Below are 72,089 nucleotides of genomic sequence, written 5' to 3'. Positions count from 1 at the left end.
TGCAGATGGTGATTGCAGCCATGAAATTAAAAAACGCTTACTCCTTGGAAGGAAAGTTATGATCAACCTAGAAAGCATATTAAAAAACAGAGACATTACTTTGCAAACAAAGGTCCATCTGGTCAAGGCTATGGTTTTTCCAGTGGTCATGTGTGGATGTGAGAGTTGTACTGTGAAGAAACTGAGTGCCGAAAAATTGATGCTTTTTAACTGTGGTATTGGAGAAGACGCTTAGGAGTCCCTTGGACTGTGAGGAGATTCAACCAGCCCATCCTAAAGGAGATCAGTCTTGGGTGTTCATTGGAAGGACTGATGCTGAAGCTGAAACTCCAATACTTTGGCCACCTCATGCGAAGAGTTGACTCATTGGAAAAATCCCTGATGCTGGGAGAGATTGGGGGCAGGAGGAGAAGGGGACGACAGAAGATGAGATGGCTGGAAGGCATCACCGACTCGATGGACATGAGTTTGAGTAAACTCCGGGAGTTGGTGATGGACAGGGAGGCCTGGCGTGCTGTGATTCACGGGGTCGCGAAGAGCTGGACACGACTGAGTGACTGAACTGAAGTGAAGGTTGGTCCAGTGGTTTGTGTAAGTTTCCTCTAGGTTGAGATTTGTGCTGAGTTTTGTTTGTTTGTTTTTCCTCTGATGGGCAAGGCTGAGTGATGTGACAATACTGTCTGTTTATGATAGGGTTTGTATTTTTTTGTTTATTTGTTTTTTTGATGAGGTGTCCTGAACAGCGTGCTACTGGTGGTTGGGTGATTCTGGGTCTGTATGCAAGTGGCTTCCTTTGTGTGAGTTCTCACTATTTGATACTTCCTAGGGTTAATTCTCTGGTAGTCTAGGGTATTGGAGTCAGTGTTCCCAATCAGGCTCAGGGCTTGATCTCTGGTCAGGAATGAAGATTCCACACGTGGTGTGTTATGGCATTAGTGAGATTAAAAAAAATATCCAAAAACGAGAAGCCAAAGATGAATCCCAGACAAATGGCAATTACAAAATCAGGCAAAGAATAATTAAAATAATGCAATATACACATATACATATACATCCATGAACGAAGTCAAAACAGACCAACAAAAATAAAGTGCAATAGACTGACCTGGTGAACAAAGGAAATTAAAAATTATATTTACCAGTTAAGAACAAAATTAACTAAAGCACAAACTGGAAAACAAAACTAAAATAAGGTGCCAAGTGAGGACTAAAGCAATGAAAACAAAACTAACAAATATGTTGAGAGGAAAAGAAAGAAAGTAAATAAAGAATAGGTGTGCAAAGTTAAACAGAGGAGGATGAAGAAAATTTATATACATTAAAGATTAACTGCAAGGGGAAAAGAATAGTAGGATAGGCACAAAAAGGAATAAATGTAGAAAAAATATAATAGGTTTTAAAAAACTAAAACCTGAAATTATAAAAAAGAGAAATGAAAAAAATGGAAGAAATAAAGAAGAGGAAAAAAAAAAGCAGAGGTTTATAACAGTAGAAAATGTGACTGAGGAAAAAAAAAAGCTTGATTTGATTTCATAGTGCCAATAAAACCAACAAGTACAACAGAGGGAGAAAGAAAAAGAGAGGGAAAAAAAAAAAAGAAAAAAATCCAAAAGAGTCTACAGAACAAGTAAAAAAATAAGAATACTAAATGTTTTTCTTGAGTCACTGCTGTCAGAGTCCTTTCCCTTGCTGGGAATCACAGTCCACCTCACCTCCCTAGGGTGTCCTCCAATATTATGCTGATCTCTGGACCTGCTGTGGGGGCCGCTCAGACTCTAATCCAGTCCTGCTCCTGTTTGTTCTTGCCTCCAAAGTCCACAGCTATCAGAGCTAGTGCATTTTCTTTTGTGGGAGCTCTCAATGACCTTTTATATATTCCATAGACACAGAGTCTGCCTAGTTGATTGTGTGGATTTAATCTGCAGCTTGTACAGCTGGTGGGAAGGTTTTGGGTCTTCTTTCTTAGCCACACTGCCCCTGGGTTTCAACTGTGGTTTTATTTCTACCTCTGCATGTGAGTCATCCACTGGGGTTTGCTCCTGAGGCTGCCCTGGAGGACTTGGGTTTGCCCCTGTGAGGGCCAGGTGAGGAGGTGGTGCAGCTGCTTGGGTCGCAGGGGTTCTGGGAGCACCAGGTACTCAGGGGAGTTGGTGGCTAGAGGGGCAGGAAATATAGTGCTCTAGAAGGGTATGGCAACCAGTATTGGCCAATATGCTCCAGCATTCTTGCCTGGAGAACCCCCCTCCCTGACAGAAGCCTGGCAGGCCACAGTCTACAGGGTCACAAAGAGTTGGACACGACAGAAGCAACCCTAGGCACATCGGCATAAGACATATTTTGCTTGCAGCAGCTCTGCCCCAGTGAGAGTTAGGCATGAAGGTGGTGCAGCTGCTTGCCTTGTGGGGACCCTGGCGGCGCCAAGTGTGCAGGGACACAGACTGCCTTCGCTGCAGGAGTTACGGCCCTATCAGAGTCTTTTTTCAAGCCTCTTGTAGCTGGCAATCAGAAGGCCTCTTTGGCCAGTCTTTCTTCTCCCAGCAACCTTGATTCCAGATTGTGCTTCATCCAGCCCAACATGTCACTTGATGTACATTGCATATAAGTTAAATAAGCAGAGTGACAATATAAAGCTTTGATGGACTCCTTTCCCAATTTGGAACCAGTCTGTTGTTCCATGTACAGTTCTAAATGTTGCTTCTTAACCTGCATACAGATTTCTCAGGAGGTAGGTCAGGTGGTCTAGTATTCCCATCTCTTGAAGAATTTTCCACAGTTTCTTGTGATCCGTACAGACAAAGGCTTTGGCATAGTCAATAAAGCAGAAGTAGATGTTTTCCTAGAACTCTTTTGCTTTTTTGATGATTCAATGGATGTTGGTAATTTGATTTCTGGTTCCTCTACCTTTTCTAAATCCACCTTGAACATCTGGAAGTTCATGGTTCACATATTGCTGAAGCCTGACTTGGAGAATTTTGAGCATTACTTTGCTGACGTGTTAAGACAAGTGCAATTCTGTGGTAATTAGAACATTCTTTGGCATTGCCTCTCTTTGGGAACTCTGAAAACTTTGAAAACTGATCTTTTCCAGTTCTGTCATTGTTGAGTTTTCCAAATTTGCTGGCATATTGAGTGCAGCACTTTCACAGCCTCATTTTTAGGATTTGAAATAACTCAACTGGAATTCCATCACCTCCACTACCTTTGTTTGTAGTGATGCTCCCTAAGGCTACTTGACTTCACATTGCAGGATGTCTGGCTCTAGGTAAGTGATCACACCAGCGTGGTTATCTGGGTCATTAAGATCTTTTTTGTATAGCTTTTCTGTGTATTCTTCCTGCTTCTTCTTAATATCTTCTGCTTCTGTTAGGTCCATACCATTTCTGTCCTTTATTGTGCTCATCTTTGCATGAAATGTTCCACTGATTTTCTTGAAGAGATCTCTAATCTTTCCCATTCTATTGTTTTCCTCTATTTCTTTGCACTGATCACTGAGGAAGGTGTTCTTATCTCTCCCTGCTATTCTTTGAAACTCTGCATTCAAATGGATATATTTTTCCTTTTCTCCTTTGCCTTTCATGTCATTTCTTTTCTCAGCTATTTGTAAGGCCTCCTCCAACAACCATTTGCCTTTTTGCATTTCTTTTTCTTGGGGGTGGTCTTTATCACTGCCTCTGGTACAATGTCACAAACCTCACATAGTTCTTCAGGCACTCTGTCTATCAGATCTAATCCCTTGTCACTTCCACTGTATAATCATAAGGGATTTGATTTAGGTCATACTGGAATGGTTTAGTGGTTTTCCCTAGTTTCTTCAATTTAAGTCTCAGTTTGGCAATAAGGAGTTCATGATCTGAGCCACAGTCAGCTCCTGGTCTTGTTTTTGCTGACTCTATAGTTTCTCCATCTTTGTCTGTAAAGAATGTAATCAATCTGATTTAAGTACTGACCACCTGGAGATGTCTATGTGTAGTCTTCTTTTGTGTTGTTGGAAGAGGGTGTTTGCTATGACCAGTGTGTTCTCTTAGCAAGCTTATGTTAGCCTTTAACCTGCTTCATTCCATACTCCAAGGTCAAATTTGCCTGTTACTCCAGGTGTTTCTTGACTTCCTACTTTTGCATTCCAGTCCCCTATAGTGAAAAGGACATCTTTTTTGAGTGTTAGTTCTAGAAGGTCTTGTAGGTCTTCATTGAACCATTCAGCTTCAGTTTCTTCAGTATTATTGGTTGGGGCACAGACTTGGATTACTGTGATATTGAATGGTTTGCCTTGGAAAAGATCAGAGATCATTCTGTCATTTTTGAGATTTCATCCAAGTACTGCATTTCAGACTCTTTTGTTGACTATGATGGCTACTCCATTTCTTCTAAGGGATTCTTGCCCACAGTAGTACACATAATGGCCATCTGAATTAAATTCACAGATTGCCAGGAGAAACATCAATAACCTCAGCTATGCAGATGACACCACCCCTATGGCAGAAAGTGAAGAAGAACTAAAGAGCCTCTTGATAAAATTGAAAGAAGAGAGTGAAAAAGTTGGCTTAAAGCTCAACATTCAGAAAACTAAGATCATGGCATCTGGTCCCATTACTTCATGCGAAATAGATGAGGAAATAGTGGAAACAGTGGTTGACTTTATTTTGGGGGGCTCCAAAATCACTGCAGATGGTGATTGCAGCTATGATATTAAAGGACACTTACTCTTTGGAAGGAAAGTTATGATCAACCTAGAAAGCATATTAAAAAGCAGAGACATTACTTTGCCAACAAAAGTCAGTCTAGTCAAGGCTATGATTTTTTCAGTAATCATGTATGGATGTGAGAGTTGGACTATAAAGAAAACTGAGTGTCAAAGAATTGATGCTTTTGAACTGTGGTGTTGGAGAAGACTCTTGAGAGTCCCTTGGACTGCAAGGAGATCCAACCAGTCCATCCTAAAGGAGATCAGTCCTGGGTGTTCATTGGAAGGACTGATGTTGAAGCTGAAACTCCAGTACTCTAGCCACCTGATGTGAAGAGCTGACTCATTTGAAAAGACCCTGATGCTGGGAAAGATTGAGGGCAGGAGCAGAAGGGGATGACAGAGGATGAGATGGTTGGGTGGCATCACCAACTCAGTGGACCTGGGTTTGTGTGGACTCTGGTAGTTGGTGATGGACAGGGAGGCCTGGCGTGCTGCGGTTTGTGGGGTCGCATAGAGTCAGACATGACTGAGCGACTGAACTGAACTGAACTGAAGTCCATTTTAGTTCACTGATTCCTAAAATGTCAATGTTCACTCTTACCATCTCCTGTTTGACCGCTTCCAATTTGACTTGATTCATAGACCTCACATTCCAGTTTCCTATGCAATATTGTTGTTTACAGCATCGGATTTTACTTCCATCACCAGTCACATCCAAAACCTGGTGTTGTTTTTGCTTTGACTCCATCTCTTCATTCTTTCTGGAGTTTTTTCTCTACTGATGTCCTGTAGCATATTGGGCACCTACCAACCTGGAAAGTTCAGCTTTCAGTGTTCTATCTTTTTGCCTTTTCATATTGTTCATGGGGTTCCCAATGCAAGAATACTGAAGTGGTTTGCCATTCCCTTCTCCAGTATACCAAGGTTTGTCATAACTCTCCATCATGACTCATCCATCTTGGGTGGCCTCCATGGCATGGTTCATAGTTTCATTGAGTTAGACAAGGCTGAAGTCCATGTGATCAGTTTGGTTAGTTTTCTGTGATTGTGGTTTTCATTCTGTCTGCCCTCTGATGGAGAAGGATAAGAGGCTTATGGAAGCTTCCTGATGTGAGAGACTGATTGAGGGGTAAACTTTGCTGTTATTCTGATGGGCGGGGCCATGCTCAGTAAATCTTTAATCCAATTTTCTGTTTTGGGCAGGCTGTGTTCCTTCCCTGTTGTTTGACCTGAGGGAACACAGCCCTGCCAATGGCTGAAATCACCATCCACAGTGATTTCGGAGCCCAAGAAAAGAAAATCTGTCACTGCTTCCACTTTTTCCTCTCATATTTGCCATGGAGTGATGGGACAGGATGCCATGATCTTGGTTTTTTAATGCTGAGTTTTAAGCCAGCGTTTTCACTGTCTTCAAGAGGCTCTTTAGTTCCTCTTCACTTTCTGCCAATAGAGTGGTGTCTGAGTGTCAGAGATTGTTGCTATTTTCCCAGCAATCTTGATTCCAGCTTGTGATTCATGCATCCCAGCATTTTGTTTGATGTTCTTTGCATGTAAGTTAAATAAGCAGGGTGAAAATATACAACCTTGTCATACTCCTTTCTCAATTTGGAACCAGTCTGTTGTTTCATGTCCGGTCCTAACTATTGCTTCTTGACCTGCATACAGGTTTCTCAGGAGGCAGGTAAGGTGTCTGGCACTCCTATCTCTTTAAGAGTTTTCCATAATTTCTTGTGATCCTCACAGTCAATGAATTTAGTGTAGTCAATGAAGCAAAAGTAGATACATACAGGAATAATTTCATTCTCTCTTTATTTGATCTTTGCAGTAAATTTTAGCAACTTGTAGTTTATTCATATCCACAATCTTTTTTGTTGCTGCTATGCACATATATTCCTTGGTGAGTCAAGTAGTTGACTCTGCTTACATTTATTTATTGTTCAACTTATCATTTTCTAAAATAAATAATTACACAATTTCTTCTTTTGCTTGGCTTCTTTTAAATCTCTACTGAATTACTGACTCAAAGTGTGTCTCTTCCTATAATTTCCCACCCGGTCAGATCTAACAAAACAATGTATTCTCATCTCACAATCTGGAATTCCGTATTTTCTGGTTTCAATATGGACTGGTAACTCTTAGGCATGCTACATAGTAGCACCTCCTGTATTTCCTTTTAAGACATCCTAAGAAATACCTTTTCCTTTCTGCAATGTTGGATCTGGGGTTTTTTTTTTTTTTTTTTTTTTTTTTTTACCATGTTTTGTTGGAGCACCATCCTCTAATAGAATCCAGAGAAAAGAAGTTTTAGAAACTCTCTGTCCTCCAAACTTTATAGTTCTACTCTTCTATCTCTCAACATTATAGCCTAGAAGTTTAGTGTCATCTTCTTATTGGTAGTAGTCCAAAATTTCATTGCAATTCACTTTAGTGTGATCTTTTGTCCAATTATTCTTCTAAGAGCACAGAAAGAATTCCCACTTTATATTCTTTAATTTTTTTTTTTTAATCCCTGTATTCTTTTAAAATAACTTCCTTGTCTGTCTTTATTTTCTCTGTTCTGTCTTTCCAGAGTGCCTATTAAGTCTATGCTAGACCTCATTTTGGGCTCATAAGGTGTTCCAAAACATTTCATCTGTTCATCTCTTTCTATTTTCATTCTTTCTGGGATATTTTCTGACTGTATCATATAACACTTTTATTAAAATCTGGCTATCATACATTAATTTTAAAAACACTTTATTTTTCTCAAATTGTTCCATTTTCCATTGTTGATTCATAAACGAAAGATATTCATTCTTTCCATTGTCCAGATTTCTTATCGATTCTGTTCTTTGTTTCTCTGTATTACGGTATCTAATCATCCTTAGTTCTCTGTTTATAGTTAGGCATTAAAAATTTGATGGGAAACCATACATTAATGTAGCTGTAAACTAATGAGTGCCTCTGTAGCACAAGAGTGACCGGCCGGCTTTTTCACTGGGACATCTAACTATTGTCATCTGTAGATCTGTACTAGTTTAATTTCACTAGAGAAGCATCCTCCAAATCCCCCTCTGCTGCTAGCATTTTGGACTTGAACATAGTAGTAGAGCTCATTTGGAGGTGGTCTCATGATTCTGTGAGATTTTCACTTCATCCCAAATCTACATTTCCTGCCAGATTCTAGTTTACCTCTGTGCCTGGGATCCTCAATCTTCTCAATGGGTATTTTTTGTTTTAATGGTTTTGAGTTTTTTTAAAAGTTCTGATATTGTTGTAGTTGTTGTTTTACATCATGTATAGGTGCTTGCAGTAGAACTGGTGAAAAGAAAGTTATCATTTATTCATTCTTCACTTAACAAATAATGCCGACTCACTTTCCATGGGCAACAACAGGTTTGTCTGTTTACCCTCTCTTCCTTTCTCAACCAATTTGGGTAATCATGTGATATTAAAGACAGAAACCTTTTAAATTTGGTTTTTATAGTCTAAGGCAATAGTCTCATTAAAAGCATGGAATTTGGAACCATAAAGACCTGTGGTTGACTTATATTTATCACTTGTGTGAAGTTAAAAATCTTTTCTGGATTCCCAAATTCTCATCATTAAAGTAAGCTAAGTTCTGTGAGATTCTTTGTTAATTATGACATGAAAATAAAAAATACCTTTTCTAGGTGTCAGAATTATATGAGTTATTACATATATATTGTCTAGTACACAAAATTGCCCCAATTCCCCTTTTCCTTGGAATTTTAATGGGTTAGTATAGCAGTTAAGATTAAGTTTAGCTGCATAAGAAGAAAAGTCTAATACAGCTGTGCTTTAAAGGAGATGTAGGTGGCCAGTCCTATTTATGGTAGGAACTTGGGTTCTTCTAGCTTTCTGTTCTGACACTTAAAAAATGAAAGTGATAATAATATTGTCATCGCTTGGATCCTAGGAGGAAGATACATGTAGGAAGTATTTAGCACAGTATTTGTATACAAAAAAGTACAATTAAAAAAAGAGAAAAATTCAGTCAGTCAGGTTAGTCATAACCAATTACTTGACAAAGAATCTCAAAATATAAGATGTTTATCACAAGACATGAAAAGTGCACCACCAAAAGTCTAACAGTAAATTATGACTCACCTACAATTGTTTAGAGTGAAAATAAACCACTTAGCAAATTGTACTTCTAGTAACAAATACCCTGCTATTTCATTTTAGGGCATGCAACACCACTCTCCTGGGGTTTCCCAGGTAACTTAGTGGTAAAGAATCTGCCTGACAATGCAGCAGATGCAAGAGACATGGGTTTGATCCCTGAATCAGGAAGATCCTGTGGAGGAGGAAATGGCAACCCGCTCCAGTATTTCTGCCTGAAAAAAAAAAAATTCCACGGACAGAGGAGCTTGGTAAGCTGCAGTCCAGTGGGCCCCAAAGAGTTGGACATGATTGAACACAACACCACTATCCTTGGCTTATTTCCTTCCTCATGGTACATCATGTCACATATTCTCAGTCTATCAACTGGATACAAATGGCAATCGCCATAAACAGCATCACTCCACAAACTCCAAACAAGGTCATCTGTTCAGACAATTTCATTCATCGTATCTACATTAATGCCAGTTAACATGGCTTCTGCCTCATTCTTAAAAGACATTTAGTTTCTGTTTAAAATGGTAATAATCCCAGTAAATTCTAGATCTAACTTTTGTGAGCATTTTATTGTTCTTTTAGTTTCTTCCCTCTAAGGCCTGGCAGAAATATTAAAATTCCTTCTAAGACAAAATTACGATAATGAATAAAAAATGTTTTTACCTTTCCCACTAACTCTTCTCTAACAATTATCTGGAATGCTGTAATTATGGTCTTCTAAATAGCAACTGAAAGAATTTGTTAGAAATCTCTCAGACTGCTTTTTTCCATTTTTGCTTATTGTTCTAGAAATTCTTTTTTCCCCAAATCTTTCCAGAACCAATAGGAGCCAAATAATTCATTCATGAGCACCAGTTCGTCACTGTACTACATGTAAATTGCAAAAAGTAAGATTTCTTCATCTGATGCATAAACTATGTCAATTAACAAAATGGAATATCCTCCCACAATCATGGCCTATTCCTTCACAATCTCAACCAAAGAGAGCAGGCCCAAACAACTTCTGAAGTCCAACTAGACTTTCAGCAGAGAACAGTCTACTTTCGGATAGATTTTGTACTCAATTCTCCAAATGATGGACAGATAATGAAACTGTTGTGGAAGATGGGATTAGTTCAGGATTGGGTATCATTTTAAACTATACCCAAATGGATCACAGGCCAAGTCCATTTTATTGTACTAAAGCTTCCTCTTTGCACTAGTGGTTACGAAAATGTTTTATTGCCAAATCTAGATCACTTAGCCTCCAATGAAACTGTGATTCCTAAAACACAAAACTTAAGAAAGATGCACATTGGGCAGCACCAGCAAGGCCAGCTAATTCATCAAGAGCCAGATAAAAAAGTCCACATTTCCACTTTGCTAGTAAGCTTATCTGCTTCATCTGATGCCAACAACTCAATCCTCTGAACAGATGATATACTGAATAAAGGAATCTTTTCAGATTCATGGATTACTTCATTTCTCATCTTTTCAATGTATCATTTGCTACAAGGATTCATTCTATCATTTTAGAGTCAGCAAATAGATTATTGTGCCAAGTCAGTATTCTGAAGGTGCTGAGATAAAAACTGCATTCTCCTCCTGAGAATCCTATCAGGACAATGGTTATATTTTGGAATCAATTTACTATGTATCCTGGGGTTTCCAGAAGTTCTATTACACAGAAAACTGAATACAACATCCTTCAGTAAAGTTTTAACTTTCCATTCTTTGTCAACAATTCTTATATAATAAAAAGACAATAGACTTATAATTGGGGAGGAGGAAAATAACTCAATTTAAACAATTATGTACTTCTGGGAAATTCAATTCTGTAATCACAAAACTTTTGACACAACGGTTCACAATAGAACTCACTCCTCTTGGTTTATTTCTCAATAGGAATCTACGAGACTATAATAACAGTCACATTCTACATTGGAAATTCATTTTCTGTAGACTTGAATTTCAGTTTAGTTCAGTCGCTCAGTTGTGTCCGACTCTTTGCGACCCCATGAACCGCAGCACACCAGGCCTCCCTGTCCATCACCAACTCCCGGAGTCCACCCAAACCCATGTCCATTGTGTCGGTGATGCCATCCAACCATCTCATCCTCTGTTGTACCCTTCTCCCTGCTGGTGACCAATTGTGGAAGCTGATCAATGTTTACAAAGCTTATTAAGTTCATTTTTCTCACCTCTGCACCAGATTAGAGGAATCATCACAAGGTCTTCAGAAGGTCCTCACAAAATCTCCATGATTAAGAGAAAGGGAAGAGCTTGTTATTTTACCCTCCACACAGAGAACTGCACAGTGATCACAAGGGGAGGCTGGTGTTGATATAGTCATGGGTGCTGTGTGAGTGGAACAAGGCTGCCATCTGCACAATAATGAGCCTTGTTCTCCTGTGATGTTCTGATCCCACTCAGAAGATGCTGTGCATCTGTTGCACAGACCAATTGTAGAGGTTAAGCTTCTGCTATTGGGAGCATGGAGACTGACAGTATGAGCTCTCTGAGGGAGGGGTGTTGAAGAATGGAATGCCTTGTGAAAGGAGCTAATATGTTTAAATTGTTTTACATGTCATTGTTTAGTGCAAGGCCCTTCCAAGTGTTAGGAGAGCAATGTCCCCTCCCTTAAAATTCTTTTCACAGGGGAACAGACTAGATGATCTCTATGGGCTCCTCCCTGTACCATAAGTCTAAGTTCTGTATGCTCAGTCAAAGTTTGTGATTCTGGGCCTCACGTGTAAAAACAGAATGGTTGTGTGATAGGCTCTCTGCTCTCAGGAAGCTTAAGATCTATTGATGGAATGAAAGTTTAGATAAGAAATATACATCAAGAGCAATACCCTGCACCACAAATAAGGACCCAATTATATGGCACAGGGATGCTTGTCAGTGTGGCTCGTTGTTGTATGTCCAGTATCTCAAAGTACCTGGTGAGTTGTAGGTGACCTACAATTAGTTTCAAATAAGTGAATAATTTTATACAAAATATACTTCAGTCAAGAACAGAATTTTCAAAGCTAAATAGATTTACCCTCAAAGGTGATTTATCATACAATTTCACTTACATAACGTTCTTGAAATGACAACAAAGTGGAAGTGGAGAACTGATGAGAGATGGCCAGGAGCTGGTAAGCATAGATAGGAAAGTGGCGGTGGCAGTGTGAGGGCAGCACAAGGGGTCCTGTGATGGAACGGCTGTGCGTCTTAATTGTGGTGATTATTATGTGAATCTACACATGTGATAAAGTGGCCTGGAATGAAATACACACACACATGCTCACATATGCTTGCGCAGGCATGCAGACACACAGACATGAGTGCATGTGAAACTGGTGAATTTTAAAGAAGGCAGGTGAAGTGTTTCAGTATCAACATCCCATTTGTGATTCTATACTATGAACAACTGAGGGAAACTGGGTGAAGAGTATAGAGGATATCTCTCTACTAGGTCTTACAATCATGTGTGAATCTATAATTATTGCAAAATAAAGAGCTTGGAAAAAATAGCAAAAGCCTGAATCAGTTCATTGGAGAAGAATTCACAGAGCTGGCATTTGAATAGGAAGAGAAGGGAGGGCACAGGTGATACAGGGAATGGGCTGGAAAGTAGTCTTGTGAGAATCTCCAAGGGACAATGGTCCATGGATGATAATATGCAAGAGGCTAACTGCATGGTTTGCAATTTGGGTAGAGAAAGGATGAATTTTAGTCAAACCCCTTTCAATCTGTAGGTCAGTTCCCACACTTCCATTTTCATAAGGGCAGCAAACCCTCTGAATGAAGGGCTCCTCATTTGTATCTTGGAGAGCATGGTATAAGCATGAAAGGAGCTAATGTACACAGAAGCCTGGCTCAGATTTTAGTATACAGTACGTATTGAGCAATTATAGATTCCTTTTCCTGCCTTGGACACAATCTTACAGGTAAACCAAGGGATCCTGAGTCAAGTCCAGAGCAATTTCTTGAACATTCCTACCACTTCTCCCTGTTGGGGAGGCTGAGGAGGGCAGAGACAGGAGCAGAGACCTGTCACTCATGAGCTAGGCTCAGCTTCAGCCTAAGTCCCGTCTGAGGAGAGAAGGTGAGTGGGGATTGGGAAGTGTCCCAAGTCTGCACTGAAAGCTGTGCTGATCTAAAAGAAGAGAGAGACAAAATAGCGTGGCGGGTCACAGCCAGAGCCAGCAGTCGGGTCATCAGGGCCTACTGGCTTTACTGCCTCTGCTTATACTGGACAAGGCAAGGAAATCAAGCCAGGATGCCTTGTAAAGAATCCACCTACTGCTTCACGAGATATGAGAGAGGCAGTTTCAATCCCTGAGCCAGGAAGATTCCCTGGAGTAGGAAATTGGCAACCCACTTCAGTATTCTTGCCTGGGAAATTCCGTGGACAGAGGAGCCTGACAGGCTATAATCCTTGGGATTGCAGAGTCAGACACAACTGAAGCGACTTAGCATACACATCTTCTGGGCAGTGAAAGCACGCTCCTGGCTGAGCCTGGGTAGGGTGTTACTGCTCAGGCCGTGTGCATGGTCAGCCAGGATCCAAACTGCTGGAGAAAGCAGCTGGCCTCGTTAGAAGACTCCCCTTGGGCAACAACTGCAGCAGCGTGGGAACAAAACAGAAAACCTTTTAAATAAAATGTTTGCTCACATACCAAAAAATTTTTTTAAATCTACATTGAAAATTAGTACCAATTTGGAGACAGATGAAAGATCTAAAATAATAACTTTCTAAGGAGTGTTTCTCCCTCATTTCCTCTAATTTCAAAATTCAAAATGATTACCATTTTGAAATCTCAGTTTGCATGTGTGTCTGCTTGTGAGTGTTTGAGTATGTGTGTATGTGTGTGTTTTGTCTGCAGTGAGTATTAGTCCATTTTCTGCTATTTTCTTCCAGAGAAGAAAAACAGATTGGAGAGACGAAACCTTAGGCTGACAATATACAGTTGTGTAAATACAACATGTAATGATACAAGCATTTACCAACAGGCATTAGCTGCAACAGTACGAATTCCACGGCTGAGCGGTACAAAATATCTTTGGCGCTCTTGCTGTAGCGCACACTACTGATGTAGGAGGAGCACGTTTATTGAGATGTACAGTGAAACCTGAGGAGCTGACCACATACAGGAAAGGAATCTAAATTCATCTCCAAATTTCTGCTGCTTTCAGGTAATAAAAACCTTAAACTCTGGACTCTAAACAAAATCTCTGTCAAAATGGACATTTAGTTTAAGATCCAGTCAGAAATGCCAGGCTGGGAGAATAAGTCAGCGTTCTTTGTTACGGTGGGAGTGTTTTTGGTATTCTTTTCATTGTGCTTTTCGTATAGTTCTATTTTTGCTGCTGTTGATACATCAGGCAGCCAATCATGAAAAACAATGTCCATGTCACTGAAATGGCCTCCAGGCATCCAGTATATCTACATTGGGGTTAAACATCTGTGTGAAGATGTGACAGCACACCCTATAAAAGATATTATTGAGTCATATAGACTTTCTGTAATAACCAAACAGTAAAGAATATAGCTTTTTAAAGGTCTCCCCATGGCTGATCTCATGACTCAAAGATAAGACACTGTGCTGCAAGGTAAGTAATAAAATCTGGTGGATACTCTGGGCGAGCTTGTGACAAATCATATCAAAGTATTATTAAAGAAAGAACTTGAGACCCAAGACTATTATTGATTCTTGACAGAATTTCTTATAAATAAAGTGTTGCAATCAGGTCCTGGACTCACCAAGGTCCTGGTAGAATTCTTCCTATTACAGGGGAGGCAGCAAAATAGTAACGTTCCATTAGTGAGAGCCGAATGCCTCTGTGTGCAGCACCGCATGGATGGGTCATGGTCAAAAGAGAACCAGTAAGAAGACAATTTCCAAAGGCCTTTTAAGGCCCCTTTTACTGATCTCTTTTTGAAATGGGAAAAGCTGCCTCCAAGCTTCCACGGGAAACAGTCTGTGCCCTGACTGTGTTAGCAGAATGGATCTGTGACCCTTCCCAGCACTAAGGACACACCTCCATTAGTGTCTATATTCTTACAGGGAAGAGCCTGATACAGTCAACTGAAATGACAGGGTGATAAATATAAAACCACTATCATCAATAAGACTGGAATGTAAAAGCACTTAGTTTCAGCCTAAGTAACTCACAGAAAGTTTGGTTTCAAGAACCAATGCGTCATCCATCACTGCTCTACCTTCTGTTGACAAAGTAATTGTAAGATATCTAGAATGGAGGTTCAATACAAGCTGACATTTTTGAAAGGAGGAATTGTGTGCCGTACTTACTCATTAAATGTATTTTTCCTCCACTAAAGATGTTTCCTTTTTTAGTTTATGTATGAATAACTTTAACTAAAGTTCCCTTGACACCCTGACTTTGCTCTGAATAGCACCTATGTTCATTAACATAAAACCTGAAAGAAAATAATTTTAACGTAGTTTTTTTAACACTTCAAAAGCCTCTAACAAATTGATCGAGCACAATTATGCATTCTAAAGGCAGTTATAAAGAGATCACAGAAGGTTGAAAAGTTTTAGCTGAAAAAAAAAAAACAAAAAAAAACCTTGGGGTGAAAAAGAAAAGAAAAATAGGCAGTTAATGTGAAACTTGGATGCATACTGAATAAATGTGAACTTATACATTTTAAAAATTTCCTATAAATGCAGTGTTCACAGAGAAAAATAAACAAGAACCCATAGCAAGATGAAGCTCAGATTATTTGACAGAATGAGGTATACTTTTTGTTAGTGTATGGACTTTGGATTCAGACATACCCGAGTTTAAATTTCTGCTCTGTCACTTATTATCTGTACAATAATGAGAAAGTCACTTTTATTTTTAAGACTTGGTTTTCTTATATTTATGTGAGAATTAAATAATACAATTTTAAAGCATTTAACATTCTGTTTCACACATGCAAAGCATTTAACAATTTAGTCCTCCCAATCCTCATTCCAAGTAAATTGTGAAATGATCAGTTCTTCCTTTCTTAAATCATACAGATTTTTTTTTTTTTGGAAGAACAAATTATCCCAGTTAAAGTTCCAAGATAGAAATAGGAAAAACTTTCTCTTATGATGGGTGCATCAACTTAGGCTGAAATTTCTACCCCTGTTCACATGCAAGGGTGATAATTATTGAAACTTTTTTGTTCTATATATTCTCAATTCTATTGCTTTTTGCAAAGTTCAGTTAAATCCTACTTTCTCCAAGGAGCCATTCCAGATTCTTCCAGGCAGATATCCATCCCTCTAGAGGCATATTGTTTAACTTAATCTCCATTATATTGTGAGTACCTGAAGATCAGTGTCTTATTTGCCTTTGGAGCCTCCTGTACCTAGCTGCTGGCCTTTTCTGATGGAGAACACTAAAAAAAAATATGCATTGACTGTAGATCAACTATACTTCAATAAAAATAAATAAATACACAAATAAATGTACACTGAATGTCTATTGGTTTGCTGTCTTATAAAACCAGACTAAGAATAAAGCCTCAGAATCTGGAATAAAATTCTTAATCAGCTGAACCATGGAACTAAACCCTTTTTTCATTTTGCAAATATGATCACTGTGACCACCATGCAAAGTTGCTGAAAGTCAGTCAAAACCACTTACTAAGCCCCAAAGCTTTATGAATAAGGAACATACAAGAGAAATAAAGGGCTACACACAAATCTTTGGGAAACTTGCTATCTCACTGAGAAAATATACATGAGGGGGATGTTAAAAACACACGACTACCATATGCAGGTTGTAAATCCTAGACTGCCAGGCAATAAACCTCAGCGGATATGTTCCTGGTAGCCCCAAGCCATTGTACACAAGTTATAGTGCAGAGAGTGTATCAGTAAAACTCAACTGGACCTGTTGCTCTGCATGAGGCTAGATTTATACTTAGCTAGGATGCCCAGGCAACCAGCAAAGTCTGCTGTCTTTGTTTCAAGTGACAGCACTTCCTAGTGGTCAAGTACCTATGCTCTGGAGACAGTTAGCCTTGGTCAACATCAGTGTGACCTTGGACAAGTCAGTCAATGTCTCTGTGTTGTACTCTCCTCATCTGCAAAATGAGAGTGAAAAATAGGATCTTCTTCATAGCAATTGTGGGAGGGGGAGTTAAATTAGTAAATTCAAGGGGAGCACTCAGAACAGTACCTGTCCCAAAGTGAGAACTCAAGAAACACTCTTTATCATTAATTGTTTCCTAGAAAGCAGCATATTTTGGCAAGAACACCATTTACTAAGGCTCTTGACTTCTTGGCAAAATTCATTCTCCCAAATTTATGAGCTCACCTTATGCTGTATTGCTGGTTGGATTTTCCCTGTACTCTAAATTACATTGGCCTCATGAATTAACGCTGCAAGGACTTAAAGGAGAACAAGGCCTCAGGGCCTGGGAGTGGTATCTAAAGCAACTTTTACTTAGAAATTGGTGAGAATTATGAAATGGGGATGGTGAAAGGATTTGAGTTCACAGAGGATGTCAATCATTTACCTGAGAGCATGGGGCAGGGAACTGCAGACCTCAGGTGTGTGTTGCTCTTGTTATAGCAACAGTAAGGTCAGAAACCAAGTCTGACTTCAAACTCATTAGTCTTTCAAAGATACTCTTCTCCCTATGAAACAGTTCTGAATGTAGGAGAAAATTGCTTTGCCAGGAATCAAACTTAGGACGTACCTTTCACCCTGCACACAGTTAGAGCCATCAGTAAATTACCTCTAGAATCTAGAGAACATTTGGTATTAACTAGAATTCAGTCTATGTGTCATTTGCACTAAAGAGACAACCTCTGATTCTTCATCATGATACTTTCTCTGTCTCAACGCAAAATTTAAAAGACGAAAGTTAAGTAGACTCTTTTGCTCTTTAGATACTCCATTTCTGCTTTCTGCAACAGCAATTGGGTCCCTGGAGCACTTGAACCCATTTATTTTCCATCTGTTTCTTGCTTTCTTAAAGCCACTTTATTGGAGCCCAGAAGGCCTTGATTCTCTCAGTTAGAGAGGAAAAAACAGTCAAAGAAATACAGGATGCACCAGAGACTTTGCAGGTCGGCAAGGAGGATAAACAGGTTCAAGAGTCCAGCAATGTAGATATCTGATCCTGTCGCACATTGACACATGTCGACCTGGCCTACTTTTGTCTGCAAGATTACAATTCAAGAAGACCTGAACCTAGGAGTCCATTTTGGGGGGTGGGGAAGCTGATTTTGCCATTCAGGGGGTGATGCTTTGGCTGCTTTTAAGAAATAGAATAGACACACAAATTGGTGGGAGGGTGGCTTTTCATGCATAAGATTAAAATGTAAAGAAGAGTTTTAAAATGCAGCAGGACTGCAGAATACTCAGAAGTCTTGGTGAATCAGTTTTCTCCCTGAGGATGGCCTCAGGCTTTTCCCTCTGAAGCAAGAACATCTAAAGCCCATCATTTTGTACCATTGACTGGCTGCTCCTAGGGAGATTCTCCTGTGAAACTCTGGAAGGTGTTTCCCCAGAGCCAGGCCAGGTTTAATGACTCCTGTTTGGATCCAATTAGGACTGGCTTGGGAAACTGGGAGAATACAAAATCAGCAGGGGTGGGAAGATGCAGTAGAAAGCAAAGGCAGCTCATTCATAGCTTTTCAGAGGGCAAAGGGGATTCATTCATAGCTTTTCAAGTATCTGAAAACAGCACTCACTCCTGACTTCTCTTACTCCAAATTGTTATGAGAGTCAATTATTCCACCTATTAAGGTTTTAATGTGGCACCAATAAGTTAAAACAGGTTTAACAACTAAGAATTATAGTTGGTATAAAATGTTCAAATTTGGGCTAATAACATATACTAAGTTATTAGACAGATGAGATTTAAAATGACTAAGGTAAGAAATTGGGTTTCTAATGGACACATTAATAGACCACTAAACTGACTTTAATAGCAGGCACAGTCAAGACACAAAATATATAACAACTCCATCTATCTTGAGCTTCCTCATCATGTCACCTAATAGAATTCTGAATATTATTAGCACACTGATAAATGCTTATTATATATTACCCATGCATGCTGTCATTTGAATTAAAAAACAAGAACAGGCAGCTGCTACTTTGTTGGACTGGGTCATCTTTCCTTACTTTGGTTGTTTCAAATTGTTTGAGGAACCACAGAATTTCTTCAAATTTCAGAAAAGCCCTTTTGTGACCAGAATGACCACAGTTCTGACTAGATAAATATTCAAAGCAATTTAAGAAAGAGACATCCAGGATAGCTTCTGTTAAACTGAACAATCTCATGGCTTAGAGACTAGCCCTAATTTGCCATTGCTACCTCTGTCAGGCTAAGGACCATCATCATTCATTTACTCACCAAATATTTTTTTGAGCTACTACTTTAAGCTGGGCACAGTTATAGTTACTGGAAAATACAATGACAAAATGTATCTGGATCTGTTTCCTCATGGGGCGTAAGGTTGTGCAGGAGAGATAATCATTAAACAAATAATAATAAAAAATAGCCTGATTATAACATACTTACCCTGTGGGAACTTAGGAAGAGGGAAAGAGCCCAATAATTCTTCTTTGAGGAATGACAGTTAATCAGAAGTCTGAATCATACATAGGATTTATTCAACTTGAAAAAAAAAAAAGGAAGAAAGGGATGTATACAAAATGCCAGAAGTATAAAAGAGCTGTTCTACTTACCAAAAGCAAGGAGTAAGATTAAGAGACTGCTTCTTGGAGAGTATGGTAAAGATTCAGAGTTTTGTTTCAGGAGCAATGGGAAGTCATTGAAAAGATTTAAGCAGAGGAGCCATGTGGTTAAATTCCAGCTTTTGAAAAACACTGTCATTACTGCTATATAGAAAATAGATTGAAGGAAGGGATCAAGAGAGACAGTTCGAAGTGTAATTAGGAAGTGATTTCAGTGAACCATGTCATTTGTGAGATGATCAAGGTCTAAGTCAGGATCAGAATGCTGACAGTGGAAACAAGGAGCCCTGGAAGGAATCAAGATCCATTTTGAAAGTCAGATCAATAAGACCTGTGATGTACAGGATATAGGAATGGAGAGAGAGGAAGCTGTCAAGAATGAGTCCCAAATTTCTGGCACAAAGAGCTGAAGGAATAGAGATGCTATTTAACCACCTGAGCTTATGGTAGAGGCATAAATTCATAGGGAAATTCCATTAAAAGTACATCAATCCCTTGTCTATTGCAATAGCTTAATTTTCTGGAAACCTTATTGATGGAGAACTTAGTTAAGTTAGAGATAACACTTCCATGGGAACCAAAATAGATATCATAAAATTCATGAGATAAAATTATGAACCTTAATATAGAAAAATCCCTTAACCTCTCAGTCAAAACCACCTTTTACTCTTTCTTTAAGCATAATGTATTGGACTTTCTCATATAGCACATAGGTGGCCATAGAAATGATACAAACAATATACAGAAACAAGTGAATGACACCACAAAGCAAGTAGAAACATCCATAAGAGCGTAGAAATAAAATGAGAGTATATAATTTGCAAAGTGAAATGGCATCTATGGGGAGTTTTCATTGTTTTGATTATATTTTACCAAGAAAGACACTCTTTCTCTCAAATTTCCCTATATATTAATATCTCAGCGCATTAATATAATTTCTGTATTTGCTTTTATTTCTCTCTTTTCTTTCTGTTCATTTTAGTTCCCCCTCCCTTTCCCTGTTCTTATTTTTGCTGTGCATTTTTCCTTGGAACTCACAAAATTAGACTTTCATTAATTATAGTTAAATCTATGAGAAAAGACACAGAGAAGGCTGAGAAGAATTTCTTAAAGGCAGCAAACACACAGGAAGACTGTAGAAACTTTTTGAATTCCCATTTAAGAATCACTAGGCTATGATCTTAAACTCATATAGACTTACTTATTTTTGTACTCCCAGATTTCAGCACATACCCAGGAATATTGATTTAAGATTTCTTCAGTGAATGGATATAATGATTACCTAAGAAGATAATATTGAATTATCAGAAAAGGTGTTAGGGTTAGTTTGGCAAGCCCAGTTGTAAAGGTCATGGATGGAAAGGCAACTTAAACAAAAATGACAAAGACAGACTTTTGATTAGACACTAGAGGGCTTTTCTCATTGCCAGGGTAAAATATATTTTTCATGTTACACCACTCAAGACTGTGGTATCTCTTTCTTGTGGCATTTAATTTAATTTGATATTTTTATTACAGAACAAATGCTATTACAGCAAATGTAAATAAGAGGAAAACATGAAGCCCAATTCCTAGAAACTCAACAAATTATATTTACATTTATGTGGTGTTCTTCCTAGTCCCTGTAAACACACACACACACACAAATACACAAACTGAGTAGTATCTTACAAGTGGTAATCATAGTATATAAACAATTAATGGTTTTGATTCTTTTATGTGAATATTATATCATAAACTTTGTACATAATGTTCACAATTATAATTTTAATGACTCATTAGAAATTCAAAGAAATTCAATCAATTTGAAAATGATGATCTGAGGACCTATCCACAGTTTAGAAAATTCCTACTGAAATAACAAAAAATATATCAAAAAGAATACTTCAAAATCAATTAATATATTTGTTCATCCATTAATCCAACAAACATTTATTGAGTGTCAATCATGTGCTAGATACTTTTATAGACTTTGGATACATAATGGGAACAAAAGTTGATCTTTGATCTCATACTGATTCCAGTCTAGTGGGATGAGAGACATTTTCTCAAGGAACCTCAGAAAGATTCAGTTCTGGAGTTGGCAGGAGAGAGAATCAGAAATGGGCTTTGGTGCACGGTTCAGGACAATTAAATAGAGGAGTGTCTATAAAACAGCTGGGGTTATTGATCCCTCCACCTTCTATACAGGAACAGAGTAACACCTGCCCCTATCTTAATTGAATACTTAGGAAACTATTTCTAAACAAAGTGTTAAATTTGCCTCAGAGGGTCTTTATTGGGAAAATGGGATTAAAGAAAGACCTGAGCTGGAGATAATTCTTGACCCACACAATAGTTCAAAGCAGAGGTGGAGTTTGAGGATGGGTAGAAAGACAGCTCCAGCCTGGCACAAGAATGAAGTAAAGAAAGCACTGATCCCAGAGCAAATTCTCCCTTTCAATGGAATTGGACGCACTGAACGTGCCTGCCTGTTTCCTGCCCATATACTCCACAAGGAAGACTGATTTCTACAAGCACAGCCCCCTGTCAGCCTCACAAGGAAGGGGAAGAGTCCTTTGGTAAAATCAAGTATAGGAGTGACAATAATATTCTTGCCACAATTTATGTTAAGTACACGGTCCTCATATGCTCATGTTAATAACAGCTATGTAACCAATAGCATTAAAGAGGGTTATCAAAAGTAAATGAATATAACAGATAACCCTAGGGAAATAGAACTAGTTTAAGCTGCAAAAGAGATCCTAAAAGAAAATCTAATTCATATCTTAGGAGATGTTCATGAAAATATTATATCCCTGAGTATATGTAGACCACTCTAAAAGAGAAGTAATTAGGAAGTTAGATTTTTTTTAAAAATTAAATAAGATTTTTAAAATTAAAAAACTCAGTAGAAGAATTCAATCATGAATGAGTGTGGTTGAAAATGAATTTGGGTGATTTGGAAAACAAAACTGAAAAAACCTACCAGAACTAAGTAATAAGAGACTAGAAACCATGAGTCAATATAAAAGACAGGAAAGATCAATCCAGAATAGACCAAAATAATGAATTAAAATTCCTGAGAAAAATATTATTTTCTTTCCACAGATGGGAGATATAATCAAATAAATTATAGAAGGAGATTTATCTGGGCTGAAGATATAATTGACTAGGCAAATTGAAATAAAGACTTAGATGCATTTTAATGAAATTTCAGAACTTAAGAGCAATGAGAAATCCTTAGTCCCAGAGGGAAAACATAGATTATTTACAAAGGATCAAAAACCAGGTTGACATCATTCTTTTTAATTAGGAGTAAAAGCTAGCAAGTAACTGTCAATCCTATTGGAAATCTCACACAAACTTGAGGATGTATTCCAGCAAAGCAAAACAGAAATCCTGAAAAGTATAATTGGAGCACAATAATACCAATATAGGACAGCAAAAAGAGAAGACAGTTACATAGCCAACTTAATCAGCTATGGACCAAATCAGTGAGAGTGCTATATGGAAAAGTTTTTAATAAGCAAGACAATTCTATTACAAATCACATGATTCAAAAATTGATCAAATAAAATCATATGTCTTTTCCCTTTCTCAATGAGGAAAATAGAGGCATTAAGCAGTTATAGGATAAAACAGATGCAAAGTCATAGTCCCAATAATAAACACACTATAAGGTGCATGATTAAGATATAAGAATTCACCTGCTATTGATGTTTAGAATAGATATTCTCCTTCAAGGGGTAGAAATTAAGTGACACAGATAAACATAATTTTCTTTGTGGATCCAATGGCTTCACTTAGATCTGAGGAGAATCATATATGCATTGCAATGATATTATATATGTGTTTATTTATTTTTAATTTATAGAATCAACTTACAGACAAAGCAGAGCAGACAATTATAGTTACAAATTGTGTAAATGTAATATTGTGGTTACTGTGGTTTCTAATGAGCTGACTCATTGCAAAAGACTCTGATGCTGGGAAAGATTGAAGGCAAAAGGAGAAGGGGGCAGCAGAGAAGGAGACAGATACCATCACTGACTCAGTGGACGTGAATTTGAGTAAACTCCGGAGACAGTGGAGGACAAAGAAGCCTGGTGTGCTGCAGTCCATGGGGTTGCAAAGAGTTGGACACAGCTTAGTGACAGAATAACAGCCACAACAATAGTATGGTTAACAGGAGATAAAATGTAGAGGAGGAGGAAAATAGACAGAAAAAGCTAGGTTCACTAATTATCCTGCTTGTCTAATGAGTCAGTTGATACTCTCTAAATTGATAAATAAAGAATAAGTAGAGGGCCAAGTGGCAATTGTGGTGAAAAACTGGCCTGCCAATGCAGGAGATTCAGGAGATGCAGGCTCAATCCCCGGGTCAGGAAGATCCCCTGGAATAGGAAATGGAACCCTCCTCCAGTATTCTTGCCTGGAGAATCCCCATGGACAGAGGAGCCTGGCAGGCTACAGTCCATGGGGTCGCAAAGAGTCAGACACACTGAAGCAACTTAGCAGGCATGCATGCAGAGGCCTAGATACATTATTAAGTTATAAATGTAACTTCTAGAAGTACAAATAGTATAACTAATGAAACAGAGATAAAAGTGTGTCAAAATGCTAATGTTTTATAGTTTGGCATAAACAGATACAATCTAAAGTTGATAAATCAAGAAATGGACATATAAGTATATTATTTAGAATTTACATAGCAATTCATGGTGGATGGACTTGATTATCATTACAACCTTGTTATGTTGTTTCTTCTCAGCAGATGACTCAAGAGAATATCTGTCAGTAATAAGTAATAAAAGGGCTCATAATTGTGCTTCAATTTTGTGTCATTTCTCCAGGAGGAGAAGATTGTCTATGGTTTTTGTTCTGTTGCCTGATTTTAATTCCTGTGTGAAGCACAAACTGATATAATGTCCAGTTCTGGTGCAATGAGGATGAAAGGAGAACTCTATCAAGTGGAAGAAATAATTGGTGAGTATAGGAATCTGGTCCCAACACTTCATGGCAAATAGACAGGGAAACAATGGAAACAGTGACAGACTTTATTTTTGGAGGGCTCCAAAATCACTGCAGATGGTGACTGAAGCCATGAAATTAAAAGATGCTTGCTCCTTGGAAGAAAAGTTATGACCAACCTAGGCAACTTTTGCCTGGAAAATCCCATGGACGGAGAAGCCTGGTGGGCTGCGGTCCATGGGATCGCTAAGAGTCGGACACAACTGAGCAACTTTACTTTCACTTTTCACTTTCACACACTGGAGAAGGAAATGGCAACCCACTCCAGTGTTTCTGCCTGGAGAATCCCAGGGACGGGGTCCCTGGTGGGCTGCTATCTATGGGATCACACAGAGTTGGACACGACTGAAGTGACTTAGCAGCAGCAGCAGCAGCAGCAGCAGCAGCAGCAGCAGACAACATATTAAAAAGCAGAGACATTACTTTGCCAACAAAAATCCATCTAGTCAAAACTATGGTTTTTCCAGTAGTCATGTATGATATGAGAGTTGGACTATAAAGAAAGCTGAGCACTGAAGAACGGATGCTTTTGAACTGTGGTGTCAGATAAGACTGTTGAGAGTCTCTTGGACTGCAAGGAGATCCAACAAGTCTATCCTAAAGGAAATCAATCCTGAATATTCATTGAAAGGATTGATGCTGAAGCTGAAACGCCAATATTTCAGCCACCTGATGCGAAGAACTGACTCATTAGAAAAGACCATGATTGCTGGGAAAGATTGAAGGCAGGAGGACAAGGGGACGAGAGAGGATGAGATCTCTGGATGGCATCACCGACTCAATGGACATGAGTTTGAGTAAGCTCCGGGAGTTGGTGATGGACAGGGAAACCTGGCGAGCTGCAGTCCATGGTGTCACAAAGAGTCAGACATGACTGAACAACTGAACTGAAGTGAATAGGAATTTTCAACAGAAAACTAATTCCCCTGGAAGTACAATAAAACACAATGAAGGACATGTAGTCAAAGTTTTTATTCTTGGTAATGTGTTCTGAATACGACACAGAAGACATGATCTTCTTAAAGTCTTTCAAAGTTCAGACATCCTTCTCACGGTTTGTGACTAGAGTTTTGCTAGTTAGGCCATTTTTTTCCCAAACACATGTAACTGATTTTGAAGAAAGATTTCGCTTGAGACAGTTAATAATATTCATCAATCAAATGCAATGTGGATTCACTCTGAACAATTCAAATGACACTTTAAAGAACATCTAGGTCTGCTATTTAGAGCCCTCCCTCTTAAGAATATTTGGCAAAGGCTTACAAAATGACTGTCCAAATGCTCAAGGTATAGTATCAGGTACATATCACCAGCAGCTGCAAACACCTAGGGCTATGATCTCTCTTCCTACCATATATGGCATCAATGTGCAGTATCATGAAGCCAGACAGACCAGAGGACAGCTTGTGAATCTTTCATAAATTGTGTGACCACTGGTAATTATAAATCCTCTCCAAGATCTCATTTTCCTCATTTTCTAATTGGACATATTGAAGATAATTTGGCATAACCTGCCTACTCATTGATTTGTTACAGTAATTAAATGAGATCATTTGTTAGAAGTTCTTTGTAAATTTTAATGTGCTCTATTTATAACTTGTATTATCATCTACACCATTGTGGGATAGATTTTAAGAAAACTCTTCTATTTGGCCTATTCTTCTCTATTTTGCTTTGGTCTAGCACTGAACATGTTGATGGTACAAGATTTCAGAAGGTTATGCCAGCTGCTTTCCTGCTCCCAGATCAAAGATGCTCCTCAAATCTTCCAAGCCAGTGAGATGGAATTTAAGTTACTTTGCTATAAACTATGACTTGAGAGTTCCAATTCAGAAACTTTGTGGTTGGCCACTTCCATAAGCCAACATCACATTTGGTAGTTCCTTTTTCCATCCTCCATTTCCAAGTTCTTCATCTTATATTATTTCTAAATACGTCTCTCTCTATAGTCAATGGCTGGAAAATTTCTCTCTCTCTTTGATTTACTGGTCCCTTTGGCATTTTATCTCTTACTTGTTCTCTTGCATCATCAATAATCTGTTATTGGATGCTTATAAATTACCAGAATCCATTTCACACAAAGAAATTACTGACTGGTCTGTATAGAGAAAGTCATATTTTGATTAAATTGGTCTTATGACTATAGATAGAAAACACACCTTTTGTGATAAAGTCACATCTCTAAGTCAAATGGAGAATGCATCTCCAGTCATTTTCTCATCACATTAGCCATTCAGAAATATGAATTCTATAATATTTAATTATCTATGTATTTTTCTAGTAGGTAAATGAAGTAAAATGAGAGGCACTATCATTTATTCTATTATTTTTATTAGGTTGCAATACTGTACCAAGTGCTGTACAGAGCACTGAAGAATGTGACTTACTTTAGAAGGTAATTAAAGAAGAACCAAAGTACCCTAACACCCCTTATTCGTTCGTTTGATGCAACGTAGCTTTTAAAAAAATAATATGTGAAACAAAGTAAGTTTTGTTGTGCATGTATGTGTGTGCTTTTTCCAAGAAGCATATGCTAATTTTGAAACATGGTAACATATTAATTACAGAAAATACTGCTTATGGATGTTGTACACCTAATGAAGAAATAATTACAACAGTGCTCAAGGGCTCAGTCAGTAATTCTCTTCTTTATCTATACCCACTCTCTGAGCAATCCTATCACCTCGTGTTTATTGATATCACCTCTATACTCATAAGTCCTGTTTATACTTCTTACCCCCAACCAGTCCACAATGCAGATGTCCAAATATCCACTCCACTTTACACATGGATGCTTAATAGTTATATCAAACTTAACATTTACAATCACACAGCATTCCTAGATCCCCTTTTGAGCTGCTCGTCTCACAATCTTTCTCATCTCTGTACAGGGTACTAACATTCCTCCAGAGGCTGATAGTCAAACCTTGACTTGTATCTTTCTCTTACTCCACACATTCAATTCATCAGCATATTTATTCAGATATATATTTAATATATTTCCCCAAATTGACCATTTCTCACCATATCTGTACGTTTCATTCCAGTCTTAAACACCATCGCCTTTTGCTTGACAATAGCAGTGGTGTCCTAACAATCTTTCCCTTCTTCATTCACATCCTGCATAGTCTGCTCTCCACACAGCAGCTCAATGACCTTTTAAACATTAATCAGATCAATGTCTTTCAAAGCCTGATTGGATTATGTAAAATAAAACTTGAAATATTTTCCATGGCACACAAGACTCTTTATGAACTGGGTCTAACTAGCTTTCTGTTACTCTCTCGCTGTCTTCCTCACACCTACTGAAGCCTACTTAGGCATTTCCTAAATTTGCACTTGCTATTCCGATGCCTAAGGTGACGAGAGATTCTGATTTGCCCTGGGGTGCAATTAATGTCAGCTGGTGTGATATTTCATTTGGTTTTATATTGTGAGTCCTTGATGGCAGTTTCTTAAAATAAATTGGAATAGGTTTGGTAGGCTTCCATTCTGTAAAAAATGCCAGTTCTTGGCATGGTCTATTCCATAGTGTGTGAGTAATGTGTGTAGTGAACCTAGTTTTCACTTTAACATGTGGTAAGATAGGAAAGATAACCAAGAACATTCTGCTACATTTATTTCCAAATGCAGTATAACTGAGGCTTCCATTTCAAGGGAGCATACACATGTCCTGTAAGTACATATCTGGGGACAGCCTACTTCTTTCTGATCTCAGGTGGTGCTGGAGGGAACATATGATGCCAGCTACTCTGCCAATCATTAGTGTACAGGAGCCCAGCTCCAGCCTGTGAGATGCATAAAGGTACCAGGTTGCCAATCAAGGATCAGTGAGAACTGAGGGAAATATGGTTTATGTGTACATGAAAAGTATGCAGGAAATAAGACTAAACAGTTCTTTTACAGAACATATATTGTATATGCTGAATATCCTCAGTATAGAGATTTTGCTATTGCTTTATACTGATATACAACTATTTAATTTTTGGCAAAGTTTATCAATTTTTGAAATACAGCATTTCAATAGCAATGAGCTCAAAATGTGTGTTAAAGAAAGTGAAAGTGCTATTTTTATTTCTCTTGTTGACTTTAATGCTTAATTTTCTCATAATGTTTGTCAATGTTTACTGCTTACTCTGGAAGCCATACATTATATCACCAACATGAAAACTGGAAGATGAAAATCTGCTGATGTAACATTAGTATGTATTTCGAAAGTTAGTGATTGTTTCAAAATCTGGGCTGAAAAAAAGGTAATTTAACTGATGCAGCTGCAGAATGTATGTTTTACAAATCACTCTAAGAGCTAAGACTTTTCATTTAGATCAAAGGATTATAGTCTTAAATTAATTGTCTTTATTTTCAATTTGTATTTTATTTTGAACGAATAAAAATTGAAGCAATAGCTGTTAACATGTTGAGTTCATTAGCAGAAAAAACAATATCAGTTTCCTAGCAGAATCATTAGATGCTTCAGAAAGAAAATAAGTTAATTTTAATGCTGGTTACAATTTTTCATACCATACCTTAAATCTAAGTAAGGCTTTGGAAGTTAGCAATGTTAAAGATAAAATATTTGCAGGTGCTGAATGCTAGATTTAACAGTTAGCATTAAATAATGCTAAATTTAAAAGTAAAACCTTGAAGTCACAATTTCTTTGTTTGATAACAAAAGTATAAAATTTAAAAATACATTAGTATGGTAAAAACAGAGTTCTCACTAAGCTAAGAAGTGTTTGGAAAAACAGAATTACCATATTATCCAGCAATCCCACTCCTGGGCACATAACCAGACAAAACTATAATTCAAAAACTATTTGCACTCTTATGTTCATAGCAGCACTTTTCACAATAGCCTACACATGGAAAAAACCTAAATGTCCATCGACAGATGAATGATAAAGAAGATGTGGTACATGTATACAATCGAATACTATCCAGCCATAAAAATGAACAAAGTAATGCCATATGCAGCAGCATGGATGCAATTAGAAATTATCATATTAAATGAAGTTAAGTCAGAAAAAGAAAGACAAATACCATATGATATTACTTATATGTGGTATGTAAACTATGGCACAAATGCACCTATCTACAAAACAGAAACAGACTCACAGACATACAGACATGGAGATCAGATTTGTGGTTGCCAAGGGAGAGGGGAGGAAGGAGAGAGATGGACTGGGAATTTGGAGTTGGTAGATGCAAACTATTACATTTAGAATGGATAAACAACAAGGTCTTACTGTATAGCACAGGGAACTATATTCAGTCTCCTGGGATAAATAATAATAGAAAAGAATATTTTAAAAAGAATGTGAAAGTGAAGTGAGAGTCACTCTGTTGTGTTTGAGGCTTTGCTAACACCATAGACTGAAGTCCATAGAAATCTCCAGGCCAGAATGCTGGAGTGGGTAGCCTTTCCCTTCTCCAGAGGATCTTCCCAACCCAGGGATCGAACCAGGGTCTCCTGTATTGCAGGTGGATTCTTTACCAGCTGAGCCACAAGGGAAGCCCAAGAATACTGGAGTGGGTAGTCTATCCCTTCTCCAGTGGATCTTCCTGACTTAGGAATCGAACCAGGATCTCCTGCACTGCTGGCAGATTCTTTACCAACTGAGCTATGAGGGAAGCCCAAGATATATGTGTAAAACTGAGTCACTTTGCTTACAGCAGAGGTTGACACAACATTGTAAATCAACTATGCCGCATTTTTTTTTAAAAAGTCTATGAAGCAGATATATACTAGGGATTGATTTTGATGTACATATAATTTGTAATCATGTTCAAATAAGTTGAGATAGTCCACCAAGGAAAACAAAAGCTGTAGTTGTGTGTGCACACGCACACACACACACAGAGTAGCTAAACAACAAAATTTGATAACACTGATGCTAAATTAAAAAAAAAAAGAAAACTTTTATATGGCAATACAAGCTTTGTCTCTTCATTATCTATTTTAAATGGGTTTTAGAAATGTGTGCACTTTTGAAGAACTGCTTTTTAAAGCAAACTTCTTGTTTCATAGAGATATTGTATGTTTTTATAAATGATCCCAAATTTTAGTTGTGCCTTGTGCAAAAGCAGTTGAAAATATTTAATCAAATTACTACACTAATAGAGTATCAATAACCTTTTGAATTTTTAATAAATGGCAGGAACAAACATAAAGGACAAGTAAGATGATAAAATTTGCATAATTGCTATATGTTATAAGATAAAAATCTTATTACTGTGCTTGGGAATAGCTCAGTTTGTGGGATGAATCTTACAATAAATTTCCTATTAATTGGATAAATCTGTGTTATATACTGAAATTGGATGAAATTAAGAATTTTTATAATTTTACAGCATCTATAGCTGGCAAAACATTCAAAAATCATGAATAGAAAACTTGTTTGGAGTTGTCAAATATTGCAAAAATATTTGTCAAAGAACGGAGACAAAAATATAGTAATTGTGAAAATATTTGTCCTGAACTACTTACATATTTCCATATAAAAAATAAATTTGAGAAGAGTCTTCATTTTGCAGAATAAGATCTGAAGTTACCTGATACCTTAACATTTATAGAGAAAACATTTTTCTCATTTCAAAATATTGTAGAATGACAGAAAAATTAATTGAGGATGTCAAAGATTTCAAGTTTATTAACCTTAGACCACACTTCAGAGAACATTGCAAGGCACTTATGATAGCAAAAATAAAGAGATCATATTGAAAAAAATATATTCTTCTGAAAAGAACATCTTGTATTAGGATTCACCACGGTAACAGAAACAATACAATGGTTTAGATGCATATATACAGAGAGAGACAGACAGACAGAGATACTCATGTGATTATGAAGGCTGAGAATTTCGGCCAGTGGTGTACTTCTAGTCCAATGGCAGAAGAAGATTAATGTTCTAGCTTAAAAACAAGCAGAGAGATGGAATCTCAAGCTTCCATAAGGTTGGATGAGGCCCACTCACACTAGAAGAGCAATCACTTTACACAGTCTACCAGTTGAAATGTTCAGTTCATCCTGAACACTGTTATAGACACATCCAGAATGAGGTTTAATCAGGTCAACCTGAGATTAAGTCAAACTGACACACAAAATTACTCACCCCATGGCTGTAACATAGTGTTAAGATTTCCTGTTGTTCAGTTATTAAATTATGTCCGACTCTTTGCAATCCCATGGACTACTGCACATCAGACTTCACTGTCCTTCACTATCTCCTGGATTTTGCTCAGACTCCTGTCCATTGAGTCAGTGATGTTTATCCAACCAACTCATCCTCTGTCATCCCCTTCTCTTGCCGTCAATCTTTCCCAGCATCAGGGTCTTTTCCAATGAGTTGGTTCTTCACATCAGATGGCCAAAGTATTGGAGCTTCAGGTTCACATCAGTCCTTCCAATGAATATTCAGGACTGATTTCCTTTAGGATTGACTAGCTTGATCTCCTTGCTGTCCAAGGGACTCTCAAGAGTCTTTTTCAATACCACAGTTCAAAAGCATCACTTCTTCAGTACTCAGCCTTCTTTATTTTATGGTCCAGCTCTCACATCCATACACGATTACTGGAAAAACCATAATTTTGACCATATAGATCTTTGTCAGCAAAGTGATATCTCTGATTTTTAATACACTGTCTAGGTTTATCATTGCTTTTATTCCCAGGAACAAGTGTCTTTTAATTTCATGGCTGTAGTCACTGTCCACAGTGATTTTTGAGATGTGTTAAGATAAGCAAGGCTAAGAAATTAATTGAAGTATCTAAGCTCAGTCAGTTCAGTCACTCAGTTCTGTCCGACTCTTTGGGACCCCTTGACTGCAGCATGCCAAGTCTCCCTGTCTATCAACAACTCCTGGAGTTTATTCAAACTCATGTCCATTGGGTTGGTGATGCCATCAAACCATCTCATCCTCTGTGATCCCCTTCTCCTCGTGCCTTCAATCTTTCCCAGCAACAGGGTCATCTCAAATGAATCAGTTCTTTGCATCAGGTAGCTGAAGAATTGGAGCTTCAGCTTCAGCACCAGTGTTTCCAATGAATATTCATGACTGATTTCCTTTAGGATGGACTGCTTGGAACTCCTTGCTGTCCAAGGGACTCACAAGAGTCTTCTCCAACACCACAGTTCAAAAGCATCAATTTTTTGACACTCAGCTTTCTTCACAGTCCAACTCTCATAGCTTTGACTAGATGGACCCTTGGCAAATAATGTCTCTGCTTTTTAATTTGATGTCTAGATTGGTCACAACTTTCCTCCCAAGGAGAAAGTGTCTTTTAATTTCATGGTTGCAGTCCCATTGCAGCGATTTTGGAGCCCCCCAAAAATGAAGTCAGCCACTGTTTCCACTGTTTCCCCATCTGTTTGCCATGAAGTGATGGGACCGGATGCCATGATCTTAGTTTTCTGAGTGTTGAGCTTTAAGCCAACTTTTTCACTCTCCTTTCATCAAGAGGCTCTTTAGTTCTTCACTTTCTGCCATAATGGTGGTGTCATCTGCATATCTGAGGTTATTGATATTTTTCCCAGCAATCTTGATTCCAGCGTGTGCTTCATCCAGCCCAGCCTTTCTCATGATGTACTCTGCATATAAGTTAAATAAGAAGGGTGACAATATACAGCCTTGACGTACTCCTTTCCCAATTTGGAACCAGTCTGTTGCTTGATGTCCAGTTCTAACTGTTGTTTCCTGACCTGCATACAGATTTCTCATGATGCAGATTGGATGGTCTGCTATTCCCATCTCTTTAAGAATATTCCACAGTTTATTGTGATCCACACAGTCAAAGCCTTTGGCATAGCCAATAAAGCAGAAGTAGATGTTTTTCTGCATCTCTCTTGCTTTTTTGATGATCCAACAGATGTTGGCAATTTGATCTCTGGTTCCTCTGACTTTTCTAAATTCAGCTTGAACATCTGGAAGTTCACAGTTCACAAACTGTTGAAGCCTTGGTTGGAGAATTTTGAGCATTACTTTACTAGTGTGTGAGGTGAGTGCAATTGTGCAGTAGTTTGAGCATTTTTTGGCATTGTCTTTCTTTGGGATTGGAATGAAAACTGACCTTTTCCAGTCCTCTGGCCACTGCTGAGTTTTCCAAATTTGCTGGCATATTGAGTGCAGCACTTTCACAGCATCATCTTTTAGGATTTGAAATAACTCAACTGGAACTCCATCACCTCCACTAGCTTTGTTCATAGTGATGCTCCTAAGGCCCACTTGACCTTGCATTCCAGGATGTCTGGCTCTAGGTGAGTGATTACACCAATGTGGTTATATGGGTCATGATTATCTTTTCTTGTATAGTTCTTCTGTGTATTCTTGCCCCCTCTTCTTAATATCTTTTGCTTCTGTTAGGTCCATACCATTTCTGCCCTTTATTGTGCCCATCTTTGAATGAAATGTTCCCTTGGTATCTCTGATTTTCTTGAAGAGATCTCTAGTCTTTCCCATTCTATTGTTTTCCTCTATTCCTTTGCACTGATCACTGAGGAAGGCTTTCTTATCTTTCCTTGTTATTCCTTGGAACTCTGCATTCAAATGGGTGTATCTTTCCTTTTCTCATTTGCCTTTCATGTCTTTTCTTTTCTCAGCTATTTGCAAGACCTCCGCAGACAACCATTTGCCTTTTTGCATTTCTTTTTCTTGGGGATGGTCTTGATCACTGCCTCTTGTACAATGTCACAAACTCCTGCCCATAGTTCTTCAGGTACCCTGTCTATCAGATCTAATCCCTTGAATCTATTTCTCACTTCTACTGTATAATCATAGAATTTGCAGACTTCCCTGGTGGCTTAGATGGTAAAGCCTCTGTCTATAGTGTGGGAGACCTGGGTTCAAATCCTGGGTTGGGAAGATCTCCTGGAGAAGGAAATGGCAACCCACTCCAGTATTCTTAACTGGAAAATCCCATGAAGGGAGGAGCCTGGTAGGCTACATACAGTTCATGAGGTCTCAAAGAGTCGGGCATGACTGAGCAACTGCCCTTTCACTTTCTTTCACCATATAATTGTAAGAGATTTAATTTTTGTCATACCTGAATGGTCTAGTGGTTTTCCCTACTTTCTTCAACTTAAGTCTGAATTTGGCAATAAGTAGTTCATGGTCTGAGCCACAGTCAGCTCTTGGTCTTATTTTTGCTTACTGTATAGAGCTTCTCCACCTTTGGCTGAAAAGAATATAATCAATTTTATTTTGGTATTGACTATCTGGTGATGTCCATGTGTAGAGTATTCTCTTGTGTTGGTGGATGAGAGTGTTTGCTATGACCAGTGTAATCCCTTGCCAAAACTCTGTTAGCCTTTGCCCTGCTTCATTCTCTACTCCAAGGCCAAATTTGCCTGTTACTCCAAGTGTTTCCTAACTTCCTAGTTTTGCATTCCAGTCCCCTATAATGAATAGGACATCTTTTTTTGGGTGTTAGTTCTAGAATATCTTGTAGGTCTTCAGAGAACCATTCAACTTCAGTTTCTTCAGTATTACTGGTCAGGGCATAGCAGTATCTAAATATAAATTTAAATAATGGCTCTGCTTATGTGATTTTAAAAAGTTAAGATGGCTAAAATTCTATTTTTATTTTACTTATGTTATTTTAAATGTTTAAGTAATTGATAGCAATACCTTTTTTTTTTCTTGACTTTGTGGTTGTGAGTTAGTCTCTAAGTCATGACCGACTCTTGCAACCCCATGGACTGCCAGGCTCCTCTATTCATGGATACTGGAGTGGGTTGCCGTTTCCTTCTCCAGAGAATCTTCCGCACCCAAGGATTGAACCCATGTCTCCCACACGCAGGCAGATTATTTTACCACTGAGCCACCAGGAATTCCATCTTGTCTTTCTAGATATATGAATAAGTATGAAAGAGTATAAACTCCATTTTTTAAAAAACAGTTTGAGTTGGATTCCCTGCAGTTTGCAAGCCAGTGAATCTAATACCTTACTTACCAGGACTCTTTTGAAGAAGTTGGTAGATAATGTTTGTGAAACATAGCATCCCGTGTCACAAATTCTCCACCAAGGCAGCTATTCCTATAAATCTGGCAAATAACTTCCAACAGATATGTATACAAAATGCCAAGATAGCATTAAGTCCCTAACAAGATTTTAATACCATTTGGATAATGCTAATTACAGCTCCCATGCATTCAACTTTTCCCCTACAGTTCCTCTACTTTCTCTAAGTACTCTGCCCTCATTATAGCAGTAATCAATATTCATGGTAAAGAGCTTGAAAGAGCTGGAGGAGTAGGCTGAGAAGTGAATAATCTCTATAGAGTAATTTAGGACTCCCTAGAATACCTACTATTCAAATATAGTTTCTGAATTGTACATGAATTTAGGTAAATCTAAATAATATGGGATTTACACCCTACTTAACTTCTGTCTCCTCCAGTTTTTCTTAGATTTTGTTGCATATGCTGGTGAAGAGGAAACTATCATAAGTAATTAAACATCTAGTCTTTCATCCAACAAAGATTTATTTATTTATTGATGAAGCACTTATTGTGTATCAGAGTTTGATATATCTGTTATGCACCATCCTAAAAAATAAAATTCCAACCTTTGTGGAGTTTATAACCTGTGGGTAAGTGAATTCAATGATACATTATAAGGAGATAAGTTATATGGGAAAATATATATATGTATCTCTCTCTCTCTCTCTCTCTCTATATATATAGAGAGAGAGAGAGAGAGAGAGAGAGATCCTCTTCTTGGTGGATGGATCAAGAGTAGAGAGGCAGAGGTTGGATCTCAGTGTTAATATGGTGGTAAGGAGATTCTTAGGGGGAAGGTGGGATTTTAGCAAAGACGTAGAGTGGACATCTGGGAGGAAAGAATCCCAAACAGAGAAAACAGCTAGGATAAATGCCCTAAAGAGGGAGAGGGCCTAACCTGTTTGAGAAAAAGGGAGACAGTGTGGTTGGTTTGAGTGAGCAAAAGGCAGAAGAGGTGATGACGTTGAAGTCCTTGACTATAACTCTGACTGAAATGAGTTAATTTACAAATTTATCTTCTTCCTGGCAAGGGAGTTCCCCTCTACTTAGGAAGGAACTGAAAACCTGCTGCCATGAGTAAAAAGGAAAGAGTAGATATTTGTTGGTGAAAGATGAAATAAAAACTCATCATTTTCCGTAGAACACTCGTGCAAATAGAATGCATTTCAACAGAATGACCTGAAAAACAAAGAGATGCCAGCTGGAGGAGGAAAAGTGGCAGTTCTTCACAGGCAAGTGACAGAACATCAGAGTCTTGGACTGTGTTATTAGACTGAATGAGCCTCACTCCATTTCCATGGTAGCCTGTGCAAAAAGTGATTGATTCTCATCATCTTAACCTGGTGTACTTCCCACAACACCAGAAGGCTAATAGAAAAGAGAATGAGATGTACTCTTTCTTAACGTGTGGTCCATGGACCACCAGCATAGTATCACTTGGATCACAGCATAGTATCATTTCACTTATGAAAATGTAGATAACTGGATCTTCCCAAGCATACTGGATTATGCTGTCTAGGTCATTTTTAGGCATCTAAACTTTGAGGACACTAAGTAAAAAGACAAACTCCTAAGCAAGAAGCACAAGCTGGAATTAAGATTACCGGGAGAAATATCAATAACCTCAGATATGCAGATGACACCACCCTTGTGGCAGAAAGTGAAGAGGAACTAAAAAGCCTCTTGATGAAAGTGAAAGAGGAGAGTGAAAAAGTTGGCTTAAAGCTCAACATTCAGAAAACTAAGATCATGGCATCTGGTCCCATCACCTCATGGGAAATAGATGGGGAGACAGTGGAAACAGTGTCAGGCTTTATTTTTTTGGGTTCCAAAATCACTGCAGATGTGAGTGCAGCCATGAAATTAAAAGACGCTTACTCCTTGGAAGAAAAGTTATGACCAACCTAGATAGCATATTAAAAAGCAGAGACATTACTTTGTCAACAAAGGTCCATCTAGTCAAGACTATGGTTTTTCCTGTGGTCATGTATGGATGTGAGAGTTGGACTGTGAAGAAAGTTGAGCGCCAAAAAATTGATGCTTTTGAACTGTGGTGTTGGAGAAGACTCTTGAGAGTCCCTTGGACTGCAAGGAGATCCAACCAGTCATCCTGAAGGAGATAAGTCCTGGTTGTTCATTGGAAGGACTGATGCTGAAGCTGAAACTCTAATACTTTGGCCACCTCTGTGAAGAGTTGACTCATTGGAAAAGACCCTGATGCGGGGAGGGATTGGGGGCAGGAGGAGAAGGCAAAGACAGAGGATGAGATGGCTGGATGGTATCACCGACTCGATGGGCATGAGTTTGAGTAAACTCCAGGAGTTTGTGATGGACAGGGAGGCCTGGCGTGCTGTGATTCATGGGGTTGCAAAGAGTTGGACACAACTGAAGGACTGAACTGAACTGAACTGAAGCAACTCTCTGGATTTCTATAAGCAGAGTGTCCCATGCCAGGTCCACAAAATGTTTAACCCTGGTGTCTTTTGCTTATGACTTATTAGGGTCACTGATCTTTGAATTAAATGAAGAGGAGGTAGTTGAGAAAAATACTGTAAGATGTGATTTAAATAAACATCTAAATTATGGTTTATTTCTGTAACTGTACAATCACTTTAAAATGTGCGTTGTCATTGGGTAGAGGTCACCTTTTCATAGTGATGTTTAGATTCTAGTGTGTATTAGTTCCTCTGAGTGTGCTGTTGTTGATTCTGATGATTTGAGCCAAAGAGAAGTAATGATGGCTAAATACCTGAGATCTATTGCCTTGTTAGCGATGTTAACGGCCAATGACAACACAATCTAAAGAGATTTACTGTTTGGCTTTAGAAGAAGTATCAAGCTAAAAGTATAATTAAAACGTTTATTAACCTGCCAAGTTGAAAAGGGTAGGTTAAGAATTATGGTGTCTGAAGGGTAACAATGATTTCTTTTCATTCTTTCCTATGCCCACTTTGGCTCATGGAATATCCCCACCTAGCCTATAGGAACTGAGGAAATGGGCTTACTAATTTTCTTTAATTTCTAGTTTGAGCTCCAAAAAACTTAGAAAAAATCTTTCTTGAAAAGCCAGCAATTGTTGAAATTCTCTAATTACCCTGTCTGAGACCTTTCTTCATACTGGGGTGATACAGACAGTCTCTTGATTTTTTAAAGGCCAAATTACCTTGCTTCAGGATCTTCTGGTGATGGGCCAAATGAGATGAGCCTAATTTAATATGTCTCTGCTGCTTTTCTTTCAATCTAAAGGGGCATCCATCATGGGCTTCTCATTCTGACTGGTATTGATTAAGTAATTGCCCTCAGCTTGTCAAACTATCATGATTTTTATAAGAATGAGTCTTTTCTAGAGGAAAGTAGACCTAAGAGAGAGAAAGATGTAGATTTCAATTAGAAGTTTGCTCAAAAGATAGTCAAAGTAGAAGGCAAGGATGGAGAGAGGAGATAGGAGCCAGGGGAAGGAAGAGGGTAAGAGGAGAAAGAAGAAATAGTGTTGTATCCTTCTAAAAAGCGGTCATGTGAATTACAACTTTGTGTACCCACTCTGTACAATTGAGAAAAAAGTTCCAGCCCAGCACATAACGCCACTTAGGGAAGGCCAGTTATGATAAAGCCAATTGTGTGCTTGCTCAAAGCAAGCATTAAAAAGAATACCAGCCTTACTTAACCTTCTGCCTCAAGGTCAAGGTGGAGACTATTCTTGTGGCTCAGGACAGTTGTTTTCTTTCTCTTTGCTCAGTTCAGTCACTCAGTCGTGTCCAACTCTTTGCGACCCCATGAATCACAGCACACTAGGCCTCCCTGTCCATCACCAGCTCCTGTAGTTTACTCAAACTCATGTCCAGAGAGTCGGTGATACCATCCAGCCATCTCATCCTCTGTCATCCCCTTCTCCTCCTGCCCCCAATCCCTCTTAGCATCAGGGTCTTTTCCAATGAGTCAACTCTTCACATGAGGTGGCCAAAGTATTGGAGTTTCAGCTTCAGCATCAGTCCTTCCAATTTTCTTTGCTAGTCTGATGTAAATAAACATTACCCAACACTTTCATTTATCCTAGATTATTAAGGTGAAGACAGAACCCCAAATAGAAAGGAAAAACTCCTGTCGAGAGGAGTTTCTCCAAGACACCACATAATGTTGATTTGGGGAAAGTCTTCTTAATGGGACAGACATCCCAAGCCCAGGGACATCTTGAGAGAAAAACTCCTCCTTCAAGACATGCTGAGCCGTGTACAAGACAAATTTGGCCTATATGGCTTTATGCGAAATAGAGCAAGGTTACGAGAGCTCATGTGAAGAGCCTAGAAAGTCAAAGAGAGCCTACATCTAGGGTATCATTATAGTTAATAACATGTTCCAGGCAGTGCTGGGTGTCCATGAGCTGTATCAAACCAGCAGGGAGAGCCTTCCTGCTGCAAAGGTTTCATATAATCATCCGTCATCCCCGCAGATATCCAAGACTAGCTGGATGCCCTTCAATTGAGAGTGCTTAAGAATAAAGGATTCAGCTTGGTCACCTTCAGACAATTCTAGAAATAATCCGTTAAAACACCAGTGCCTTCTATAAAGTCACTTTAAAACAATTGACTCTTTAACCAGATTCTTTCTCAGACTTCACGGGCCTTAAGCCCTCCTACATTTGGAAGTCTTGCCCGTCTCCCCACCATACATCAACACTTACTAAAAATATACCCAGGATTCACATTTAACTTAATATTGGTATGATTTTTTTCAAAAAATACATGTAAATTTGCTTTTGAAATCATTTGGCTACTAGTAAGTGACTTGATTCACAACTTGTTCTGAACTCTCAGCAATTACCATGCACAGCTGAAAATTTCACAAAGTGAGAAAATCTAAACTGACAAATTGTTTTCAAATGCAGTGAAGTTTTAATGAATACTAAATTTAACATTTAATTAAGTTGGCATAATATCACATAATGTTGGTATGTAATACTACATTTATTAAAATCCATTCTACGACTTTCTTTGTGGTATTTTGGAGTCAATTTTCTGAGCAAAATGCTCAGTTCCATCTCAAATGAATATGTGCTCTGACCTTGGTTCTCTCAATGGTAGTAACACGAGTACAATGGAAAATATTGTTTGTTGGATCTTTATAGGAGTTTTGCAGTATAAATTGTTAAAGTTTGTCCCTTGCAAAGTGAATTTCACATTACAGCTCATCTCCTTTTGGGGACCAGGAATGTCTGAGCAAATGGACAATTGTTGGACTAGGTACTTGGTACTGGATGTTCTATTACCCTAAGAAAGTATAAGCCAAGGATGAGTCTCGGCTCCACCTGAAACTATTTATGTTACCCAGAGAAAGATCATAGTAAGTTGATGTGACTGAGGAAGAAAGAGAAGATACAGGAAAAATAACTAAAGGAAATGGAAAGTGTTTTTTTGTTGTTGTTTTAGCTTGCATTTCTGGTCTTCAAGGTTTCCCTTTCCATTTTAATTTCTTTTTCACACAATCTCCTTTTTCTTATCTATGTCTCAAAACAATTGCCATGTTGGCATGTTGGGCTAACACAGTAAATACATGTAGATGAAGCAGATCAAAGATCTCTTCCATTGCATTCCTTCATTCTTCCAGGTTGCCTTCCCCTGGGAAAACTCCAATTACTGATTTAGCTGACTTGTGTACCTGTGCACATCTGCACATGCACTTAATGGGTACACGTGCACACTCACAAGCAGGCACTCTCGGTGTTTTCCTGCTGGGACTCACCCTCCTTGGATGGCAGCTAAGGCTATAAACCTTGCGTCAACATGGTTTTTGCGTCAACCTCGCCACATGACCTCCCCATTCCACACTCTCTGCTTTCCTGGCTCCTGGCTCCCGCTGGCTGGGATTACTAAAGAAAGGGCCCACCCCCTTGTAGCTGTGCAGTCTTAGCTGCAGCATACTTTCTGTGAATCTAGACAAAACTACTGAATAAAGAGTAAATGCTGTTTATTTATTTTGCTCATATTTGTTCCACTTACATGACATTGGAAGTTCAGTGTCATGTTCAATCGTATGTATACGTGTACATATGTATATATATAGTCTCTGTGTGTTACTGTCTAGCCAATTTTACATTTCCATCCTTTCATATTTTCAGAATTAACCACATCTGAGCTTTCTCCCTCAAATTGTATGTCAAAAGTGCCTTTTGGATCTTCCCTATGTAAATAATGTGTGAAATAATCAAAGCAACATCATGACCTGAAGGCTAAGTGTTTTGATGAACAAGACTTTATATGGGACTATTATATGGCATTTCCAAACTAAATTATATTTATGAGTCATGCAGAGTACTGTTGCATTATCAGCCCTCAGTTTGGAATTTGTACATTTTACAAGGAGGAAAATGAAGGAATAAAGTAAAGGACTTGGAATTGGGTGCACTTACTTTTAACATGAAATTTTTAAAAAAGAAAGAAAGGAAGGAAAGTCATCATTTAACATCCCCTGACTGACCAGGTGTGGTTCCTGAAAGTTTGAAGGGAATCTGATGTCCTGTATTGTCTCTTAGATTCTATTACCCCATATACTTAAAACCAACATGTTCAAACATCCTTAGAAATTAGCTAATCTAACACTCCCTCTTTACAAATGAGGGAACTGAGTAGAACTAGAAACACAATCCAAAGCTCCCAATCCTTGAACATTTTTCCACTAAACCTCACAGCTTCCTTAGACAACCATACACACAGACAAAACTTCATCAAAACATCAAAATGACAATACATAAGTGAAACAAAGCAAAGGTATCCTACATGTAAAGTATCAGTACCCTAAACAAAGCTATTTATACAGTTTGTGAACCATTTCTGAAAACACTGCACCATTCAAGTGGGAAAATATTTTATTCTTGGCTAAATTCAAATTTTTTTCTTGCTTTGAATATGCTATTACTCTATAAATTCTTAGAAACTCTAACAGAGAAAACAAATACTGTTTCTCTCCTTTTTTTTTTTTTAAATTGGAGCCCTAAAAGAGAGTGACATGTGTCCTTGAGTACCCCCTCATATTTCCTTCTAGTGGTCTGCAGCATAGACAGCCATTTCTGCAAGCGCTAACCCTGCTCTACTTGACACTGGGCTTGGCTTAGGAGAATTTACATTATCTCTAGGATCGAGCAGATTAGTGATAAATTGTGTACATTGAAGTTTATATATCACATCACACTTTAAATGTTCCTCCAAGGCTCTTTGTGGAGACATTAGTTGGAGGTTCTTTGTGGGCCATTCTTCTGTAAATACAATGCTATCCAAATCAACTCTGCATTTGATAGTGTTGATATTCCAACAGGAAGACCACCATATAATGTAGCAATAAAATCTAGATATAATTGCTGCTTTATCAAAAGGATGACTGTAAAAATCACTTACAAATCCATGAGTCACAAGAAGAAAATGTAATATAGATATAGAACTACCATCTTATGATACAGAATAAAATGGTTTCTTCTGCCCAAACCTACTCCATATAAAAATATAGTTCATCTGATCTCATAGCTGACCCACACTGGATTGCCTGTATCATCAAAGCAGGATAATTTGACCTAAAATAAAATATAGGGAAAGAGGCTTTATCAATCCTTAAGGAAGAAATGTCTAAAACAGGTTACAGACTTTCAAGAAAGTATTTTAAAAGTCCTTTCAGTTATCAAATTGAAAGTTTTGCCAACTGCTGGGATATTTCCTTAGTCTCTTCAGTGTGGGCTAATATTTCAAGGAGCAAGAGGGTCATAAGGCCAAAACTGACAAAAGGCATTGTAACTTCTTTCTTTGATATTTCATAAATATCAGCACTGAGATTTCTAAACTCTCAAAGCTTTCTTTCTTACCCTGATTCAGAAGTCATACCTCTTCACTGAAAATGGCATAATCACTAAACCAGAAATTGACTGTAAATACACACAAACTTGTGTGACCCAAAGGGATAAAACAGAAACCATGACAAAGTGAAGAAGTAAAACAAAACAAATGAACCAAAAAAATCACTGGTCACAATTTCTTTTCCTTTTTATATATTCCATCAAAGCAGACAGTCATGGTATCTCTCCAGTTCACTGGTATTGACGTAGACAAATTTGGTTAAATGATGGGCTTCTAGTATGATCAGGCTTAGTGTTAATATCTCAGATTAGTTGTTAAAGTCAAACAAAATAACCTACATTATATTATAACATTCACATAGCAATAAACTGAAACTTTCCAAATCCTCTATTTCTCCTGAACCAGTTCAGACTATGGATGTTCATTCAGAGAAACTCTCTCTTTGTAATCAATTATTTTCAGAGAATTAAAAATATTTAGGAGCCAGGACCAGGACTCTCTTCATAGTGATCTTTAACAAAACTGAATAGCTTCAACATGGGACTGTGGCAATCAGAAAACCTCTCATGTTCACAATTATGTGTGAATGCAAATATCTCTCTTACTCTAATGAAATAATGATGCCTTATTTTGTGCAGTTTCATTGACAAATAATATGAAAGATGTTTAAATGGGTGTGGCAGGGTGAGGGTTAAATCAGATTGTAATTAGATTGCAGTATGCATGGTCATGTGGTTAATAGTAAATTTTCCTTGATTAACTGGTCCTGTTTGTTAAGAGCCCCTATTAACATTAGTGCTCTCCGTGTTGGCTGTGGAGACACACCATGGACCAGTGCAAAATTAATGAAGGCAGGTACGCATGCTGATTAGAATGTGGCCGTTTAATAAACTCTTCCAACATTAAATTATTTAATGCATTCATGCTCATGCAGGCTATTCGATGGTCAGCTTGACCACCTATGTGTTAATATTGGGAATTGAAATGCAGAGAGTGGAAGAGATATAGTGGTGTATGAGGTAATTAGCTCTCATGTCTGATAAATGGGGCAATACCTATGTGTGCGCATGTTTTAGTACACCACAAATGGTGCTTTCATTAGCTGGAATCTTCTGTGGAAATTTTTATAAATGTTTAGTTTGATTTTTGCACCATAAACAGTGGGTCTGATAGCTGTAGTCACTGTCAATTGAATATTTGAGGCAAATTTCAAGTCAGCTATAAAGTAAACTGTCTTGTTAAAATAAATAGGTCACAAAAATTAAATAGGAAGCTTATCAATAAACATCTCCAATCTGGACATAATCTCTATCAATCATATAAAAAATATTTTATATAAATATAAATTATTTCAATATAGTAAATGCAGATACCTATTAGATTGTGAGCCAAATAATAAGCTCTTACATTTGTACAATGTGCTATAGTTTATACAATGCATGTACATATGTTTTTCCATTTAATCCTAATCATAGCCATCTTAGGTGCACAGTATTTGCTAATAAGTAGCCAATCAGAGTCTTAAAATCTCTCAGTTCTTGTAACTCAAAATCCAGAGCTTTCTAGCACAATTCCACAGCTACCCACAAAACCAGCATTTGTAAGAAAAAACTGTTGTTTATAAAACATGTTCATTTTTAGCAGTAAGTGAGCATTCTGCAAACCTAACCTCTCTGGGAACAGGATGCTACTCAGGTTTGGTGGAAACACGAAGAGGAAATTTCTATACTTTAGCACAGTCTAAATATAAACAGGCTTCTCTGGTGGCTTACCTGCCAATGCAGGAGACGTGGGTTTGATCCCTGGGTAGGCAAGATCCCCTAGAGAAGGAAATGACAACCCACTCCAGTATGCTTGCCTGGGAGGTCCCATGCCCAGAGGAGCCTGGCAGGCTACAGTCCATGTCATCACAAAAGAGTAGGACGCAACCTAGTGACTTAACAACAACAGCAAGTATAAACAAGTCCTTTAGATGACTTACATTTTCCTTGATCCGAGGATACTTTCTGGATGTAATTTAGGCATTCATAGGAACTTTCAGTGTTTGCCTGGAATTAAGCATGCTAACACAAAAACAATGTAGACTCTGGATCTTGGAAATAGTGTAGAAAATATAAATTATACATTTGTGAAGTCATTGAATCTAGGTTTAATGAGTGACAAGACCACTCACTGTAAAAATAAGTCCCAGGACAGTGACAATACATTTCTCCATCTGGGATTTCTATCATTTTGCCATTCCCATCTTCAGTTCTTCTCACATTCTTACGATGCCAGCTAACAAGAAAAAGATTCTTGCTCTTACAAAATCAAAGGAGAGTAGACAGGAAGCCTGGAAAGACTAATGTACAGGATCTAGTACAGCAAATCTATCTTCTAGTCTCAGACGTTCTCAAGAACTGGCAGTAAGACTTTGAGCAATTAGTTAGCTTCTCTGGGTCTCAATCTTTTCAAATGTAATTGAGGGGGTTGGGGATAGGAAACTCTCAAGTTCCTCCAATCTCTAGCAGGATCTTCTAATTGTCTCTTACCAGGAGAAAGGACGCTAAGGGTCTTTTTCCCACCCCCAATGGATGAAAAAAGAGCCTATGAAAATCTGTAGCAGACAAAAAACACCACCTTTGAACCACAGCCTCTGCAGTCCCCTTCTCCTAAAGGCCTGAATGGGTAATTTGGGGTTTTGGCTGGCCTCTGATTACTCCATGGGCCTTAACCAGCCTGGATGGTCTGATTGAATTCATTCTATTGTTGTGGGTTTTTTTTGTTTTGGTTTTTCCATCTCTGGCTAGCTTCAAAGGCTGCCGTGTTCATGAATTAATACTGTCCTATTGGTTAGCTATTACAATGTTGGTTGCAGTATCACTGGTGCTTGTCCTCGCTGCTTGCCTTTGACAATGTGGACAGTTATTGATGTCTGGCACTTGTTATAGGTGGTTGGCAGCTATGTGAATATTGTAACTTATGATAGGCTTTCCACAACATTGCTGTGGTGTCCATGAATTCTGACAGCTATTTGAAGGATATAAGAGGTGCCAGTCCACTTTTTGCAGTCATGGTGTTTGCTGACAAAATGGGTTTTATCTTCCTTTGGAGCTAGCAGAAAATCTGTACAATTAGGAAAATAAGCAATTTCCACTTGTTTGTATATTTTGAGTCAATGAGCATTGTGGAAAATCACTGTATTCTATCCATCTAAATTATTTACTACAAAGTAAAAGTAGCAGCGGCTGCGCTTTGCTGGAGCAGGCATAAAGACATACCCCACATCCAAGGTAAGAGAAATCCAAGTAAGATGATAGGCGCTAAGAGAGGGCATCAGAGAGCAGACAGACTGAAACCATAATCACAGACAACTAGCCAACCTGATCACATGGACCACAGCCTTCTCTAACTCAGTGAAACTAAGCCATGCCATGTGGGGCCCACCAAGATGGACGGGTCATGGTGGAAAGGTCTGACAGAATGTGGTCCACTGGAGAAGGGAATGGCAAGCCACTTCAGTATTCTTTCCTTGAGAATACTGTTACTCCATGAACAGTATGAAAAGGCAAAAAGATAGGACACTGAAAGATGAACTCCCCAAGTCAGTAGGTGCCCAATATGCTATTGGAGATCAGTGGAGAAATAACTCCAGAAAGAATGAAGGCATGGACCCAAAGCAAAATAACACCCAGTTGTGGATGGGACTGGTGATAGAAGCAAGATTTGATGCTCTAAAGCAATATTGCATAGGAAATTGAAATTCTAGGCCCATGAATCAAGGTCAAAAAGGAGATGGCAAGAGTGAACATCAACATTCTAGGAATCAGTGAACTAAGATCGACTGGAATGAGTGAATTTAATTCATCTGAGCATTGTAAGAAATGGAGTAGCCATCATAGTCAACAAAAGAGTATGAAATGCAGCATTTGGATGCAATCTCAAAAATGACAGAATGATCTCTGTTCATTTCCAAAACAAACCATTCAATAGCACGGTAATCCAAGTCTATGCCCCAACCAATAACGCTGAAGAAGCTGAAGTTGAATGGTTCTATGAAGACCTTCAAGAACTAATACCCCAAAAAGATGTCCTTTTCATTATAGGGGACTGGAATGCAAAAGTAGGAAGCCAGGAAACAGGCAAATTTGACCTTGGAGTATAGAATGAAGCAGGGTGAAGGCTAATAGAGTTCTGTCAAGAGAACCCACTGGTCATAGCAAACACCCTCTTCCAACAACACAAGAGAAGACTCTACACATGGACATCACCAGATGGTCAACACCGAAGTCAGATTGACTATATTCTTTGAAGCCAAAGATGGATAAGTTCTATAGAGTCAGCAAAAATAAGATGGGAGCTGACTGTGGCTCAGATCATGAACTCCTTATTGCCAAATTCAGACTTAAATTGAAGAAAGTGGGGAAAACCACTAAACCATTCAGGTATGACCTAAATCAAATCCCTTATACAGTGGAAGTGAGAAGTAGATTTAAGGGACTAAATCTGATAGACAGAATACCTGATGAACTATGGACGGAGGTTCCTGACACTGTACAGGAGACAGGGATCAAGACCATCCCCAAGAAAAAGAAATGCAAAAAGGCAAAATGGCTGTCTGAGGAGGCCTTACAAATAGCTGTAAAAAGAAGAGAAGCAAAAAGCAAAGGAGAAAAGGAAAGATATGCACATTTGAATGCAGAGTTCCAAAGAATAGCAAGGAGCGATAAGAAAGCCTTCCTCGATGATCAATGCAAAGAAAGAGAGGAAAACAATAGAATGGGAAAGACTAGAGATCTCTTCAAGAAAATTTGAGATACCAAGGGAACATTTCATGCAAAGATGGGCTCAATAAAGAATAGAAATCGTATGGACCTAGCAGAAGCAGGAGATATTAAGAAGAGGTGGAAAGAATACATGGAAGAATTGTACAAAAAAGATCTTCACGACCCAAATAATAATGATGGTGTGATCACTCACACTCACCTAGAGCTAGAAACCCTGGACTGTGAAGTGGGCCTTAGGAAGCATCACTTGAAAAAGCTAGTGAAGGTGATGGAGTTCCAGTTGAGTTATTTCAAATCCTAAAAGATGATGCTGTGAAAGTGCTGCAGTCAATATGCCAGCAAATTTGGAAAACTCAGCAGTGGCCAGAGGACTGGAAAAGGTCAGTTTTCATTCCAATCCCAAAGAAAGGCAATGCCAAAGAATGCTCAAACTACAGTACAGTTGCACTCATCTCATACGCTAGTAAGTAATGCTCAAGATTCTCCAGGTCAGGCTTCAGCAATACATGAACTGTGAACTTCCAGATGTTCAAGCTGAATTTAGAAAAGGCAGAGGAACCAGAGATCAAATTGCCAACATCTGCTGGATCATCGAAAAAGCAAGAGAGTTCCAGAAAAACATCTATTTCTGCTTTATTGACTATACCAAAGCCTTTGACTGTGTGGATCACAGTAAACTGTGGAAAATTCTGAAAGAGATGGGCATACCAGACCACCTGACCTGCCACTTGAGAAACTTGTATGCAGTTCAGGAAGCAGCAGTTAGAACTGGACATGGAACAACAGACTGATTCCAAATAGGAAAAGGAGTACGTCAAGGCTGTATATTGTCACCCTGCTTATTTAACTTATATGCAGAGTACATCATGAGAAACGCTGGGCTGGAAGAAGCACAAGCTGGGATCAAGATTGCCAGTAGAAATATCTACTCGTTATTGAACCTCAGATATGCAGATGACACCACCCTTATGGCAGAAAGTGAAGCAGAACTAAAGAGCCTCTTGATGAAAGTAAAAGAGGAGAGTGAAAAGGTTGGCTTAAAGCTCAACATTCAGAAAACTAAGATCATGGCATCTGGTCCCATCACTTCAGGGCAAATACATGGGGAAACAATGGAAACAGTGCCAGATACTTTTTTGGGCTCCAAAATCACTGCAGATGGTGATTGCAGCCATGAAATTAAAAGACGCTTACTCCTTGGAAGGAAAGTTATGATCAACCTAGAAAGCATATTAAAAAGCAGAGACATTATTTGCCAACAAAGGTTCATCTAGTCAAGGCTGTGGCTGTTCCAGTGGTCATGTATGGATGTGAGAGTTGGACTATAAAGAAAGCTGAGCACCAAAGAATTGATGCTTTTGAACTGTGGTGTTGGAGAAGACTCTTGAGAGTCCCTTGGACTGCAAGGAGATCCAACCAGTCCATCCTAAAGGAGATCAGTCCTGGGTGTTCAATGGAAGGACTGATGTTGAAGCTGAAACTCCAGTACTCTGGCCACCTGATGTGAAGAGCTGACTCATTTGAAAAGACCCGGATGCTTGGAAAGATTGAAGGCAGGAGGAGAAGGGGATGACAGAGGGTGAGATGGTATGATGGCATCACTGACTCAGTGGACATGGGTTTGGGTACACTCCGGCAGTTGGTGATGGACAGGGAGTCCTGGCGTGCTGTGGTTTATTGGGTCGCAAAGAGTCGGACACGACTGAGCAACTGAACTTAACTGAAAAGTAGCTCAAACCAGGCTAAGTATTCACTTTTTAACTTTCAAACCTTTGACTTCTTGGAAACCCAAGTGTTAGAAAGTATTTTATCTGAATACCTAAACTGAGAGAAGTCTACTCCCAATAGACAGCAAGGTCACAGCAAACACACAGAATGTGTTCAAAACAGCAACAATAATTAAGCATTTAGAATGGCGTGATTAGATGGCTGTGGCATACCTTCTGTGAAAAAAAAAATTGTCACAATTAACTTTGGGGGAAATATTTGTTGCTGACTGACTGAACTTACCTTCTAAATGAAATTAACAAGTCCACAAGAGTCATGAGGTACATGCACCAGAAAGAAAACTTTTAAAAACAATTATGAGAAACTCCATCAAAAGCAGAGTCTAGTTTACATTCCCACCAACGGAGCAGAAGGGTCCCTTTTCTCCACACCCTCTCTAGATTTATTGTTTGGAGATTTTTTTGATGAGGGCCATTCTGATTGATGGGAGGTGATAGCTCGTTGTAGTTTTGATTTGTATTTCTCTAATAATGGGTGATGTTGATCATCTTTTCATGTGTATATTGGTCATCTGTATGTCTTCTTTGGAGAAATGTCTGTTTAAGTCTTCTGCCAATTTTTTTTATTATTATTGAAATGTTTGTTTTTCTGATATTGAGCTACATGAACCTGTTTGTAGGGAAGGAATGAAGATGCAGACATAGAGAATAGACTTGTGGACACAACAGGAGAAGGATAGGGTAGGATGAATTGAGAAAGTAGCATTGACATATATACACTATCAGTGTAAAATAGCTAGCTACTGGGAAAAAGCTGTATAACACAGGGAGCCCAGCTTGGCACTCTGTGATAACCTAGAGAGGTGGGGTGGGAGAAAGGAGGGAGGCCAAGAAGGAAGGGATGGATGTGTGTGTGTGTGTGTGTGTGTGTGTGTGTGTGTGTGTGTGTATAATTATGGCTGATTCACGTTGTTGTACAGAAGAAACCAACATTATAATTATCATCCGATTAAAAAAATAAATAAAATAAAAAAGCAAAGTTCAGGAACTATCTACATCCTCATGATAAGGAAACAACACATACGAAAAGACAGAGAATAAAGGGTTGTAAGCTTTAATGAACATGCATAGGACATGGACTTAAGCCCACATTGAACTGAACATACTGCTCATGAGTTAAGACATGAAAGAAGACTGAGATAGGTATATATATAGGGGGAGAAGTATCAAACCTCCACTCATAAGATTCACTTTGACTTGAGTGGCAAATACATGCCATTTTTGAAATAACTGATCAAACAGAAAAATCCAAGTTTAATTGTTTTTGAAACAGTAAAGACAAAAACAACAAAACTTTAGTGTTTTTTCCTCACCTCTAGCTAAAAACCAGCTAAATTTTAAAACCAAATTTGGCAGGCACTTGATGGCATGCTCTCAGCATGATGTTTTAAAAATTAAACTATGGAGCAATCTTTAAACATTAATGGAGGTCACATGCAAACTCCATTCCTGCAATAGAATCATCATGTCCATCTCTTCAAATGTGAGTCTCAGGCCCCAGAGCTGGAAGAATACAAAGAGACATTCTTATCCTTCCTCCTCTTCCTCTTCTTTGGGTTCTCAGAACATCTTTTAAACATTTCTGTAGCACATCTAATTCTTCTCTAATACATTTTCCTGGCTTTGGTGTTCAATTTAATTTAAATCAGCAGAATAATCCAAGTGAATCTAGGTTGCTGTAATGTTACATTAGTAAGATCTGATCCATTTGCAGCTGAGGTAGACCCAAATTCATTAACATTTACTCAATAGGCTTCCAGCAGGTGACTTTATGAGAGGAAGCAGACGCATCTGAATGTCACCTTACCACACATGTGACTATTAATAGATTTCTGCTCTGTCCATACACGATTGCTGCATCCCATTCTAAGGGAATATGGATAATGCCATTAGCTTAATTTATTTTTAAATACATGGAATTATACAGAAATGTTCTTTAAGAGGCTTTGACAGTTAAATGGGTCCAAATTTTACACAGGAGCTGTGGGGATTGACCTCAATGGCTTTCTAAGTGCTAATTACTAAACTTCAGTGCTGCATGACTCAAGGAGCTAAACCACAGAGAGGGTGGTGAGAGGTTGTGGGTTCTAGTCTCCACATCAATATAATGACCCAAGGCTGACTTTCTAGAACAGAAAAGTAAAAACAAGCGCTCCGGCTGTCTGACTTCTGCACCAGGGCAAGGAAATTGGTTGGAGACTTGTAGCCTCAGATATAGGTTCACACACCCTGAAGAAACTCAGCCCCTTGCCAAAAGGAGCTTTTATAACCAAACTATAAAGGCTAAATAAGCCTAATTAATTAGTACAAAAATAAAGGAAAACTATGAATGCTGACAAAAATGTAGAGGGAATTCTATAAGACCAGAGAATGAAGAAATCACATGAGCCCATTAGGCTTGTGGGAACTTTCAGGGATTTTGGGATGAGGTAAAGGGAGCACATAGCAACAATCACAGGACCTTATTAGCTCCAGTACTGGCATATCTCTGAGCCATGGTTTTCCTCCTGTATTACATAGGAATGATAGTTCATTCCTGGCCTATAAATGCACAAAATTATTGTGGAGAAAACAAGATCATGCATATGAAAGCATTTGAAACACTATAAAGAACTGAAGTGCTATGGAAGCTGTTATGTATTATTGGGTTGCTGAATTGCGAGTGAAATGAAGCCTTCCTAAAACACGCTTATTAAAAAGACAGTTTTCAACAGGACACTCAGATGGTTTGGGAGTATGTGGCATATGCCTTTGTGCAGTCACCACAAGACACAGAGGGAGTAACGTTGCTGGTATCTGTATCTGTGGAGTGCTCATGATCAGGAAGAAAATGGCCCTGCACATAAGTGAATAAACCCCACATTAAACTAAAAGGAGAAGAAGGAAAAAATGGGTAAAAGATAGGAAAGGCAGGCTGGAAGAAGTGAGGGTGGGAGAGAAAGAATGTAAACTTCTCCAAAGTCTCCTGGCGGATGGGAGTGTAGGCAGCAGTGCCCAGACCTCAGCGGTCTCGCCAGTCACACCTGCTAAAGCTCCTCCTCAGCTTGATGCTTGCTCCCCTCCTCTCGCCTCCCCTCCTTTTCACTTTCCCCATCCTTCCACATCCTAAGTCTGGCCTCCCATTTTCTAAACAAATGCTGTTCCCTGCATTCTGTGTGACCCTTCTAATCCAGGTCAGTCTGGTCTTTCTTAGTTCTCTCCCTTTTTTCACTTGCCCATGAACTTGAAGAGCAAAATAAGGGCCTAAGGACTGAGGAGACAAACTAAGATCTGTCTTACAAGATGAGGGCATAAGGGAGACTGTAAATGCCACTATACAAACATAGGAGGATGACACACAAAGGTCTGTGGGATTATAATAGTTTTCATTTATTGGTGTCTATCATGGGAGAGGCATTGCTTCAAGCACTTTACTTAACTCCTTTAACTCCCTCAACCACCCTATGAGATAGGTAGTGTTCTTATCCCTACTTTATAGAAGAAGACAATGAAAGCCAGAGAGGGTACTGAATTTGCCCAAAGTCACAAAGTTTCAAGTCTGACTAAGGAGTTTGCACTCCAGCCACTAGAGGAGATGGGTGACTAGTTAGAGAAATCAATCAATGATCAACATATTGAAGTGGGCTTTGTAGGACTAAGAAGCCAAGGCTGGAACATTATGAAGAGAGGGTGATGCCTCCCCAAGGGGTCAGAGCCAAACCTGAGAGCACAAGCTCATTGCAAGCTCCTGACAAGGTACAATATTGTCCAAAGTCAACCCCTCTCTAAGCAATGTTTTCTCCAAGGCTGATTTGTAGGGTGAGTCATGTTTGAGAAATTAAATTTGTATTGGTTACCAATCTCATTAAACTCAGGGAATAGGAGAGTCAAATGAAGCAGAATGAGAACCAAGCTAAACTCAGTGAAGGCCCATATATTAAATGTAGCCCAGACCCCCAAACTTATTACAGATCTGGGAAAAAACCACTAATCAGGAGCAGCAAAGCGTCACATTCCCAGGGGCTGGCATGGCATGAAGGTTGATGTGTCATCTATTTTGGCTCATGCAGTATTCCCCCACCAACCCTGTCTATGCTTAATAAGATGTAAAAGCAATAGGAATCTGTTCCACAAGCTCAAGTAATCTGTAATAAAGATGGTGGTATCTCTTCTTTTCTTTTTTTTTTAATATTTATAACTTTTTTCCCTTTGGTTCCATGAAGGTTTATACTATATGCAATATTGAGCGTTACTAAAATGAATTGTTTTCATGTATTTAGTCTTTAGGAGAAATTATTCAGGTACATTCCAGAGACTAGTAATTGACTGTTATTAGTACTAATAGGAATTACACAGCCAAATCTCAATGCCACGCACTAAAAATTTACCCCTTAGGATCAAGCCTCAAGAATAATTCGAACATGTTGAAATGTAATTTCCAGTTCACAGACCTTTCATAGAGGCTAAACAGATATGGGAGTTTAGTTTTGAGATAATAGAAAGAAATCTTCCTAGTTTGTGCTGCTTGGAATTAGAAATAGGTAATAATTAATCATATTTTTTCAAAATGCAAGAATCCTTTTGATATAATTCATAGGACTGAATTGATACACAGGACAAGCAATTAATTCTATGAGGAACTCTTAATAGTGAGTATTCTCTATGCATTTCTTCAAATGAAAGGTACCTCTGGCTATATTTCTTTCTTTAAGAACCATTCCCTTGGCTTTCAAATTTCTATAACACATAATATTTGAGTATCTTAAAAATATATTATTGTCTTATAAGTAGACTGTAAAAAGTATCAGTCTGCACAAATTTTATCAGTATGTCTCATGCCAGATTTTACTTCTAATGCAAAATAAAGATATTGACCTTCTTGCCTTATCACCTGATAGATACAATTTGTTCTGTATCTTGGAAGAAGTTGTAAGTCTGCTATAAACAACTACTGATACATAATTTAAAACATCAGTAAAGTCTAAGGAGAGCTTCCCAGGTGGCTCAGTGGGCAAAGAATCTGCCTGCCAATGCAGGGGACGTAGGAGACATGCATTCGATCCCCGGGTTGGGAAGACACTCTGGAGTAGGAAATGGCAACCAACTCCAGTATTCTTGCCTGGAAAATTCCACAGACAAAGGAGCCTGGTGAGCTATAGCCCATGGGGTCGCAAAGGGTTGGACATGACTGAGCACACCCACATGTGATGAAGTCTAAGGAAAGGTAATCTAGACTTTTCTGATTCATATGTATATCCTCTGTGTTAGTCTGGTGCTTTCTGTTATGACACCACAAAAGAACCTGCCCCAGTTCTTCCACTGCTCTACATTAGCATCTTCCATGTTTTGAAACTTGATTCAACAATCATTCCACACCAGAGGATATATCATGACTTGTGAAATGCTCAATACCTTTCCATAAAAAAAGATGAACTAATTTTACATAAGCAAGTTTAAAATGTCAGGAGAACAGAAGTGGGTCTATATGAAATCATTTCTGCAAAAGAATTTGATTTTTGTCCACAAGCATGAAAAACAATGAAATAGCCAAGAAAATATTTTGATATTTTACAGTTCTTTTGGCAGGTCAGTCTTAGACTCTTAAAACTTGGTATCCTAAAATAATATCTATATCTTCAGTTAGAAGATAAAATATTCTCCAAAAGTTTGCTTTCAATAAAACCCAAAGTAGGTGAATGATAACAAAAAGGATTAATAAACTACAACATGTGCTGTTTTACTGATGTGATTGGGGATTTAGGTTTATTACTTTTTAATTGCCTTAATTTTTCAAAAATTCCTGAATAAGAGGTCCTGGTAACATTTCCATTGTGAAATATACAGTCATTGGAATTCTAGTCCCCAAAACTTTAAACAGATCTACTGTGAACATATGTATGTCTTCTATTCCAAAACCAAAAATGGAGACTTCTGTGGTGGTCCAGTGGTTAAAAATCTACCTTAAAATGCAGGGATTGTGGGTTCAATCCCTGGTAGGGGAGCTAAGATCCCACATGCCTCATGGACAACCAACCAAAACATAAACCAGAAACAGGGCTTCCCAGGTGGCGCTAGTGGTAAAGAACCCGCCTGTCAATGCACAAGACTTAAAAGACATGGGTTTGATTCCTGGGTCGGGAAGTTCTCCTCAAAGAGGAAATGGCAAACCAGAAACAATACTATAACATATTTAATAAAGCCTTAAAAAATTTAAAAAAAGCCCAAAAACTAAAAGTGATTTTACTAAAGCATCCTGGTAACCAGAAGACAGGTCAAAATGTCTCAAAAACTGCACATCTCTCGTGTCTCCTGATAAATTCAAAAGTAGTGTCTTTCACCAAGAGGTACATGGGAAAGATCATCTATAAAAAGCCAACTTTAGGTGAAGCATAATTTCCTCTTTAATGTACCTGTCCTGGTTTGGGAAAATTGTTCTACTTTCATATCAACATGAGGTTTTTGAGTTGTTTTTTTTTCCCTGAACTGCAAGTGAACTCATGAAGGTCTTTTTTTTGTTTTTTTCCTTCTATGAGCTCTGAAAAACAATTATTTTCATATTGTAAAATAAGCACCCACTGGTAATTGTGGTGATCTGTATTTACAGAGTAGTATTACCTAAAAAGACCACAATGCTCTGTCTCTTGTAAAGTGACTCTTATTTCAAGAATCTCCAAAGAACGTATCCCTGAAACTTCACACTGAATAGGTTTTAATATGTCAATATTTTAAAGAATAACATGATCTGTAAAGAGCCCAGGAGTGAAGAGGAAACACTCCTATCAATGATACTTTTGAGAATGGAATATGTTGTCCAGGTTCCTTGAAATAGGAATCAGGAGTGGGGAAGATTGCTCCATTTGTTTTTCATAAATTGGAGGAGGTGACCTTCTAAGCAAGGAGTGAGGGACACCCAGACACAGTGCTAAACACAGCCTGAGGGAGGAATAGAAAGGAAATGCCATTGGAAAATTCTAAATAGTTACATTTTTTCAAAAGGCAACAGGCCCATTTAGCTTGATGGAACCCCTTTACTCCTCTCTTTTTGAGATTTACTAGTATTCCTATATTTTCTTTTCATTTTTCAGTGTTCTTCAACATTCCTCTCTAGAGCTGTGTTTACCTAGCATGGACTAAGCTCAGACATCAGAGTGGCCTCTCCTGCCCTAGCTGGTCTTCCCTGGCCACACCTTGAACTTTGGTGCCTTTATATTTTTGCAAAAAGAGTGCCTGAAGTAAGAATTGTCTCTTTCCCTATATCACAGTCCTACCTTCCTCCAGGCCCCAATTCAAGGCTTCTTCAGTTGAGGCCTTACCTTTTGTCTCCTGACACATTATATAACCAGGCATAAGCTTGCTATGTGATGGTTATTTTACCACTTGCATACCACTTATCAATGTCACTACATTTAAATGTCAGATTTAGTGTAAGTTCCCAGAAGAATGAAGATGTCTTTCACTTTGATGCATCTTCAGTGTGTGTGGCAGAGATCTTTTCATATAATAAGAAGTCAATTATTGTTTCTTGAGTGAAAAGTAGGCAAGAGATAACATGAACAAAAAATATGAAGACTCTTAACTATGAGAAGCTACTCACATTTTAAAGCATATTCACACTTGGAAAAAAGCACTATAAGACTAAAGAAATCTGAACTAAGTAGTGATCTCAAAGATTTCACTAAAGTAGATGTTGAAAGTGGAATCAGATTAAACTACTAAATTCAATAAGCAGTGCTCTAAATCTTTCAAAAAGGAAATCTTTGAAAGACACATACAAATGAGGAAGAGGCAAACTATTATCTGAAAAGCTAACAATGTGTATGTCTTGATTCAAAATGCAAGTTACACTCCATCTTTTGGGCAACTTGGAGGGCAGAAAGGAAGGAAAAATTAAGTTATGCATTTTAAAAAGAATTTCCTTTAATTCCAAACAATCCTTCACATGGGAAGCTTAAAACCTGTTAAAATGTCTTATCTGATAGTTTGATCACCTACTATGGCCATGTTCAATCTAGGGCAGCAAAGCCAGAAGGTACAGAAACTCTGAAGTCACACTGTCAGTAGTCTGGCTAAGAGAACAATGCATCCCTTCCAAATCCTTGGCTCATTCTTTGACCATGAAGCTATATTTTCAACACCTCTTATATAAAGAAGATAAGAAACATACTTTTAAAAGAGTTACTAGTAACCACCAAATTTAAAATTTTCTACAAACCAGCTGTCCACTCTCATTGTCTCTGCATTACCCTAAATTCCTTTAAATTTACCATTAGATTATTGCTATAACAAGGCTCTCTAATGCCAGCCTCTTCCTTCACCAAAAGTCTTACCACAGTCTTCCTAAATCATGCAGTCTGAGTATAGTACTGTTACTCACCTCCTTTCTCTAGTTACTAAGGTCTTGTAAAATCTGATCACACCTAACTAACCAACATTTTCCTACCACTGAACAGTTGAATACATAAAATACTTTTCTAATTGAATCAAAGTAAAATAATCTTGACTTTTCAGATATATCTTAAATATCTGAAGGCTCACCACAATGCCAGGCACAAAACAGATGTTTAATATACACATATATTAACTGATTAAATAATTGAAACATTTTTTCAAAAATGCTTGTGAGGTACTGGTAAATTGATGCATATTCTATAAGCTACTTTGTAATGTCACCATCTAACCCTCTGTATGTAAATATTTATAGGTTCAGAAAACAGCTCTAGAAAAAGTCAACAGAGGTCCCTTTCCCCATCAAAACCACTGTGCTCTAAAACATTCCCCTAACAAGATTCTGGTTTCATCATCTCTCTCAGACAGGATTCTAAAGGCACTTCCATATTTAGAAGTGCTGAATTTATTTGAATACCAAAAGCCTAAACCAGTGTTTATTTGCCGTCTTACAAACACTTCAGTAAGACAGATACAACAGCTATCAATTTAAGAGCAACATCTGGATCTCTCATACCTGCCTAATAGATGCAGAGTGTTCTGCTCAGGGATTTTAAGACAATACACAAGAAAAGGGATACAAAGCTAGCAAATGTTATGTGCTACAGAATAAAAAGCACAGCTCATTTTCCCACAATTGAGTGGAACTGTGATTCTCATAGAGGCTTCCATTGCAATTTCTTGGAAGATGGAATCTCTCAGAGGAGAGTTTGCATCTGTCTTGAGTGTTTGTCTGCAGGCATTTATAAATTTCCATTTCCCTGGTTTAATTTCAGTCTTAGGTGGGCAAACAGGCTTTTGTTTCACTATGCATCTCTTCTTGCCAGCCCTTCAGATGATCTCCTTTGCAGTTTGGTGATCAAACCCAATGAAAGCTACAGTTGGGTCACTCATGGGTCACTTCCTTAAAATTCTCCATCCCGCTCTACTTGCATCCAGCAAGGAGACAGCATTTTTGGTCACTTATTATCAGATCATTTCTTAGGTAAAGAGCAAGAGAAAATGCACAGTTGCTAATAAGCTCATTATTAGTGATGCAGACTGCCGGTCAGCTATTGCCAGTTAATGACCAAAAATCACCATGTAGAATACTGACATTTTGCCTGAACACACTTCTCTGGCCAGTGATAATTAACCTGGGGGTACAGAACCAGTCATTTTCTTAATACAACAAGGCACCTCTTTCAAAGTTGGGGCTCTTCCTGTTTTAATAATCAAAACGAAAAGACCTTTGGTACTTAATATTTAAACAAAATGTTTAATATTTACACAGTAAAGTTCTTCTTCTGATATTAAACCCACATTAAAGCAGAGATGGAAATTGGTTTATAATCTCTGACACTAGGCCTGGAGCCTTGTAGTGTAGTAAACAATGTCACTCTTCAGATGGGCAGCACCTGCAATGGGTTCAGAAATGTCAACTGTAATTAAACATTTTATTTCAAGGATAATTCATAGGTTACGTACAGGAAGGTTATGTACTGCTTTCTGCCATGAGAAATTTCAAAGTACTAGGCTGTGTAAATAAGAAGCAGGTCTTCCTTTTTTTTCTTTATTGCATGTTTTTTAAAAAGCGCATGCAAACTGACAGAGACCTAATTAATTTTATCCTTAAACCCACCCATCGTATCTTGCAAAGATTTTTAAAGTCAATTTCATGAAGTTGACTGGTAATGATATGTCTCTACCTTACCAATTATTTCTTCTAACTCCAAGTAAGAATACTATTGGGGGGACAAAAGGACATGACTTGCCACAAGTTCACATAAAGTAATGGCAACTTTGGGGTTGGCTGAATTTGCTAAATTTTTCCTTTGGCGCTTTGGTTTTAACTTATGGTTTCAGTGAAAGCCTAAAGAATATTTATTATTTTTTAAAGGATGGCAAGTTATTCAAAGGTTTGGGGGTCACCTAGCACTTCCAATAATGGCTTCCAATTGTAACGAGAATTTAAAATGAAATCATTCAATTAAGAAATATGTGTGTGTGCATGTGTATGTCTGTGTGTGTACACACACATATGCATGTACATGAAAGGAAGGAAGCAACTCTCCATTTTTTCTGTACTAGTAAAAATTCACTCACTGTTCCTTAATAGCAATTTCTTAAAAGCTAATATAATAATTCTGAGACTTCCAGTACACTTTCCTCTCCCTCCAGCTTAATAGTCTACATCATTTTCCTCAAAAACAAGGCTCAAGGGGAAAGACCTTAAGTGAAAATGCTTAAATATTTCATTAAAATAATAATAAAAAAAATCTGAGTCGAAGTGGCACTTTTTTATGCTTTTAAAACAGTTCATTCTCTTTATAGAGTGCTCTTTTCTCTAATTATTTAAGGCAAGAAGAAAAAGAATTGTCTGTTTATGTCTCACTTGCTCTCTCTCCGTTCCTTCTGAACTACTTCACAGACAAATATTTTATGACCTATGTCATTTACCAAAAAGAAGTTCTTACCTACCTAAATGGGTTTCCCTGGTGGCTCAGATGGTAAAGAATCTGCTGGGTTGGGTTTAATCCCTGGGTCAGGAAGATCCCCTGGAGAAGGGAATGGCAACCCACTCTAGTATTCTTGCCTGGAGAATACCGTGGACAGAGGAACCTGGCAGACTACAGTCCAAAGGGTTTCAAAGGATTTCTCACAATTGAGCAACTAACACACATACATCTACCTAAACAAGCTTGACCAAAAAAAGAAGAGGCATTTGCTAAAAAAAGTAGAGCCCCACTTCCACCAGGTGGGACTCTGCAGAGATGCCCAGCACTGAGCCAATGGAGACATGCCCCTGTGGCACCATTTCTGAAATAAAATGCTAATCTTTGTCTCTGTGAAAAATTCACTTATAGTGACAAAAAGCTTTAGACATAAACTCTTCAAAATCACTATTATAAGGTGAGTGTTACACAGATATTATTGTTATCTTTAATTGTCCTTCCTTTAATTAATGGTCTTTTCTTTTGAAAATATGATAACTGTAAAAGCTATGTGTAAATATGAGAAAAGGAAATCATACATTAAGAGAATGAACACTATAAATTATATGCTTATTGATTTTAAATTACATTATAATTTAAAAACTGATATTTAAGAGAAATACTTGAAGGAAACATGACAAGAGCATGTTAAAATGATGGGGTTATGAGTAAGAATTTTTTCCATTTCCCAACTTTCTGTAATGCGATTGTATGACTTTAATTATTAAACATCTATGTCAAGTAAGGAGATAATCACCTTGGGGAATTAAAAAATCTGCAATGCACTTGTTCATTGAACCACAGTAAGAAGAGGTGGAGAAGAAATTGGGTGAAAGCTTGAACCAGACACAATCTGTCTCTCTTGCAACACAGAATAATCCAAGAGTGTTGGCAAAATAGAATGAAGAAAGAAGGCAGGAGAACAAAGTTTCAGAAAATTAGTTGGTTTGAACCTGGAGCTTCTGTTAAACAAACTTTAGATTCGAAGTTCTAAAGATTGCCTTTCTCTTCCTATTAAAATGGTGCTGTACTGGCTGCAAGACAGAAGACAAAAGCTTTCCTAGTCCAGCTGTACTCAATTCTAGTTAGAAAAGTAGTGAGGACTGTGGTTTTGGTTACTTTCTGGTGGGCTGCAGTCCATGGGGTCGCTAAGAGTCAGACACAACTGAGCGACTTCACTTTCTCTTTTCACTTTCCTGCATTGGAGAAGGCAATGGCAACCCACTCCAGTGTTCTTGCCTGGAGAATCCCCGGGATGGCGGAGCCTGGTGGGCTGCCGTCTGTGGGGTCGCACAGAGTCGGACACGACTGAAGCAACTTAGCTGCAGCAACATGGCTATCACAAAAAAGGATTACAACACAAACAACACATTTCAACTGCATAAATCCCCACTGAATCAGATCAGCCTTAGATGTTAAATTTACAGTTCATTTTCAAACTCAGAAAGTAAAAAGGATATGTCTAAAGCCACAATGCTAGCAAATGACAGAACCGATAATGTGGCACAAATGACCACCTGACTGTTACATGAACTTCATTCAAGCCACATATGTACACATATGCATTCTTTGTTCCAGTCAATTAGCATGTGGTGAATATTTGTCATGTGACTTATGTGAGTATCATGTGACTTAGCAAGAGTTTAATCTCATTTTACCTCTCAACCTAACACAATTCCTCACTGCCTCTTCCAACCACACTTTCTTCTCTGCAAAAAATTCCATGATTGGAACAGATCTGCTACAATGACAATGTCAAAAGCTTTCCATGCAATAAACCCCATTAGCCACTCTTGCAGTCTTCCAGGTACAGGGTTTGAGCTTGAGACTTCTTACATAAAAAATGAGGTGAGGCCCATGGCAGCCATGGAAGAGTAATTAGAAAGAATATTCTTCCCCTAGAGACTTCTTTGCCTACTGAGATGGAAAGGCTTAAGAAGAAGAATCCTAAAGCACCATACCTGATCAAATAAGAAGAATTCATTTAGAACAAATACAACATTAAAAGCTAATTTTTTTCACCACAAAATTAATTGATTAACTTTTCACTCTACAAATATATTACTAAAACTTTCTCACTGCACAAACTCTCCAAACAAAATTAATGGTTTTGTTTTGAAAATTAATTTAGATATTAAAAAATTATATTTTCCACCAAGATCTCAGTTACTCAGATTAAATATTAACCAAAAGCTGTCTTCTGCTTAAATAGAATTTAGTCTTTGAAGTGTTTTTATTAATCTCTTCTGATGTAGGTGCTTGAAATTCTATGAAAGTGCTGCTGCTACCCGTTCTGTGCATCACTTACTGTAATTTATTTTCAGAACATAATTCTATTTATAAATGAAAATCCTATTAAAAGAAGACAAGAAAAATTAGTCCGAGACTTTGCATTGGTAGAGTAGAAGCAAAATGAGCGGCCTAACCTGAAGTGACATTTACAAATTACCTGTTAATTTAAACCAGGTTGAGGGATGACAGAATTTAGTCAGACTGACAGGAAGTACCGAAGGAATGACAGCTGGGTCTGGAGTGGTCATAAAGCTCTCACTGCTGGCACATTTATCTGTGTTCCTCTTCTATCCCACCACTGCCCCTGAAGCTTCTTGCCTAGTAAATAATATATTGGTAAAAATATTTACATTTTTGTCAGATTAGTGAGTAAAGGTTTCACACAGCCGGAAGCTCTCCTCTTTTGTTTGAGGGGAGGAAATCATTTATTTAAAAAGGCTTCAGGCTTTAGTCATGTGAGTGACCCCACTACACACACACATACCATCTTATTATTTAGGTCCAAATATCAGTAGTTTTCTTTATGAAGATTTTTGAATAAGCATGAGGGCCCAAGAAGACTACAGACGGCTGAATACCATTCATGGGCATATAGATACATCCCTCTCACTGTCCGCCTCAGTGTTTCTGAGAATAAGCTATCAGAAAGAGCTGGTGCTCCTTAGACTCCTTCTACTCATTTTTTGAAATGCAACATCCAAAAATATTTTGTAAATAAAAGTATAAAATGCTCTGAAAAGGAAGCCAAAGAAGGGAAAACTGCAGTAGACTTGGATTTTTTTTTGCTCTTTAGTTACTCAGTCATGTCCAGCTCTTTTGCAACCCCATGGAGCCCACCAGGCTTCTCTGTCTACAGGATTTTCCAGGCAAGAATACTGGAGTGGGTGCCCATTTCCTTCTCCAGATGGACCTTTTTTAGTTCACTTTAAATTACCACCCTCCATACTAAGTATCTATAGATATTATACATTTTAAGTAGATTTTAGTATTTAATAATTAAACTTTTCATAAAACATCTATTTCACATTCAACTGATAAAGAGGTACGGTTTTCTATTTGGTGGGCATATCCACAGTAGCACTAATAAGAGCTACAGGAAATATGTAAAGGCACATGCCCACACACACAATGCGCACAAAATATGCGACACAAATATATTATTTACAGTCATCTGTTTTCTCATGAACAAGACCTCTTTGTACCTTAAAATACAAAACTGGTGTTTATTTTTAAGTGTGGGCCACCTTTACATTCATTAATTAATGACAAATACCTTTTGATAACATAAATATCCATTAAATAAAATGAGTGATAAAACAAAAATAGGAGATCATCTTTGCATCCTTAAATTAATGACAATAAAACATATTGCTGTTTTATCTGCCTGCGTACTAGCTAAGGCTCCTGCTCTTTCTTGTCGCTTTTAGATGGATGTCAAGAAATTTATGTATTCTTTTTTCTTGTTTACCCATTTTGGAATTCTATGGACTGTGCAGGGATAATTCTGTAACAGAAAAGTAATTGCTATGGATTATCCACACCCTGATTCTCAGAATCTTTACCCAACTTTCAGCAAATATTCTGGGCTGGAAAATTATTGGGTGTAGGCTTTCTTCTCTAAACAAATATCTATTTGTGTTAATGGTGCCTACCAGAGACTCTGAACCATGACTGTTGTTTCAAGTGCAACGTTACCAAAGTCCGAAAGAACTCTATCTTCAAATTTTGATCCATTGTTTCTGATGCTGCACCATTTGTAATTTAGCAATAAGGAATAATTCAATCTCTTAATACTAGCATAATCAGAATAATCACAGTAATTTTAGCTTTTCCCAATAAGAAACTAGTTCTTTTTTTTTTTTTTTTTTTAGTTTTTTAAAGTTTCATTATTGGAATATAATTGCTTTACAATCTTTAGTATTAGTTTCTTCTGTACAACAAAGTGAATTAACTATGTCGTTGTTTAGTCGTTAAGTCATGTCCCACTGTTTGCAAAACCATAGACTGTAGCCTGCCAAGTTCCAGTACCCATGGGATTTCCCAGGCAAGAATGGGTTGCCTTTTCCTTTTTCAGGGGATCTTCCCAACCCAAGGATGGAACCTGCGCCTCCTGCATTGGCAGGAAATTCTTTACCCCTCCCTCTTGCGTCTCCCTCCCCCACCCCATCCCACACCTATGGCTCATCTCCTAGCACCAAAGAAACTAGTTTTAAAGAGACTAAATGTTAAATTTGAGTGAAAAGGTTTGAAATCTGTGATTCTGGCAAACAGAGTCTGTTGGAAAAGCAAATCCAATTTCATGCACTTCCTCAACCTAACTGGATGAGAGCCAGTCCCATACAAATTCCGTAATTTGTTCTCTCCATACAAATTCCATAATTCCAATTATCAGGTCATTTAAAATTAACACCAAATTTAAAACAAACTTCAGAAAGGATAATAAAGAGAAAATTTTCAACCATCCTCCACACCCCAAATGCCATAGGAGCTTTCCTCCCACTTCTATCGTCTATAAAAGTGAAAGTCAAGTGATTCCCTTGTCCTCTTTGGCACTTAGAGAAACACTTGTTATGCTAAGTGCTACTTTTGAGTCTTTCTTTAGTCTGAGTTTAGAGATAAATTATAAGTTATCTGTGTCTTAGACTCCTCAGTCACATTGCTGTCAAGAAGCATATGCCTGTTTGGACAATCCTGGTTATTTCTACAAGATTTATGAAATGTTACTCTGCTCCAAGATTGATATCCACGTCCTTATTCAGTATATCAAGGGCGTGTGATAATGGTAGCGATCAATGCTGTTTTAACACTGCACAAAGGCCAGGGTGTCAAGGCCATCACTTCATTAGACAACAGGACTATTGATTATTAACTAGAGACTGGCTAAAATCGAAGTACCTGTACAATCTCCCCGTGCCAAAAAATTATTGGTAGGTAAACAGATTACATAATCTGTCAACTACTGAAACTTTCTCAAAGCTATACAGAGGGTATGCGGGGCATTTCACGAGCAATTTCTCCTTTATGGTCCCTGACCTTCTGCTCTCCTATCTCCTAAAGCTGAAATAATTTAAGATTTGCAGCATTGCTTGAATCCTGACCTTATGGTATAAATGCTCATTAAAAAATGAGGAAAAGGGGCATGAGAAAACTGCTAAGGTTTTATTCAGTAGGTATGGAAGGGAAAGAAAGGAGGAAAGAGGTTACAGCTGTGAAGGGAAACAATTAAGGATTATTTATCCCCTACATTTCTCTAATCTTCTGATTTCTGCCTTTTAAAAAATAGTAAATGTTTTCTAAATATCACAAGGCTAAAAGAAACCACAGAGTTTTCCTTCCCCATCCAGAGATGTATTATCATTTAAATAGCTCTGATCATTTTTCACATGCAAATTTATCAGATGTCCATTCTCTTGGCCCTAAGCTACCAGCTATGAAATTTGTACACTTTTATTGTAGGTGTTAAAGAGGCTTCTCTATCCTGGAGTTATATATTTGGACACTAAAGCAATTTCCCCATTGTGTCTTGTTTAATTGGCCCATGCTTCCTAAACAGCACAATTTCCCCCTTGACCAGTCCTCTCTGTGAACACACTTAGAAAACAGGGAGTGGGTTAAAAGGAGGGCATTGGGAGAGAAAAAAACAGCCTGTTTGAAATAGTGATTTGAACACCTCTAATGGAGCTCTAAGAGCTCATCCTAAGTAAAGCAAATGGCATGAGGCATGTGGCAAACTGATTAGTGAGGACCAAAGCAGACGTTTACTGCCCAGAGGTAGAAAGTCCACTAATCTTCCTGTTAAACCTCTGTTTTCATTTCCTTCTCAACTAACCTCACTCTGGACCAAATTCATCACCTGTCTTAAGCTTCCAATTGCTACTGAAATCAAAGACATCAAGGGAATAGTGAATGGGAATCTCATGGGGCGTTATTTCCCCCTTTCCTCCCCGAATTCCCAAAGATCATTTTGAAATGCTGAACTGTCAGTTCAGCTGAACTTTCACTACATTTCTGCTTTTCAGAAGTAGCCTTAGGAACCCCACATCATGGTTTGAGACCATTAGCAATAGTCTTGAAGAAGGATGATGAGACTGACTTCAGTGAATTGTTGACCATGCAGAGCAGAAATCTCTCATTACAATATGAGGATACAATGGAAGCCTTCGGTGTCATGAGATTAAGTCCCAGGCCAAGCAATTTTTCTTTGGTGGTGCTAGACTGGTACGGTGGAGCCCTTTTGACCCTAAAACTGAAAATCTTAAAATAGATCATCAGGGAGTCCCCCCACTGTCCAGTGGTTAAGACTTCACTTTCCAATGCAGGGGCTTTAGTTTCCATCCCTGGTTGGGGAGGCTAAGATTCCCACATGCCATGCTGTCAAAAAACAAAACAAAAGCTATATTGTAATAAATGCAAGAAAGACTTTTAAAATGGCTCACATCATAAAAAAATTTTTTTTAGAAAAAAGATAATCAAAGCTGGAGCAATTTGAATAACAAAATAAGCAGCCATGTTAGATTATAACTCAAAATATAAAATAAATATATATGAGCCCATATTGGTATAAATAAATGAAAGAATAAATAAATGAGAAGAGAAAAACTTTCTTCACAGAAGTTTTAATAATTTACACAGATACTCTCCCTTCCAGAAGGTGGCTTTTAGTGCCCTCTTCCCCATCCCCCACCTTCCCTGCCCTTGACCTGGACTGGATTTAGTGACTTTCTTCCAAGGAACAGAGTGTGCAGGGGAGGAGTGGGGAGTTAGTTTACAATGGAAAAAATTGCCCAATCATCACCTAGACCAGATGATCAAGACTAGTGTCACCAGTGATCAGTCAAGTTGATAAAACAGAATATGACAAGAAAAGCATTTCACTTTTGTGGTGCCGTGTGTGCCCTTGCGAAGTCGCTTCAGTCGTGTCTGACTCTGCGACCCTACAGACTGTAGCCCACCAGGCTCTTCTGTCCATGGGATTCTCCAAGCAAGAATACTGGGATGGGTTGCTGTGCCCTCCTCCAGGGGATCTTCCCAACCTAGTGATCGAACCTGCATTGTTTATGTCTGCTTTGGTATGTGGGTTCTTTTCCACTAGTGCCACCTGGGAAGCCCCACCTTTGTGGTTTTCTTCCCTAAAAGGTCTTCCAGTCTACTTCCCTCCAGTTTACTCAGAAGGAAAACATCAGACAATACCAAATTAAAGAAGTACAAAATAACTGACCACTAATCTCCAAAACTGTCAAGGTCATGCAAACAAAGAAAGACTAAGAAGCTGTCACAGATTAGAGGAGACTAACATGTGACATTTAAATGCAATATAGTAAATAAATAAATAAATAAATAAAATAAAATAAATAAAAATAAAAAATAAATGCAATATAGTGTCCTGAGTTTGATCCTGGGACAGGAAAAGGACACTCTTAGAAAAACCAGCAAAATCTAAAGTCTGAAGCTTAACTGATGGTAATATGCCAGTGTTGGTTTCTTAACTTTGACAAATGAACTCTTGTGTATAGAATGTGGACATTAGGGGAAGCTGGGTGAGAGGTATACAGGAACTGTCTGCATTTTCCTTGCAACTTTTCTGTAAGTCTAAAATTATTCCAAAGGAAAGAGTTTATTTAAAAAAATCCAAAAATATTCTTTAATGATCCACTAGAATTTTTCCCATTATGTAAAGAGAAGAAATAGAATAGAAAATAAATACAAATGTTAAGAAAACTATGAAAGGATGATAATCCATTTGTACAAAACAAACAAACAAAAAAACAAATATACATATACTCACATGTACATATGTAGAAGTAGATATATATCTACATAGATATATAGATATCTATATATATAGATATATAGATATCTACATATATAGATAGATATGTATATATAAAATACAGACACATATATAGATAGCTGATAAACACGTAGAGATATAGATCAATACCGTCATGCCAATCTATCATACACTCATTCATTATATTATTCATTCATTCACTATTACTCAGTCACTGCTATTTTGAAACTACTACATGTGAGGCACTTTGCTATGGACTGGGAATTCAATCATGACATGATGAATATGGATCTCCAGGGAGCTCTTATTTAAGTTCATTCTTTTGTGTTCCAAAACATTAAAATCTTCAAGGATTTCATATATCCATCAAAAGTATTGTTTTTTGTTTTATTTAGTAAAATTCCTATCTCTAATCTGGATATATCACTTATTGAGTCTGTGGTTCTGAGCAAGATTCTTAACATCTACCTGTATCTCTGTTTTCTAGTCTATAAAATATGAATTATATAATTACTATCTCTCAAAGCTGTCTTAGGGTTTCCCAGATGCACTGTGGTAAAGAATCTGCCTACCAATGCAAGAGACACAGTTTCCGTCCCTGGGTTGGGAAGATCCCATGGAGTAGGAAATGGCAACTCATTCCAGTATTCCTGCCTGGGAAATCCCATGGACAGAGAAGCCTGGCGGGCTACAATCCATGGGGTCACAAAGAGTCAGACACGACTGAGCATACACATACATACACACACAAAGCTGTCTTAAGGATAAAGTAAATCCTCATATATATTATAAATTGTTATGCAAATGCTATCTATAGCATTTGAACAGTTACTGTGCTATGTAGTAGTGTCCATTAGGAAAAGGAACCATGGTAGGAGAAGGAAACCAGAGGGGAGGATGAAGTTCTGACTTTGGACATGGGCCAGTACCAAAAAAACCTTTTGCTTGGGGTCAGCTCTGGAACTGAAAATATCCAGAAGAAAAGAACAAAACAATCTTGCAAAGTAAGTAAAAGTTACACACTGTTATCCCCATAGATAGATAAGGTACCTGAGGCCAAAAGGTATTGAATAACTTGCTCAAAATTCCACACTGAGGCAGAGACTCACGAAAATTTAGAATTTAGTCGCCTTTGTGTTGAGTGCTAATACAAAGATTTTGTCATTTAGCCCACCTTTTGTGTTTATGCTTACTTCATCAAGACTCAAGATCTAAAACTGCAACTTGGATTTATCAGTGACTGTGATTGGGAGATTTATGTATGATTGTTTCACCAGATGACACACCAAAGCCCTCACATTGCTATTCTTCTATGCATTTGCAATTAGCTAGAAAGTTCCTCACTGCTCGTGCATGCTCTGTTTTATCATCTCAAATCCCATATCACTAACTATCCACAAGAAGCTTCTACTGCAAGTTATATGCCAGTCCTCTCTTCTCTTCCCTTCCCTGTATTGTATGACACAATTAAATTATGATGTATACTGGTATTTTAATGTTATATTTATAACTGTACATATGCCCAAAGGCTTTAGCAGGAGTTACATTTTTATATCTTGAAAGAAATACATATTCAAAACATCAGTTTTTGAAAAGCAAGAAAATTCCTTTAGTAGTTTTCTTCTTTTGCAAGACAAGACTAAAGTCAAAGTTTTCCCTAGGCTACTTTATAAAGCATTAGATCAATTTGAAAAGTTTTTTGCCTTTAATGAAAAATATTCCAGTGGTTCTCCTAGTTATTCTTTTATACACAAGGCACATAGATGACAGTCTATTTCAAGTCAACATTTCAAGTCCATGGTCATTTAGTGAGTTCTAAGTTCTTGAGATACCAAAAATAAAGATGAGTTTTATTCCTCAGAAAGTTTACTATCCAGTGAAGACAGAAAACAAAACAAACAGGAAATGGTATAATAATTTTATTTTAGGTATACATATAAGTTGCTGTTGAGGTTTATTTTAACTGGGGTTGTTGGGGAGAAAATGATGAGAAAAAAAAAGGTGAGAAAGGAAAAGATATTTTCAAGCTGGATCTTGGAAAATATGTGTGGGTTTAATAGGAGAACAAGAAGAAGTACATATCTAAGGGAGACAGTAATAGTAGCACAGACCCAGAAAAATGTAGGATATTAAGAAGTGCATAAATTTAAGGAAACTGACACCAATGATCTCAGCTGTCTCTGGCATCTAAGTGGTACCAAGGAATGGCAAGAGAATACCCAGAAACCTCTGCAAGCCTCATCTTTGCCATTACCCAATGCTTCACAGAAGCAATGATGGCTTCTGATTCTCTTTTGCTTTCCATCTCCTGTGCAAATGTCTTTCATTGTTGGAACTACAGCAGATTTCTATTGGCAGAGACTCTAAGAAACTTAGTTCTTATGCTTCAAAGCCTTTGCAGCATTGGTAGTGCCTAGAAGACTTGAAATGGTATTAAGCTGCCAACAGACAGTCTGGTTCATTGTTTAGGAAAGTCAATATCTGGGGCAAATATTATTTAAATGTAACCCACTATAACACTTTCAGTTGTCAAATGTACTGGAAAAACAAACCAACAAATAAAAACAGGACCAGTTTCCAAGAACTCTTGAACTCTGCTCTGTTTTATTATTGGTTAGTCGCTAAGTCGTGGCTGACACTTTTGTGACTCCATGGACTGTAGCCCACCGGGCTCCTCTGTCCATGGGATTTTCCAGGCAAGAATACTGGAGCGGGTGGCCATTTCCTTCTCCAGGGGATCTTTCCCACCCAGTGATAGAACCTGGGTCTCCTGCATTGCAGGTGGATTCTTTACCAGCTGAGTCACCAGAATTCTGCTTTACCCTTTTCTAATTCCCCAAAGTTTTTGCCAATTCAGGAGAATTGAAAATCAGTACACCAAGCCCCGTCCACTCATTGTGTCTTCTGAATTCAGTTCCAACTAGCTCAGCCTCCAAAATTACTCATAATGATTCATGAGACTTCTGAAGGTTTGAAAGACATGGGAAATGCTTAGTTTTGACATATTGAAATGGGATCATGCTTAAGGATAAAATCTTAGAATGAATGTGGATTCCAACAGGATTTTTTTTTGCAATGTTCTTAAACTTATAGGAAATTTCCATCAAATATTGCAATTCTGACCATTTATACAAACATACATACACAGATACTGGGTTCTTATATCCTTCTCTTGCTTCCCTTTGCTCTTAGGATAAAGTTCAGATTTGCAAATAATG

The sequence above is a fragment of the Muntiacus reevesi genome, chromosome 1, assembly GCF_963930625.1.
Source record: "Muntiacus reevesi chromosome 1, mMunRee1.1, whole genome shotgun sequence".
NCBI lineage: Eukaryota > Metazoa > Chordata > Mammalia > Artiodactyla > Cervidae > Muntiacus > Muntiacus reevesi.
This window is presented reverse-complemented; position numbering follows the sequence as displayed.